Here is a 71,051-nt window from a genome sequence, read left to right as displayed (position 1 = left end):
TGCGGGGGCAGGTGGTGTCCCTCCCGGATTGCGTTAAAAGAGGATAGCATTGGTGCATATAGGGTCCCCGCAAAGCATTTGTAGTACCGTAAAGGGAGGCCGTCGGGTCCCGGGCATTTGCCCAGTTTAGAGGCCTTGACTGCCCTCGCTATTTCTTCTACAGCGATGGGTTCGTCTAGGGAGTCTGCGATGTCCTGGTCTAGTTTGGTGTGTGTGTTCGAGCGTAGGAATTCAGTTATCCGGGTCGTGAGGCTGGCTCGGGAGTGTATATCTTGTGGGTTCGGTAGGGAGTAGAGGTCTGTGTAGTAGGAGCGTATGATCCTGTGTAAGTCAGTGGGGAGGCGGTGTGTTATTCCCTTCTTGTCTTTAATTTTATCTATATATGTCAGCTGTCTGCGTTTGGCCAGCATTCTAGCCAGCAGTGTACCACTTTTGTTACTATGTGTCTCGAAGAATGCTTTTTGTCTGGCGGCTTCTCTGTGGTGGGTGGCAGTCAGGAGTGTGGACAGTTCCCTTCTGAGCTGAAGTAGAGTGGTTTGGTGTGGGGGGAGGTTGTCCCGTTTATTGCGTTCGTCAGCTGCTTGTATGTCGTGTATCAGTGTCGTCATCCGCGCCTCTCTCTGTTTTTTAAGTATTGACCCCTTGCGCATGAAGTGGTCCCTAATCACGCATTTGTGTGCCTCCCATATGTATGTGGGTGATGTGTGGTCCGGGGTGTTATTCGCAAAGTACTCCTGTAGGATCTCGTCGGTTTCTGTCCGTATGTCGGGTAGGGAAATTAGATAGTCATTTAGTCTCCATTTCGTCACCCTCGGCCTGTATAGTGGGGAGGAGAGAGTGAGGGACACCGGCGCATGGTCAGACCACGTCGCCGTGCCCACCTCCGTACCCCTCACCAGGGCCAGGTGATGGTGTGTCACGAAGAAGTAGTCCAGGCGCGAGTATGTATTGTGTGGCTGGGACAGGAATGTGTAATTCCTCTCGTCCGGGTGATGTGCCCTCCAGCAGTCAATCAGCTGTGAGCGCTTTAGTATGGCCTTTATGTGCGTCATGTGTTGTTTCGGGACCTTGGATAGTCCAGAGGACGAGTCCCACTCAGGGTCTAGTGTCAGGTTAAAGTCGCCTCCCAGAATCAGTATGCCTTCCGTGAAAGAGTGCAGTTTGCGTATTGTGCGGCGGAGGAATGCGTAGTGTCTTTGGTTAGGAGCGTAAATGTTTGCAAATGTGTATGTGGTCTCGGCGATGGTGCCCTTCAGGAACAGATACCTCCCGTCTGGGTCAGTCAGGACCCCTTTTTCACGGAACGGTATCCGTTTGTGGATCAGTATGGCCACCCCTCTCGATTTGCTGTCCTTGTAGTCGCTATAGTAGCCCATGGTGTATCTATGGTTGGTCAATTTGGGCCGCGACCCTTCCTTGAAATGTGTTTCCTGTATATAGGCCACATCTATATTGGATTTGTGAAGATCTCTGAGTGCGCCCGAGCGTTTCTCGGGTTTATTGAGGCCCCTGGCATTTATAGTGGTGATGTTGAGGTTTGCTTGGCGAACAGCCCCGTTGGGGCCTTTGGGGGACCCCAGGGTGACTGTCTGGGGGAGGGGGGTAGTCTAGGGGAAGAAAAAAGGGGGGGGGGAGGTAGGGGAAGGTAAACTGTCAGTAGTGAACCAGCGCCCGTCTGAGCGCTGTCTAGGATACGGGTTGCCCGGGTAGGGCTAGGCGCCCACCCACCAGGGGTGTGAGGCTGCCCCCTTCCCGGTGTCGGTTGCCCCCTCCTGTCGGGGTCGGGGGAGGTCACGAGTCTCGTGACAGCACCAGTGAGTGAGTAGACTGTTGTGGGTCTAGTCCCTGAAGTCCTGGGATATATTTCCCATGTCGTCCCCTGTCGGCTCGGTATGCATCATAGTGGCTTGTCGAAACCTCGCTGTCTAAAGTCTGGCCCTAGGCCATAAGTCTTCGTCGCGTGTCGAGTCTCCAGTGAGTGGGAGTGTAGTCTGTGCGGGAGCAATCACAGTAATCATTTAGCATTAACATTAACATCGATTTCAACATTAAACGTTAAACATTAAACATTAAACCCGCCTAACATAATAAGTGAAGCAGGTTAACCGAGAGAGTTAGGGGTACCCTCCCCTCCCCTATTTTTGGCTATCTTGACATGTCCCCCCACGGCTAGTGTTAGCCTTTCGTGGCCGTCGGCCGCACTCCCCCCGGAAGCCCGGGCCCCCCCCGGGCCCGGCGGCCCCCCCCCGGGGACGCGCTCACCCACGTGGGTCATCACGCGCCAGGGCGGGAGACCCCCGACCCGGCCGGCGGCACAGGCCCCCGGACATCTCTCCTCTCTCCATCCGGCCCACCCCACCCCCACCCCGGCAGGCCCCCCTGCATCAAAAAATCATTATCCGAGAAACAGTTTTACATAACCAACATATTTACTCTCCCCGGGGACCCGGGACCCCCACCGGGCCCAGCCGGGCAGCCCCCCCCCCAGGCGCGCTCTCCTGCACGGGTCGTCACGCGCCAAGGCGGGGGACCCCCCGGCCCGGCCCGGCCAGGGGCACAGACCCCCGAACATCATCGTGCATCAGAGTGGCCCCCCCCCCCAGCCCGCATCCCCCCCCAAGCGGTTTCGTGGTCCCCTGTCCCGATCGGCCGGAAGGGCCTGCGCTGTGGTGTTTGGTCTCTGCGACCCTCTGCGGGTCTGGTCAGGGCCGGCCCCCAAGAGGTGAAATGGGGCTGCGGTAGTCCGCTTTCAGCGGTAGTTAAAGGGGTCAAAGTAGGGCAAGGGCCGGCCGGGCCAGACCGGACTTTCCGTCCTAACACCCGGAGGGGTCATCTAGGTACCCCGGATGACATACAGTCCAATGGCCGGGTATCAGTGGGCACTGCGGGTCGGTGCAGGTAGTTCAGGGGGCCGGTTACCGTCGGGCGAGATAAGTCAGTGGTGGCCGCCCGGGGGGTTGGAGCATGGAAAGGACAGGCCAGGCCCATCGTCCCCTCCTCAGGGTTTTCCCAGTTATATTGTGATTAGCTCAGGGACTACTGGTCGGGTACTGGTGCGCGGCGTAGGCCAACAGTGACAGTTCAGTGGGGCAGAGTGGGGACACGGCAGGCCAGGCCGGGCCGGGTGCTACGTCTAAGCTTCGGGAGTGTCTCGGAGAGCGTCTCGGGCAGCCCGGTGCCCACCGGCCGGGCCTCAGTGGGTGTCAGCATCTGGGCAAGGTGGATTGCTATGCGGGGGTAGGGGAGGGACCCGGGCCCCCATGGGACCCGGGCGGCATACCTTTTGGGCTATGCAGAGGCCCCGGAAGGGCGCGTCGCCTGCTGTCTGCCCCTCCGCTGTCTCTGCTGTCTCTGTTGAGGTAGCTGGGCCGCAGGGGCTGGCAGGTAGAAGGCCAGCGGATCTGGCCATGTCATCTGTAGTGGTGGGAGTTGTAGCTCACGGATCAGCTCAGGCAAGTCCCCCGCCTCTCGCACCAGGAAAGGGCCTGTCGGCGAGAAAACTTTAACACGATAACGATTAAGGATCTGAGAATTGAAAATCGTGGGCAATTCTCATCTGTTTACTATTATTATCCCATAAATATCCCCACAGTGCGGTCCTGATCCAGATACCCATGGAAGTAAGACACATGTATCATCACTGGGAGGTGGCTGTCCCTCATGTTTTCTTCACTAAGTCCCCAGAAATCTCATGAAAGGAACCTGGCTCATTAGAAACATGAAACACTAAAAATCGATATCAGCTCTCTACAGAGGGGGGTCAGCAAGAGAACTGTAAATGGAAAGACAAATACCCTCAATCTCACACAGAAATAGGTGAGGATACCTCTCCTACTGCTCCTCATGGTTGCTTTGAACAGATGAAAGAGGAAACAAGACACCTCTCAACAGTGCATGCAGTAGCTTTGCCAGATCCTGACTCCACTCTGTTTGTGGATAGCTTTAGATTTGCGGATGAAGAGGGAAGGTACCATACTGGATTTGCTGTTGCTACAGAAGATCAGGTACGTCAAGCATCTTCACTTTCCTCACCCACACCTGCTCAAGACGCTGTATTGACAGCCTTCTCAGTGGCATGCAAAATCTCTGAAGGAAGACGTGCTAATACCTACACTGACTCAAGATATGCCCTGGGTGCTACACTGACTCAAGATATGCCCTGGGTGTGGCACATGATTTTGGATCAATCTGGAAGACAAGAAGATTTCACACAGCGACTGGCATGCCAGTTAAGCATAGCACGGCTATTAAGAAGTTGGTGGATGCCCTACTCCTTCTGAAGAAGTGGCCATACTGAAGGTGAAGGCCCACGGAAAACTGCTGCCGAACAAGCCGCAAGTGCACCAAGGGAAGTGGACAGAAGGGTGTCCGCTAAAGAAACTTCTATACTCACCATGTAGATCCTATCCACAGATCTCAAGCTCCTGAAGGAATAACAAGCAGCTGCTGACCCTGAAGAAATACAAAGCTGGAAAACAGAAAGGGGCAACCCTTAAAGACGGGCTGTACTCCAACACTCTCAAGTTCTGTTTACCCAAAAACATGTACTGGGCAGTGGTCCAGTAGGCCCATGGAGTTTTATACCTATCCAAGACCCTCATGAACTCTTTGATCTAAAAATACTCTGAAGCACCTAGAATTACTCCGCTGATCAACAGTTACTGCCGATCCTGTGTCATTTGTGCCAAGGACAGCTCAGGCAGAAGAGGAGGAGAATCCTAAGCATCTAGCTAACTCTCACTATCCCTTTCAAGAAGCCAAGTGACTATATCCAGGTGCCAGAGAGTTGCCGGTTCAGATATGCAATAGTTATAATAGACATTTTGTCAGGATGACCAGAGGCCTAGCCGGTCATCAATGTGACAACCAAGACCATATACCCAGTAATTCATTGTGAAAGTTGCAGAGATCACTCAGTGGATTCACCATTCCAGATTCAAGACTCTCTCTCTGCAACATGGGAAGTAACATTTGTTGATCTTGACAAACCTTTGATTCTAAAGGAAAAGTTACTTAAAAAGATGTCAACAAGTAGGTGTTTTGATGGCCATAATAATGCCTGACCACCTGCCATCGATGGAAAGCCGAGGACCCCAAAAAGGAGACCTCGTGAAGCTAAAGAGATTCAGACGCCAAGCTTTTTCAGTATTATCTGCCCATCTTGAGTTTGTGGTGATACCAATATTGACTAAATGATTTAAGTCCACCTACACTGACATAGCATGGGACAGGTTTCATACTATGATGAATAAGTAAATATGCCCTAGCCAAGGTTATTATGTCCATACACATAATACAGGACAAGGTACTCTTGACACACCACATTCATGCTTCAGAACAAAAAGGAGCACCCCTGTAAAAGACAGGTAGGTTGGCGCGCGCGCGCGCGCACACACACACACACACACACACACACGCGCCATAGGTGTGCCAAGGGGGGTACCATATGATTTCACAGTAAAAGACGAGGGTTGAGTCCACAACCATCACTGCTAATGATATTTTGTACTATATTTATTACATCCGACTGCACTTTGCAATAACACCAAGTTAGCGGTCATGGGGTTTAGGTGTCTTTGGGCTAACAAGTCTTCTGATATTAACAAATAAAGTTTATCTTTTAGTAACTAACATTTTAAGGGGGGACTGTTGTAGAATTATTAGCCCTCATATAAAAATTGTCTTTAGGCCTCATAAAATTGTCTTAAAGAATGCTTTGTGCTTTGTTAGAAGAAAGTGTGCGTCAGCGGAACCATAGATTCCTGTTGAATGAAACATTGTAGCAACTAGCTTGCATGTTGGTCTTAATAAAATGTGAAGTTACTAAAAGCCTTGAGAACTAACCTTGAGACTAACAGTGCCAACTACTCAAAATGGCTGCCAAAGCACCCCTCCCATCGAGTGAACACCTCGTGCTAACAAGATGGTGCTGGAATCCGGAGGAGAACTTCATGACGACAGTACTGACATAAGATGGCACACCCAGTAGGGAGGGCATTTGAATGAACCACTTAACCAATTACTGATTTATAATTCTATGTTATCTTGAATTCTCCAGTGATGTAATAAGGGTCTGCGCACCCATTTTCTGTGCTCTTGCCATTAAATTTCCTGAAGTTCTTTCATTAACCTGAACCCTGTGTCTCAGTGTGAATTTACTTCTGCGTGCACGCAACTTTATTATTTCTAATTTGGACAGGAACAGATAGTCATTCAAACTTATTGGTTTGCATAAAAGAATCCACTACGATGTGCATGAGGATCTCCAGCGTTGCCGGAATCCCCATAGGAAAGAATTAAATAATGCTTTCCTATGGGGAGGTCTAGTGCACGTGCGCGGCCATGCGTATTAGGACTCCCCTACCGACTGCCGTTGGCGGGGAAGGAACGTTGGCGGAGCCTGACCCAGTGCCAAGGGACATCGGCACTGGTTCAGGTAAGTCACTGAAGGTGTTTTAACCCTTTCAGCAACAGGGGATGGGAGGGAGGGGGGCACTGCAGGATCCTGCAGTGCCAAGAAAACGGGTTTGTTTCCTGGCACTAGAGAGTCCCTTTAAAGCTTCTTACAGAGATATCAATGATCAAAATTTTGCATTAAAGCCACCAGCTATGTTCTCTGTGGACCATTAGTTCTCCCCAGCCACCAGCTCTCCCCTCTGTGGACCATTAGTTCTCCCCAGTAACCAGCTCTTTTCTCTGTGAACCTCTGTGAAGACAAACATTTTCAAGCTCCTGTTATTTCCGTGAAAGGAAAGTGGCAAACAATAAAAAGCAGAGCTATGCCACTAGCTATGCTCTCTGTGGATCATTAGTTCTCCCCAGTCACCATCACATTGCTCTTCCTAGATTGAACACCAAACAGTCTTACGAAGGTCAATACAAACCAGCTAGGCCATCCCATGCCCGGCCCAGTCTTCCTCCTTCCCAAGCGTCGACTCTGTAGACACTCAGATTAGATACAATCAAACAAATAATAGCTGGGATGTACCCAATACACAAACTAAATCCAGAGAGAAATTGCAGTGTGAAACAAATAGTAAACTTCTTAGAGGTTAAATTAGAGGTAAATGTAGCTTCAAGGAGAGCCCAGCCTCAAATCTCTAAGAGTCCAGCCTCCCACCCATGAAACATTAAGGAAACTGATAACTCTGTGAAGTCTCAAGGCCTATCAGGCTTTCATGAAAGTAGAATAAATTGTGGCACACATTGTCCCTTGCTCTCTACATCTTCCCCCGACCCAGTTTTGCTCTCGGCCTCCCCTTTTCCTTGCGGCCCCCCACCCCTTTTTTGCCTTATGCCTGTCCCGCCCCCTGCATTCATATCACCGTAGGCACAGTATACCCAGGTAGTTTCCAAGGCTTCCAAACGGAGGCCCTGCTGTACTCAGGGTAGCCGATCAGACCACTCAATCCAATGCAGGCTGTGAACAAGAGGCATAACGGGACCTGTTGCCCAACCGGCCACTATCAGGCTGACAGACGCAACAGACCCGAAATGCATAGGGTCCAAGGCTGGCCCAAGACAGCAGACCCAGCTAGGTAGCTCAGGGCTGGGACTCCTATGTAACCGGTTGCCCTAGAAATAAGTGCAAAATCAGTGCACACCACCATGAAAGGTTGACACCCTCGACTGCATTAACAAAACCTGATTGACAGCCACTTGCTGTCCGACAAACCCAGAGAAGTTTGCACCTGAATTCGATATTTAACTACACAGGATCAGGAACTTACACTTTTAGACAGCACATTTATTGAAAGTTTGCTTAACCAGGCTGACGTACATTGCTATAGGGTGCCACCGGCAAAACGGCACACGGTAGCTCCAAGTGAGAGGTAGATGCCTACCCACCCAGAGGATTACCCTGCATTGACTGGGTTAGTCGTAAACTGGAGCGCTGCAATAAGGTGCCATTAGCTATACACACTGTAAGGTACAAAAATTTTTTCATATAACCCACATCAACACTGGAATAACTTGTCTTCCCCTTAACTGTACTCACTAGCATCCACAAATTTAAAGATGACCGAGGGGGATGTGTAGGCACCCCGGCATTCGATGGTCTTCCGAATTACTTTTGTGGGGGCTGTTGCCTGTAAGAAGAGGGGGGTAAGAAGAGGGGAGGGGGGTAAGAAGAGGGGGGAGGGGGGGCGGGAGTAAGAAGGGGTAAGAAGAGGGGGGAGGGGGGGCGGGAGTAAGAAGGGGTAAGAAGAGGGGGAGGGGGTAAGAAGAGGGGGGAGCAAGAAGAGGGAGGAGTGAAGAGGTGGGAGTAAGAAGAGGGGGAGGGGGAAGTAAGAGGAGGGCAATTGCCCCCTCCCCTGTCCGCAGGCACGGTGCGGGCAGCCGGCAGGGGAGGGAGGAAGAGAGGACCCGGGAGCTCAGCCTGCAGCTCCTCTGGGTCCTTCTTGCGCGAGCACAGATCGTTGCCGCGGTTACCACGGCAACGTTACGGCTCTGGCGAAAGTAAACTCTAGCCCTGGAGCTACGGGCTAGAGTTCACTCTCAACACTGACCACCAGGGATTCCTGGTGGTTGCAGTGGTGAGAGTGAACTCTAGCCCCATAAACACACTACCCCCACACACCATACACATTCACACACTGCCCCCCATACACACCATACACATTTACACACATTGCCTCACACACACACACTGCCCACCCATACACACACATACACTGCCCACCCATACACACATTGCCCCACACACCCTACACATTCACACACTACACCCCCTCACACACACACACTACACCCCTGCTCCTATACCCTACAACAGCCTCATATCCCAGCAGACCCCAGGTAAGTTGTCAAACTGTTCTTAAACGGTTTGACTACTTACTCTGGGAGGGGGGCCCGGCCCTCCTTGCACCATAACGACTACACAGAGCAGTAGTGGTTATTGTGCATGGATTATTTCTTTAAATAATCTCCAAGTGCACCAGTAGCCAGCAAGCCAGCCAGCCGCCAGCCAGCCAGCCCACAGGCCACCAGTTAGGCTTACAACCAGCAAGCCCACAGCCTGCCAACCGCAGCCAGCAAGCCACAGCCTGCCAGCCAGCAAGCCAACAGCCTGCCAGCCGCAGCAGCCAGCAAGCCCACAGCCTGCCAGCCGCAGCCAGTAAGCCCACAGCCTGCCAGCCGCAGCCAGTAAGCCCACAGCCTGCCAGCCGCAGCCAGTAAGCCCACAGCCTGCCAGCAAGCCCACAGACTGCCAGCCAACAACAGTAATTAAGGTAAGAGGAGCCAACTTGGCCTAGGTATCAGCGAGCTATGTTGTGTTGCTATATTGTGAATAGGAACCAGAGTGTTTGAGAGACCCCCCTCCAGGCCCCATTAAACTCCATTGTAGTCTCTACTGGGGCCTGGAGGCGACTGTTTCCAGCAGGGACACTGAGATGGCCTCTGTTAGAAAGACCCCCTTCCAAGCCTATTAGACTCCATTGTAGCCTGGAGGGGATTCTTTCTAACACACTCTCTAAAGGACACTGAGATAGCCTCTGCTAGAAAGACCCCCCTCCATGGCCCATTAGCCCTCAATTGTAGTCTCTACTGGGGCCTTGAAGGGATTATTGCACTTTTGTTCCTTGTGTCTAAAGATTGTGTAGGGTGTGGCTGGAGGCGGTGCATGGAGGCGGGACATGGGTGGCGCTTGCTGCGGAGTATGGGTGGGGCCTGTAAGGGGGCCCTTGATTTATTTTGCCCGGGGGCCCTGAGGGTTCTCAGTCCGCCCCTGTGGTCAGCCCAGCGCTGTATACTGTATTGCTGGCTCTGGGACAGCCTCAGTTCTGATCAGAGCTTTATGCAATGTACAGTCCAGTTAAAAGAGACAATAATCAAACTACCAGAAACCTGTGACATGCTTCCTGGCGACATACACAGGTGTAAGGGGTTAAAACGCACCAGACGCGTTCCCTCCAGGGGACTAATTCTTGGTATTGTGTCGTGTTCGGGTAAATCGCTCCACACAATTTGAAAGCTCTATGCAGAAAAAAAAACAAAACACTGCCTTTATTAAGGGTACGGTTTTCTCAAAGTGAAATAAATTCACCTTTTTACGGTTATCAAAATCTGAGATAAAACAGTAAAGACTATCACACACCAAGAGTTTAATTCACGAGTTTCTTCAAATTGCAATCTTTATTGGTTTATTTTAAGACATTCACATTAGCCCTTTGTATGAGAAGAAACCAGATTTGGTCTCTCATTAGGTTACATCTCACTTAAAAAATACTTTCACAGAGAATCAAGCAGCAGCCAAACATCTCAAGACATTCTACGTTTAATACAACTAAAACCATCAAGGAACAGGACGTGTCGGCCGGTCAGTCCGAGGAAGCCATCTTGGATTTTCATAGAATTATTTTAAAATTGCATCGGGTACATACAGGATATCTAGCAATTTATTTTCTACATGTAATATTTGGTGGGGCATAAAAGGATAACGTAGCTGAGCAAGTCTTTCGTTTATCTGACATTTTGCAGAGGGGTTTCTCTCATTGTAACGTATCCAAGATGGCTGCCACCAGGACAATGTTTGGGCATTTCAGTTTGATGGTTTTGCATAGCACCTTTCATTCTCCGTTAGTTATGTTTGGAGCAGCATGTAGAGCCATGACCCCAGAGGAGGCCCGAGAACTAGTGCCAAGACCTCTGGATCACCATGTGACTAGATTTAAAAAAAAACAAAAAAAAAACACCCTCTTCTAAAGTAGGGCAGCGTTAGAAGCACCCCATCTTGGCACAAGGAGATTAGGAAGCAAGAACGGTGATTGTGCAAATCTTGATTTGTGAAGAATGAATCCCTCCTTTCCTTAAGATTTAGGCACATTGTGACCAACAGCAGGACTCTTATAAAGCACTAGCCAGGAGGGTGGCAGCAACCAGTGCTCTGGCATACAAGCTACAAATGTCTTTTCTCCGCTTAGCGCCACCATTTACCTGAACAGACAGGCCTACCAGGATTTTAATTATATTTCTAAGCATCCATTATTAAACACGAGCAGACGCACACGGAGAAAATTAAATGATCTGCTCGCGACAAGGGACCCTAGGTGCCCATTCCTAAAATGAAGAGTACATTCCTCTGCAGGGAACGTGTCTATTGTCAACCTACAGCGGGCACACGATGGACACTCCCTACGAGTATGGCACATTAAAAAGCACTTCAGCACCCAATGCTGAAAGGAAAACCAATAGGACGCAGAGCGGGGATAATAGTTTTAGGAAGGGCAGCAGGATGCAGGAGAATAATCTAGGAATATTCCTTGGTGAATTTTTGGTGGAAATCCTTGAGACGCTCCAGGAGAATCTTCAGTTTATCGGTGGGTGGGAGGATGGTCATTCTGTATGGAGAGAGACAGAAAATCACATGATGGGTAAGAGGAGCAGATTACAAGAATAACATATCTGCTGAAATGTGAAGAGTTCTAGGAAGATAAAACTCTAGGGGTCAGAAAATAAGCCCACTGTGATTTAAAACCAGAGACATTTTAAAAACTCAATTAGGAAACCTGTATAAATGGAGAACCAGCTTAGGGCAGTATTCTCAAATAAAGAACCTGAATATAGTGCTTGTCCATTCATAACCTGGACAGCAGCAAATGCGGGGGATTTCTTACAGCCGTCATGCAGTGCCGCCTCTGTATGGGGTTATTCACCAACATGTGAGTCTTCTCTGCACTACATAACATTACTAACACCTACTGGTCAATATTACAGCACACGTCTACCTAACCGGTCTAATTCGCAATGTGTTTCGGAATCTCGCCATGGAGAAACCAGGACGCAGAGCGTTCCTCAATATTAGAAATCCCAGAGCTTCCATTAAAATGACCCAGATCTGTATTCCACCTTCAGACACATTAACTGCATCTGTTTACAGTCGATGATATTCATCAATGGGTTCTGAAAAGGGGACTCTTTTTGGTCTCGAATCTGCCCAGGTTTATTACATTTTCCTATAAAAAATTTCTAAAATTTGAACTAAAAAGGTGTTTAATATAGTCTGACATTTTAGAAAACCCAAAATTTAGACGGAAGAAATCCAGAATACTCTTCATATATAAAAAGTGGCAGAAAACGTTAGGAGGACCACCCAGAAGTGGAAGTGTGCAGGCAATTTACCTCCCAGACTGGGAACCTGCTGTAGGTAAATTACCGACCGCTGGGGGGCCACAGTTCGTGCAAATGAACACGTGGCAGCGGCCAGTTTTATTCAGGTGAACGCGGTCAGCCGTGTGTGCAGCCAAATTCATGGAACTGAAATCGGCTACACATTTAGCCGAACACCGCTGACTTACCTTCTCCTCCACTGAGTTTTCAGCCACAGAGACTAAGTCCCATTCGGCGATTCGAACGCACATTTTTTCAGTATGAAATTGACCGACTGCACAGCCCAAATCTATGGAACCGTTTTGGTCAGGAAAATGTGCTTACGGTCGGTCACAAAGGACTAACTTTCTCTCTACTGGAGGGATTTGTATGATTTTTGAGAGTGTTTATATTTAAAGTATGTGGATTCTGATTGAATGTATAGTTTTAAAGTTACAGTACATGTGTAAAAAGTATATTTTTCCTGCCTGTGATAATTACTTTAACCCATTGTGTTCGGTAATTATATCACAGACAGAGGGGAGGATTTTGTGGGAATAAATGGGAGTGTTTTACTATGTATTACGTGTTTGATTGGTTGTTCTTCAAAACCCTGTGGGCGGTACTATGTGTGTAAAATGTACATAAAAGCAGAGTGTTTCATTAAAACTTCAGTTCTACTTCACCCTCAATTTGAAATGCCGTCGCTTATTGGGGGAATCTGCTACAAGGGATTGCTATGCTCGTCATACTCCCTTGCTATATCACTACTAAGCTCTTGTAAGAGCTTGTGTCTGTCTTGCTTTTTGAAGGAGTCTACGGTGGTTATGGTGCCGGCTGGAGTGCTTGGAGCCCTCAGGAAGCGCTAGGAGCATCCATCAAAGGAGGTACCCAGTTGGGGTGCCAGGTGACCCGTTACACTTTTCACCCATTGTACAATGCTATGAAGTAACAATGCTATGAAGTATGAGAGACCAGCAGTGAAATGGCCCCGTCTGTTTAGGACCTTATGAAAATTCAGATTTTAAAACTAGGGTAAAAGCTTGTTTAAAGAATGAATATTTGACATTTTCAGCTTACATAGTTTTTCAATCTGTTTTTTCGTCCCCAAGGATAATGTCTATTTGCAGTTACTTTGTGATAAATTCATAGGACTTTCTTTGAATATAGTGGTACATAAACAGACGCATGTTTAAGGCTGTGCTATGCCCTGTGTCACTGCGTAAAGCGTGATGGAACTGGATGCTGCCATTCTAAATGTTCAATCTGGCCAGCCTCCACCTCGAGAACTCCGGACCTCACTCCACTGAGTAACACTCACTGTTCTGGGAAAGTGCCCCACTTACCTGAAGTGGTGGGTTCCCTCGCGCTGCCCAAATCCACTCCCTGGGACCACACAGATCCCAGTCTCCTCTAGCAGCTTCATACAGAAGAACATGTCTGGGGCCTGGCCTTCCTCCTGCCATGGAAGAGACACGTAGTGAGGGGAGAGAAGGTGAAAAAAACAAAAAAAACAAAAAAAAAACCCTCTACTTTGAACATGTAATGAACCCATGATCACAAACACTTAAGGGACTGGGGACAAGCATCTCGCTTTTTGTTAATACACAGACTATAATGCATGAAAAAAAAAACATATTTTTACCAAAATACCATTCAGAGAGCACTTCCTGGTACTGCGGGGGCGGCCATCTTTGGTCATGCTCCCAGACCAAGCACCGTCTGAGAGGTTTAGCACACTGATTAAACCCGGTCATTTACAGGATAAGCAATATTTCAAACTATTTAGGAATTCAAGATGGCTGCCCCCATGGAGTGCGGTAATGTGAGGACATGTGTTGACAAGATGCATTCACATAGATGTATGATAGCCTTTCTGTAAATTAATTCAATACTTGTACTTAGTTTTAAATTATAAAAGGAAGTCTAAAATTAAGTTATGCAATTTTCCCTGCACTCTGTCCCAAATCCCTGTGAATATTAAATAACAGGGGGTTCTGGTATCACTCTAACTGCCATTAAAGTGTAAGCTCCAGGCCAACTTCAGGGGCGAGTCGTACACCAACAATTCCCCATGCTGCTCTCAGCGACAAGGCCAAATCTCAAATAAAACCAGCCAGGGAATCCTGCATGAACTGGGCGATATCTGTGTCTAATTTAACAGAATTCTTAAAAACATTCAAGGAAATCCTTCTCATCTTAACCCTTTCAATGCCAAAAGCTGCAATCTAACTTAACCCATTCCGGACAATAGGATTCTGTATGTGACTGGGGCTGTGTTTCCTGTTCTTTTATCCTCTATAAGAGAAATGACCCTTATATTTAATACATTCAATAAATAACGCATTAAAACAAAAACCAACAATCCTCCCGAGACTCCACCAATCAGAACGTGCTCATTGTGGTTCATGGGTTCTGTATAAACACATCACCCCATTACTATTGAGCTATTTGTGTAAAATGCCGTGATGACGGACGGAGAGCTTTTCAGCGTGCGCGGACTGTCTATATATAAAACCATTTCACAATGGATCGCTCTGACAAATAGAGGTTATTAAGTCAGACAATCTATGAGGCTTGAATAACCTATATAACCAATAGGTGGTGCTGTATCCTAATCTATTGTGTGCAGAGAGAAGCCATTCTGTTGGGAAGACACATTGTCCTGGCACAGACTCTAAAATGTGTTTCGAGCCGCCCAAGGTTCACAAATCTGAATAATTTGGCCAATTCTGGAAGATCAAGGTATTGTTCAGGCCACCATGTCACCAGACAAGCTCTCCTGTGTTATTTAGGCAAGAGGCACCGTATTCAATGTTTTGGAACTTTGCCTACACGTTCGGTATCACTCTCCCACCAGAGGATTGACTGAAGGAAAGTATAGGGGTATCTATTATCTACAGACGTGAGAAGATGTCTGTACCCCATCAGTTAGCGACTGCGCATGTGCTCAGTCCCTCTTATTGAACCTGTAACGGAGCTCCGTGTACTCCGACCGAGTACCCTCCGTTGATGGATGCTCCTAGCGCTCTCAGAGGACTCCAAGCACTGCAGACGACACCACAACCACCGCAGACTCCACAACCGCCGTAGCTTAACTGGAGCCGCGCCGTCTTCCTTCCACCCTGGATCGGCTTCTGTCCTCCAGGACCGTGTGGGGAAGACCTCTCCTCCAGGAGAGCGTAACAGGAACAAGCTCTTAAAAGAGCTAAGTGATTGAGAGCTCAGGGGAATATGCAGAGCATAGCAATCCCCAGTGTGATATAGCAGTTCCCTCCAATAACGAGACAAGGCTACGTATTGAGGGTCAGAAGAGGTCTGAGGACTGGAACACCCAGCCTGCTTTTTATTAGGATCAGGTACATACAGGACACTCCCAGGGGGAGGATGAAATTGACCAATCACATGCATGGTAACACCCCCACGTCTCCTCCCCTCAGATAAACACATAACCCAATTAAAACATACATTATTTTACCCAGTTTCTGGATGTACCCCAAAAACAGGGGGTACAGCTTTAAATCTGGTATCCCCAAATAGCCCTTGTTCAGGGGAACAGTCTGTCCAAAAATCAGCCCATTCGGATGGATGGTTCGGGAGATACAGGGCTCCAAAGTTTTGACCGACCGCACAGACCAACTAGCCGAAAATAGTTCCATGAGTTTTGGCCTTGCGGTCGGTCTCCGTTCGCACGGTAAAATAGACGAAATTCTTGCCATCCATTCGCATCTTTGTGGTCGCTAGAATCCCCATACTAAGTTAAGTATAACTACCGAACGGCCGGTCGTTCGGTAGTTTCCGTGCGAAGTTCTGGATGTCTGGAGGTCTTAGCGGTATTCGCCTGTTTGCGCTGCCGATTTCAGTTCCATGCGTTCACAGGCAAACACCGCTGTTCGCACGCAAGATGGCCGCGAACACGTGGAAAAGTCCCGAAATGGCGGCCACCTATTCAGAGCACAAAGAATTCGCATGAAATCATGCGAACGGCTGTATTCTCCAGTAATGTGATTCTTATGCAATATATTCGCCTAAATCTCCTGGCTGTTAGGTTATATTAGTAGTCCAAACCTACAGCATAGATAAAGGGAAAAAGACAGTCGAATACAAGTCCATATGCCTGAATACAGGGTTTACAGTGCAATATAGTCCAGGACCATAGTCGCAGGGGAGGAGGCAGGCAAGCAGGCCTCTCCAGGACAAAGTGGCGAAGGGCACTTCGTCACACATCTCCCCTTTGGGGGGAAGACTAACCAGGCACCTGACCTTCTGTCGGTCAGTGCCTCCGTTAGTCGATCCACCAACCCACAATAAACCGATGTCCGAGTGGCCCCCCCACAACATCAAAGTACAGGAACAGCCCACCCACAACACACAGTCACTGCACCTGGGTATTTGGCTGTGGTAATGAGGCCACATGCCGAGGGTACTTGAAGGGCAGAGGCCAACTGCACTCTGCCCAGATGCCAGCTCTTCTGCTGGGGTAGCCTGCAGGACATCAGGCTCTGGACCAGGGACAAAGGTAGGGCAGAGGCCGACTGCACTCTGCCCAGCTGCCAGCTCTTCTACTGGGGTAGCCTGCAGGTCATCAGGCTCTGGACCAGGGACAAAGGTAGGGCAGAGGCCGACTGCGCTCTGTCCAGCTGCCAGCTCTTCCGCTGGGGTACTGAGACCATAATCCGGCTCAGTAGTTAAGGGGACCTGGACGTCAGGAGGGGTTAGCATCGCCTCCGTTAACCCTGGTGCCACGCTAGGAGTTAGCTGGGGAGGGGAATTTGTACTTACCCCCTCCTCTGGGTGTCCCGGTGAGGGTAGTTGGGGATCTGGAAAGGCTGTCCAGCATCCCTGTAGGTCAGGCACAGAGACCACGGTCCCATCTGCGCCGTCTGGAGGATTGGTGTCCCCCCTTGTTGGGGAAAGCTGCCGCTGGGGAGAGGGGGGGCTGTGCTCCTTTCCTGGAAACACAGGCTGCCGCTGGAGAGGGAGACCGCCTGTCTCCACTCCCTTACCATGGTCCTGTTGCTGTAGAGAGGGACCAACTGTCTCTGCTCTCTGTAGGACACACGGCTGCTGAGGGGGAAGGACAGCACCTTCGGCCCCCTGGGGTACACACTGCCGCTGGAGAGGGAGACCGCCTGTCTCCGCTCCCTTACCATGGTCCTGTTGCTGTAGAGAGGGACCAACTGTCTCTGCTCTCTGTAGGACACACGGCTGCTGGGGGGGAAGGACGGCACCTTCGGCCCCCTGGGGTACACACTGCCGCTGGAGAGGGAGACCGCCTGTCTCCACTCCCTTACCATGGTCCTGTTGCTGTAGAGAGGGACCAACTGTCTCTGCTCTCTGTAGGACACACTGCTGCTGGGGGGGAAGGACGGCACCTTCGGCCCCCTGTAACTCACGCTGTTGTTGGGGCGCAGGGACGGAATACTTTGCCCTCACTGCCCGATATTCTGCTTCCATCTGCAGATACTCCGCCAGTTCTCTCCTCACTATTGGTACAATTTCCTCTGTTAGGAGGGGCCCGTAGATAGCCAACCGCCGCTTCAGCATAGCGTCAAACTGTACGTGACTATACCAATAGTCCAGTTTTGCTTGGTGTTCCCAGGATGCTGTTCCTCGCACTAGGGAAGCCATCCTGTTGTAGCCAGGGGCGCTGCCCAATGGCTAGCGTTGCCCTCAATTGTAACTCCAAACGTTACCCGTGTCTCTGAGCTGCTTCTCCTCGCACTAGGACGCCATCCCACCGCTGCCACCAATGTAACGGAGCTCCGTGTACTCCGACCGAGTACCCTCCGTTGATGGATGCTCCTAGCGCTCTCAGAGGACTCCAAGCACTGCAGACGACACCACAACCACCGCAGACTCCACAACCGCCGTAGCTTAACTGGAGCCGCGCCGTCTTCCTTCCACCCTGGATCGGCTTCTGTCCTCCAGGACCGTGTGGGGAAGACCTCTCCTCCAGGAGAGCGTAACAGGAACAAGCTCTTAAAAGAGCTAAGTGATTGAGAGCTCAGGGGAATATGCAGAGCATAGCAATCCCCAGTGTGATATAGCAGTTCCCTCCAATAACGAGACAAGGCTACGTATTGAGGGTCAGAAGAGGTCTGAGGACTGGAACACCCAGCCTGCTTTTTATTAGGATCAGGTACATACAGGACACTCCCAGGGGGAGGATGAAATTGACCAATCACATGCATGGTAACACCCCCACGTCTCCTCCCCTCAGATAAACACATAACCCAATTAAAACATACATTATTTTACCCAGTTTCTGGATGTACCCCAAAAACAGGGGGTACAGCTTTAAATCTGGTATCCCCAAATAGCCCTTGTTCAGGGGAACAGTCTGTCCAAAAATCAGCCCATTCGGATGGATGGTTCGGGAGATACAGGGCTCCAAAGTTTTGACCGACCGCACAGACCAACTAGCCGAAAATAGTTCCATGAGTTTTGGCCTTGCGGTCGGTCTCCGTTCGCACGGTAAAATAGACGAAATTCTTGCCATCCATTCGCATCTTTGTGGTCGCTAGAATCCCCATACTAAGTTAAGTATAACTACCGAACGGCCGGTCGTTCGGTAGTTTCCGTGCGAAGTTCTGGATGTCTGGAGGTCTTAGCGGTATTCGCCTGTTTGCGCTGCCGATTTCAGTTCCATGCGTTCACAGGCAAACACCGCTGTTCGCACGCAAGATGGCCGCGAACACGTGGAAAAGTCCCGAAATGGCGGCCACCTATTCAGAGCACAAAGAATTCGCATGAAATCATGCGAACGGCTGTATTCTCCAGTAATGTGATTCTTATGCAATATATTCGCCTAAATCTCCTGGCTGTTAGGTTATATTAGTAGTCCAAACCTACAGCATAGATAAAGGGAAAAAGACAGTCGAATACAAGTCCATATGCCTGAATACAGGGTTTACAGTGCAATATAGTCCAGGACCATAGTCGCAGGGGAGGAGGCAGGCAAGCAGGCCTCTCCAGGACAAAGTGGCGAAGGGCACTTCGTCACAGAACCATAAAATGATTTAGATCCCGCTGGGCCAAATAGCTCCTGTCTAACCCCTGGGCCACAGGCGGCCACCAAAGGTCACTTTATGGTTAGTTCTGCCCTGCAATAAGCTGGCAAAGTGCACTCACTGTACACATTTGTACAAGGGTTTGTAAACTGACCAGCTTTCTCCGATAACGTGGAATAAAAAGGGCAGAACATGCCAAACCTGTCACCTGTCTAGACTATGGGAACATCTCGGCTCATCGAGCAGCAATGTAAAGGCAGCGGTGTGGGTCGATTATTGTGGAATTATTAAACGTCTGAATAAGTTCTGGAAAAGGGAGGGATCTAAACGCAATATGAAACGGGCAAAGGACATTACGGAGCTCGGAGTCCCTTCAATTCCTGAACCCGCGCTAGACATAAAAACCACCGACTATCTAATAAAGCAGAATCCGCACAATTCATCGAATCGGAATTACCGCCTTCCCTGCGGTTAGAATGACTGAGATTAAAGGAGAAGTCTGAGTACCATAACCACTACAGCCCACTGTAGCAGTTTGTGCCAGTAGTCCCTTGGTGCTGTCCCACACTAGAAGCCAAACCATATATGGATATCATTTATTATAGGGATAAAACTAGATAAATAAAAATAATGAGATTTCGAAAGCAGAATGGAAACTGTAGTTTAGCAATATCCGGAAGGACTCCAGGCTTACTCGTGATCTAGCTAAATCTCAAACTCTTTGTCCCGTAGTAATAAGTCAAGCCAGGTCAGTGCTAAGCGATTCCTGTGGACTGCAGTGGTTATGGTGTTGCCCCTGTAACTGTTGGCTTTCAGATCCCCAACCACCAGTCTCTGCTCACCTCGGCCAACCGGATGGCTCTCTCTGGGATATGGATCCTGGGGAAGGAATACATGGCACCCTGGACTGGATTACAGCGGATCCCAGGCGCCTGGTTCAGGGTCTCCTCTGTTAGGTGGGCTTTCTCAGCCAGCGCACGGAGCACGGCCTGTTTCTCCTGCAATAATTAAGGAAGAGGGGGAACACATGAGTAAATGGATCAGGACAAAACATGAGCAGCATTCACTGCAATAAAACGTTATGAGGGAATTATTGGGAACGGTGCGCAATATAAAAGTGAAATTCAATATTCAGTCCAGATATGCCAGACATTTCAAACTTTAAAATTCACACTTCAGTGAAAAACCTGAGCGAATTCAGATACCCAGTCTCTCCCCTCCCCCAATTTCAACAATCCCACAGCACACACAGTGCCCTCTCACACAAAACATATAATGCCACCACCCCACCCGCAGCCACTCCCACCTAGAACTAACACTGCACCCCCTCCTATAGCTACTCCCACCTAGTACTAACACTGCACCCCCTCCTATAGTAAGACCCACCTAGTACTAACACTGCTCCCCCTCCAACAACCACTCCCACCTAGTACTAACACTGCACCTCCTCCCATAGTAAGACCCACCTAGTACTAACACTGCTCCCCCTCCAACAACCACTCCCACCTAGTACTAACACTGCACCTCCTCCCATAGTAAGACCCACCTAGTACTAACACTGCACCTCCTCCCATAGTAAGACCCACCTAGTACTAACACTGCACCCCCTCCCATAGTAAGACCCACCTAGTACTAACACTGCACCCCCTCCCATAGTAAGACCCACCTAGTACTAACACTGCTCCCCCTCCAACAACCACTCCCACCTAGTACTAACACTGCACCTCCTCCCATAGTAAGACCCACCTAGTACTAACACTGCTCCCCCTCCAACAACCACTCCCACCTAGTACTAACACTGCACCTCCTCCCATAGTAAGACCCACCTAGTACTAACACTGCACCTCCTCCCATAGTAAGACCCACCTAGTACTAACACTGCTCCCCCTCCAACAACCACTCCCACCTAGTACTAACACTGCACCTCCTCCCATAGTAAGACCCACCTAGTACTAACACTGCACCCCCTCCCATAGTAAGACCCACCTAGTACTAACACTGCACCCCCTCCCATAGTAAGACCCACCTAGTACTAACACTGCACCCCCTCCTATAGCTACTCCCACCTAGTACTAACACTGCACCCCCTCCCATAGTAAGACCCACCTAGTACTAACACTGCACCCCCTCCTATAGCTACTCCCACCTAGTACTAACACTGCACCCCCTCCCATAGTAAGACCCACCTAGTACTAACACTGCACCCCCTCCTATAGCTACTCCCACCTAGTACTAACACTGCACCCCCTCCCATAGTAAGACCCACCTAGTACTAACACTGCTCCCCCTCCAACAACCACTCCCACCGAGTACTAACACTGCACCCCCTCCTATAGCTACTCCCACCTAGTACTAACACTGCACCTCCTCCCATAGCCACTCCCACCTAGTACTAACACTGCACCCCCTCCCATAGTAAGACCCACCTAGTACTAACACTGCACCCCCTCCAATAGCTACTCCCACCTAGTACTAACACTGCACCTCCTCCCATAGTAAGACCCACCTAGTACTAACACTGCACCCCCTCCCATAGTAAGACCCACCTAGTACTAACACTGCTCCCCCTCCAACAACCACTCCCACCGAGTACTAACACTGCACCCCCTCCTATAGCTACTCCCACCTAGTACTAACACTGCACCTCCTCCCATAGTAAGACCCACCTAGTACTAACACTGCACCCCCTCCCATAGTAAGACCCACCTAGTACTAACACTGCTCCCCCTCCAACAACCACTCCCACCGAGTACTAACACTGCACCCCCTCCTATAGCTACTCCCACCTAGTACTAACACTGCACCTCCTCCCATAGTAAGACCCACCTAGTACTAACACTGCTCCCCCTCCAACAACCACTCCCACCGAGTACTAACACTGCACCCCCTCCCATAGTAAGACCCACCTAGTACTAACACTGCACCCCCTCCAACCACTCCCACCTAGTACTAACACTGCACCCCCTCCCATAGTAAGACCCACCTAGTACTAACACTGCACCCCCTCCCATAGTAAGACCCACCTAGTACTAACACTGCACCTCTCCCCTGCCACTCCTACCTAGTACTAACACTGCACCCCCTCCAACCTAGTACTAACACTGCACCCCCTCCAACCACTCCCACCTAGTACTAACACTGCACCTCTCCCCTGCCACTCCCACCTAGTACTAACACTGCACCCCTCCCCTGCCACTCCCACCTAGTACTAACACTGCACCCCCTCCCACCTAGTACTAACACTGCACCCCCTCCCACCTAGTACTAACACTGCACCCCTCCTATAGCCACTCCCACCTAGTACTAACACTGCACCCCTCCTATACTTACCGCAATGAATTGTTTATAGGAAGGATCTCCTGGCTGTGGCGGATTCATGACCACGTCCAGTACAGTCTGTCCAGTAACAGGTGGGCACAGACGCACAGATACCAGCTTGGTCAGTTGGCTCTTAACAGCTGGATCCATATTAACAACCTCCATGTAGCCTCCTCGAAATCCGCACCTTTTACAGAACAAACAGGGAACTTTCCATTAAGTTGAATTGGTGCTGCCCATCCTCATACAGAGAACAATCCGAGATGGCACTGCCCAGCCTCCTACAGGGAACATTCTATGAGCCAGCACGGTCTGGCCTCCTACAGGGAACATTCCATGAGCCGGCACTGCCCGGCCTCCTACAGGGAACATTCCATGAGCTGGCACTGCCCGGCCTCCTACAGGGAACATTCCATGAGCTGGCAGTACCCGGCCTCCTACAGGGAACATTCCATGAGCTGGCAGTACCCGGCCTCCTACAGGGAACATTCCATGAGCTGGCAGTACCCGGCCTCCTACAGGGAACATTCATGAGATGGCTAGTTCCCTCAGTATGCCTGGTTCTCTGTAGGCTACTCAGGTTATTTACTGCCTATCAATGCTAGTAATGAAACGACTCAAGGCTGTTCACTCCACACACTTACTCGCCCATGAATCCTTTGGAGGTGGAATGGAAAGAGGCCATCTCCACTGTGTCAGAGTACTTCGGGCCCATCTCAAACAGCACCTTCTTAAATGAATGGAAGGCACATCCCTTGGCGTAGACGTTATCTTGGTACACCTAAAATGGAGACACATGTACGCAGTTTACGTCCAATTCACAATACCCTCCATCACTCACACTGGGAATCTCTCCAGGTTTCTGGTTTATCATCCAAATCTCTACCTAACCGCTTCTTATTGTGATCCACCAGAAGGATCTCACTCCTGACTAGTCTTTAAGTCAGGGGAATGTCTCTGTAAGTAGACCAATTAGTACCTCATCAGCCATCAGGAAAAGGTTTTCCTCTGCAGCAAATCGGATCACATCTTCTATACATTTCCTGCTCTGCACCTGACCTGGGAACGACAGCAAGAACAAAAACATTTACAAAGTCATCTTCCTTCTGGTGAGTGTCCAATGAACAGGGTTACAACGCTCGCCTTGGGCTCTATCATAGCAACTTCACCAGGACAAAAATCCAACCTGCACAGACTGAACATTCAAGGCATGAAAGCCTTGTACACATCTCGTGGTCCCCGAAGAATGAAGTGACGGGTTAGGAGCCACTTGTCGGGCCCCAGCATGGGATTATTGAGGTCCCATGAAATTCCTTTTTATTAATAGACAGTCTGCTTATTGTGTGCGAGCAGAAAGATCTCTTTCTATAGGATGTGTGGAGAGTTTGACCTTAATTGACTGAGGTTTCCATTTTGTGGAGAACGTGGTAACTGGTAAAATGTAATGTCTAGGAGCCAATGACTAGTGCGTACAGACTCATTGCTGCGGGAACCGTTACAGGCCGCCCGCCCGCCCACCAGGAATCATCAGTCAATGAGGTAGGATTCCTGTTTAGAGATTTAGACTCAGAGAAACATTTCATCATTTTACATTCATTATTTTAGGTTTTCAGAAATAAACTTTATAAATCGCTAATTGTTCGAAGGGTTTCCAGCCTCCCTGGGGAATTCCTTGCCTTCCCATCATACACCTGGCTGTGCCCTGGTTTGTTACATACCGCATCTCAGAGGATGTATAGATGTTTGCGTGTATTAATAAATGTTACTGGCAGGTCTCATCCCATGTTAAATTACATGAACAGTGGAACATTGTGGGAGCGGTTACTACATATAAACTGGTTAAAAGATAAGAGAATGTGTGGAAAGAAGGAGAGGTAAGTGGAAGGTTAGTGGTGTGTGGATCATTGCACTCCATGTGTCCAGTGACACTCATGGTACCTGTGGGATTGCCGGGGTTAATTATACAGAGCACTTTTGGGTTGCAGTGCTTCCTGGCGTCTTCCAGTGCCCTCCTTAACTCCTTGATGTCCAGAGCCCAGCAATTCTCCTCATCCAGGTAATAATTCACCTGCACGGCGCCCAGCTCAGAGAGCGCTGCCGAGTAAAGCGGGTACTGCGGGATCGGAATAAGGACTCCCGTGCGAGAGGCTCCCTCCCCAGACACCAGCAGCTTCAGCATAGTCTGTAATGGCAAAGTTAATAAAAGCGGTAAGATACAGGAACGTAAATGAGGGTGCATTGCTGTGCGCTAAGGAACCCCCTCCTTTACCGAATTACTTATATGATTAGAAATGACAGGATGGTCAAAGTTAAGAAGGACAAGAGACATGGTCACACTCGTCTCACATCCAAGATAACTGTTTTAAGTATAGCGCAGAGATACCATTGTCTGCGTCAGCGACCCAAAGCCCAAAAAGACCCTCCTCACCGACCGAGACCCCAGAAAAACCCCTACCTGTGTCATCAACCCAAAGCTTAGACAGAACGCCCTTACCGAGCCAAAAGCCTCAGAGACTGTCACCTCTCAAACCCAAACCGTTTCATTAAACTGGAATTTGTGTTAATGATAAAAGGAGACTCCCAGAGCGAGTTGTCCACGTAGCTATAACTGGTCCCCATTCTTTGACTCGCTGTAGCCTCCTGTCTCATTCCTTTCAGGCAGACTGTAAGCTTACACGCCATGTGGAGCCCTTTGTACAAGTCATCGATAATCGATTTGAAGGCAGCAGGAAGCAGGTTTTGCTAGTTTAATAACGTTATGTTTATGTGTTACAGGGTCTTCATCCCGTCAATAGTACAGCGGTAGGTTAGTGCTTTATAAATAATATATAGCTACAAAGTATATTTCAGTTTTGCCATTCTTGCAGGTCACTGGACAGTTAATTGGATCACGACAGCCATAGTACGATGTCATGTAATATGAAATAACAGCACTTTGCGTCCAGAGAAACGAAGAGGACAACAAAAAAAAATCTCAGAGATGGAGAAAAACAGAATGCAGTGTCAGCAATGGCAGGGGTTCCAAGCAGTGCCAGGCGTGCCAGGCAGAGCAAGGAAGCAGTTGTGAGAACCTCGAGATAGACGTGCAGTCAGTGTGGCAGCGTTTAACCCTGTCTGGGGTCTAGAGAAGAGGGATGAGCGACACTGGGCTCATCCCATGAGGTTATTTAATGTCTAGATATTATCCAGAGGGAGTTTAAGATTTGGCTTTTATTTCTGTGCAGTGAAAGCAGGAGGGAGACCCACTTACCACGATGGAGTCACTGGCCCCAGTGGACAGATAGATATTATCCGAGCTGGAAGGAATGCCGCCATCTCTCCTCTCAATATACTTTGCCACATCCTGACGAATGATTTCAATCCCTTGACTGGCGCTGTACGCCCCTGTGGAGGAAAGATCGGGACTAGTTATTGTGTAATTATGTACTGGCTACGATGCTTGGAGTAACCCGTAATAAATCGGGCAGAAACAGCCACGTAGGACCGATCTCATTCATACTTCTTGATGGTGCCCCACACAGCCATGTCCTGATAATATGAGAGCGTGGAACCTGAATTGCTTTAAAATTCACACAAACCTTCCTGGAAAATTGTCCGTTAAGTGATATTTACACAAGATTAGTTGGAACCAAATGTTATCTCCTTTTAGTTTCTCATCTCTAATTAATTACCTCAATAGCCCCATGTCTCCCCACCCATAATAGTGTGTTTTATTTCTTTTTTTTCTAACCTCAGACCTTATATTTCAGACTGGGCCCCTTAAAACAGCATTAACACCCAGCACTCCCAAGCAACCAAGTCCTGCTGAATCTTCAGAGCAGAGGTATCATCTGGGGTCACTGCTATCTCCACGCGTGGGCCTGAAATGGAAACAAGGTAGTCACACAAGTGACTGATTAACAGTCACTGGGCCCGAATGTCTGACCTATGCTCTGTCCTCCACATGCCTGCAGGATACGCACAGCTTTCTGCTTCGCATCTTCGGGGAATTTGTTGTCGTTTAGGAGCTCGGGATACATACAGAGAGCGCTGACCTAGAAACAGAAAGTTCCGTCAGAGGAAGCAGCGAACGATACTGGCAGGAACACACAGAGGGAGACAGGACAATGGGCCGCAACTGGACACACAAAGCAGCTCACCTGACGCAGGAAGGTTATCGGTTTCTGACCCATTGCATGTGCGTCTCCAATATTTGCTTTAATGACCTCGGTAAAGGGCTTCTTGACCCCCTGTAAGAGACAGAAGAGAGGTTATACAAAGGGCATTCTAGGGCAGTTTAACACAAGGAATTGCTGACTTTAATGTAATTCACAGTCTGCGAAATCCTGGTCTCCTTAAAACAAACTATCCAGCACCACCTTCTCCAAAACTGCCAACACTGCTTGACTTTATACTTTCACAGTGTAATAAACCCGCTGAACATCAGCCTCCCCCAGGAGGCCCGGCTCCCGCCACAGCCTCCTCCCCCAGGAGGCCCGACTCCCGCCACAGCCTCCTCCCCCAGCAGGCCCGGCTCCCGCCACAGCCTCCTCCCCCAGCAGGCCCGGCTCCCGCCACAGCCTCCAACCCCCAGCAGGCCCGGCTCCCGCCACAGCCTCCAACCCCCAGCAGGCCCGGCTCCCGCCACAGCCTCCAACCCCCAGCAGGCCCGGCTCCCGCCACAGCCTCCAACCCCCAGCAGGCCCGGCTCGCCCCACAGCCTCCAACCCCCAGCAGGCCCGGCTCCCGCCACAGCCTCCAACCCCCAGCAGGCCCGGCTCCCGCCACAGCCTCCAACCCCCAGCAGGCCCGGCCCCCGCCACAGCCTCCAACCCCCAGCAGGCCCGGCTCCCGCCACAGCCTCCAACCCCCAGCAGGCCCGGCTCCCGCCACAGCCTCCAACCCCCAGCAGGCCCGGCTCCCGCCACAGCCTCCAACCCCCAGCAGGCCCGGCTCCCGCCACAGCCTCCTCCCCCAGCAGGCCCGGCTCCCGCCACAGCCTCCAACCCCCAGCAGGCCCGGCTCCCGCCACAGCCTCCAACCCCCAGCAGGCCCGGCTCCCGCCACAGCCTCCAACCCCCAGCAGGCCCGGCTCCCGCCACAGCCTCCAACCCCCAGCAGGCCCGGCTCCCGCCACAGCCTCTTCCCCCATTCCCCACTGAAGGGAATTTAAAAATAGTGAAAATGAAAACAAAGCTGTAATGAAGAATTTTCCCAATATTCACTTTAAAACGGACCATTTACATATTGTGAATTATTGAGGGAATTTGTTTCCATGTTAACTAGTAAAGAAGCTGCAAGATTTACTGTAACTCCCATTTACAAAGGTTTGGATTAGCAGAAATGGAGGTGGGGTAGTGAAGGCGAATGAGAGAGAGGGGCGGTGATGGGGTGATGGGTGCAGAGTGCAAGTTACGGCCAGCAAAACAGAAAGTCACCTGCTCAGAGTTATCTTATCTCAGCCACCAGTGAAAGTCAAAACTTCACCTATTAATACAAAACAAACACTGCACCCCCTCCCCAACACCGCGCAGGAGCGAGACTTCACACCTCACCCACCCAGCGGAGAACTAACAAGTCACCTATTATGGCAGTAACAACTCAGCCAGCAGCGGGGTCCGCACAGAGCTCAGCGGCAAAGAAAGGGTTAACACACTCAGCCAGCACAGAGCTCAGCGGCAAAGAAAGGGTTAACACACTAAGCCAGCACCGGGGTCCGCACAGAGCTCAGCGGCAAAGAAAGGGTTAACATACTCAGCCAGCACAGAGCTCAGCGGCAAAGAAAGGGTTAACACACTCAGCCAGCAGCGGGGTCCGCACAGAGCTCAGCAGCACAGAAAGGGTTAACACACTCAGCCAGCACCGGGGTCCGCACAGAGCTCAGCGGCAAAGAAAGGGTTAACACACTCAGCCAGCGCAGAGCTCAGCGGCAAAGAAAGGGTTAACACTCAGCCAGCACAGAGCTCAGCGGCACAGAAAGGGTTAACACACAGCCAGCACAGAGCTCAGCGGCAAAGAAAGGGTTAACACACTCAGCCAGCACCGGGGTCCGCACAGAGCTCAGCAACAGAGAAAGGGTTAACACACTCAGCCAGCACCGGGGTCCGCACAGAGCTCCGCGGCAAAGAAAGGGTTAACACACTCAGCCAGCACAGAGCTCAGCGGCAAAGAAAGGGTTAACACACTCAGCCAGCACCGGGGTCCGCACAGAGCTCAGCAACAGAGAAAGGGTTAACACACTCAGCCAGCACCGGGGTCCGCACAGAGCTCAGCGGCAAAGAAAGGGTTAACACACTCAGCCAGCACAGAGCTCAGCGGCAAAGAAAGGGTTAACATACTCAGCCAGCACCAGGGTCCGCACAGAGCTCAGCGGCAAAGAAAGGGTTAACCTACTCAGCCAGCACAGAAAGGGTTAACACACTCAGCCAGCACCGAGGTCCGCACAGAGCTCAGCGTCAGAGAAAGGGTTAACACACTCAGCCAGCACCGGGGTCCGCACAGAGCTCAGCGGCACAGAAAGGGTTAACACACTCAGCCACACTGGGGTCCGCACAGAGCTCAGAAAGGGTTAACACACTCAGCCAGCAGCGGGGTCCGCACAGAGCTCAGCGGCAGAGAAAGGGCTAACACACTCAGCCAGCACCGGGGTCCGCACAGAGCTCAGCGGCACAGAAAGGGTTAACACACAGCCAGCACAGAGCTCAGCGGCAAAGAAAGGGTTAACACACTCAGCCAGCACAGAGCTCAGCGGCACAGAAAGGGTTAACACACTCAGCCAGCACAGAGCTCAGCGGCACAGAAAGGGTTAACACACTCAGCCAGCACAGAGCTCAGCGGCAAAGAAAGGGTTAACACACTCAGCCAGCACCGGGGTCCGCACAGAGCTCAGCAACAGAGAAAGGGTTAACACACTCAGCCAGCACCGGGGACCGCACAGAGCTCAGCGGCAAAGAAAGGGTTAACACACTCAGCCAGCAGCGGGGTCCGCACAGAGCTCAGCAACAGAGAAAGGGTTAACACACTCAGCCAGCACCGGGGTCCGCACAGAGCTCAGCGGCAAAGAAAGGGTTAACACACTCAGCCAGCACAGAGCTCAGCGGCAAAGAAAGGGTTAACACACTCAGCCAGCACCGGGGTCCGCACAGAGCTCAGCAACAGAGAAAGGGTTAACACACTCAGCCAGCACCGGGGTCCGCACAGAGCTCAGCGGCAAAGAAAGGGTTAACACACTCAGCCAGCACAGAGCTCAGCGGCAAAGAAAGGGTTAACACACTCAGCCAGCACAGAGCTCAGCGGCAAAGAAAGGGTTAACATACTCAGCCAGCACCGGGGTCCGCACAGAGCTCAGCGGCAAAGAAAGGGTTAACACACTCAGCCAGCACCGGGGTCCGCACAGAGCTCAGCGGCACAGAAAGGGTTAACACACTCAGCCACACTGGGGTCCGCACAGAGCTCAGAAAGGGTTAACACACTCAGCCAGCAGCGGGGTCCGCACAGAGCTCAGCGGCAGAGAAAGGGTTAACACACTCAGCCAGCACCGGGGTCCGCAATAAATCTCATTATGTAAGAATTATGCCAACGTAAGCTGAACGTGGCGCTCTGTGTAACCACGGCATGATCAAGTCTTTGTACTAATGGAACTTAACGAGTTCAAAATCCTGAACCGATAAGAAAATAAAACGAGTTCCGACAGATAAGAAAATGTTTTGGCTTCTTACAAGACGATTCTGATTGTCGGGCACCAAGAGAGCGAACTGACCTTGCATTCACTAAACAAAGTGCAAATGTTTCTATACAGAATTAGATCGTGTTCAGAAAATTACAGAAAGCACACAAATCTAGCTCAGATTAACCATTTTATATTCAGATAATGGAACAGTACATTACAGAGAGTTTTATGGCTGTGGAGCTCTCTGATAAACACACAGTACGTTACAGAGAGTTTTATGGCTGTGGAGCTCTGTGATAAACACGGGTACGTTACAGAGAGTTTTATGGCTGTGGAGCTCTGTGATAAACACGGGTACGTTACAGAGAGTTTTATGGCTGTGGAGCTCTGTGATAAACACACAGTACGTTACAGAGAGTTTTATGGCTGTGGAGCTCTGTGATAAACACACAGTACGTTACAGAGTTTTATGGCTGTGGAGCTCTGTGATAAACAGTACGGTACAGAGAGTTTTATGGCTGTGGAGCTCTGTGATAAACACAGTACGGTACAGAGAGTTTTATGGCTGTGGAGCTCTGTGATCAACACGGGTACGTTACAGAGAGTTTTATGGCTGTGGAGCTCTGTGATAAACACGGGTACGTTACAGAGAGTTTTATGGCTGTGGAGCTCTGTGATAAACACACAGTACGTTACAGAGAGTTTTATGGCTGTGGAGCTCTGTGATAAACACGGGTACGTTACAGAGAGTTTTATGGCTGTGGAGCTCTGTGATAAACAGTACGTTACAGAGAGTTTTATGGCTGTGGAGCTCTGTGATAAACAGTACGGTACAGAGAGTTTTATGGCTGTGGAGCTCTGTGATAAACACACAGTACGTTACAGAGAGTTTTATGGCTGTGGAGCTCTGTGATAAACAGTACGGTACAGAGAGTTTTATGGCTGTGGAGCTCTGTGATAAACAGTACGGTACAGAGAGTTTTATGGCTGTGGAGCTCTGTGATCAACACGGGTACGTTACAGAGAGTTTTATGGCTGTGGAGCTCTGTGATCAACACGGGTACGTTACAGAGAGTTTTATGGCTGTGGAGCTCTGTGATCAACACAGTACGTTACAGAGAGTTTTATGGCTGTGGAGCTCTGTGACATGCTTCACAAGGAGGACAAGAACACTTGGGAGGAATGTGATGGAGTCGGTCGCCATGGTGATGAATGGTAGATGAAGCCACATTCCTGCAGTTGAGGATGAGGCCCTCGCAGACAGAATACAAAGACGCAGTATCTGGCTGGCATAAAGCAGATTCGCTTCGCACTGCCAATGTTTGGATAATTCAGAACACGTCAAGTCCAGGAAAATAAGGGGCCCTCTGAGAGTTATTGGGGTCACATGGTACATACATTAACGACATCACCCGGGCCCAGCCAAAACCACAGGTTCTAAATATCCAACTTCACACGTGGCTCCAGGAGAGGTAGCCCCACTCACTCCGTATCGGCCTCCAAGGGCAACGCTATCTGCAAGATGGAACAAATCGGGGAGATTTCATTCTACAAAGAAAATGACATTGTTTTATGGGTTTGGACACAGTGTCCTAGATTGCCACTATCATATCTAAAGCACAATCACAGAGTCACAGGGCAGGGACACGTTTTATCAGAACGCTGTAGATGCAGGGAACTGCCTTCCAGCAGAGGTGGTAGACCATTAAAGTGGAAGAATTCCATGGACACGACTAAAAGCAGGGAATGGATGGTCTGTCTCAAAGTAAGGTGGTAGTGCTGAGGGGTTCCAAGATGGACATGTTAAAATCTTCACCCAGCCCTATATTACACGACACTCTAGAGAATCTGGGCGAGGGGAGTGCGGTGACTGAGGGCAGCGTGCGAGGGGAGTGCGGTGACTGAGGGCAGCGTGCGAGGGGAGTGCGGTGACTGAGGGCAGCGTGCGAGGGGAGTGCGGTGACTGAGGGCAGCGTGCGAGGGGAGTGCGGTGACTGAGGGCAGCGTGCGAGGGGAGTGCGGTGACTGAGGGCAGCGTGCGAGGGGAGTGCGGTGACTGAGGGCAGCGTGCGAGGGGAGTGCGGTGACTGAGGGTGTGGTTGTGGTGTCAGTGGTGTTACCTTGCACAGCTGCCATCTCCCGGTGAGCACAGAGAGGTGAATGACATGCACAGCTCTTTACACACATTTGGCGTCCGTAGCTGGTTTGCAGGTCATTGTGTCAGCGATATGTAAACACGTTTGTGCCAAATGCACAACACGGATATAACTGGGCAAACTGCTGCATACAGCAATAACATTCCAAGCACTGCGGGTATAAGGGATACCGGGTAAATGACTGAGGTGGAGAGAAATGGCCGGGTGGGGTGACGGTAACAAGGGCACGGCTGGGCAGGGCGACGGCAATATGGGGATACGGCGGGGCAGTTTGCTGGGGTGATGGGAGAGCACACATTTAGGATCAGTAAGAAGCCTAAATAATTACACTATGATAACCCCTTGCCTGCAGAGCTTGCAATCCAACGTGTCACAGTCATTAGCGGAATGTTCGTCAATGGGAAGAGATTACACTGAAACCTGTTCCACCTGTTCTCGGAACCCGCTCCCAGATCCCATTATCCAGGATACGGTGGCCAAACACACCTCACCTGATCTAAACACACAGTCTGCCGCTAACCTGACTGTCATAGAACGGGATTAGACAGCAGAAAATAGAAACTGAAATGCACATAAATAAAACCCACACAGCTCTTTTCCTGGGCAGCAAGATCGATTTTAGAAGATTTCTTACCAGGGTCTGCTGGACACTGGAAGCTCCCGCTATCTCTCCTGAGCTAAACCGTGCAACTCATGGAGCCAACCGACTACCTTCCTGGAGGGTGCCACGGTACTCCTCGCACCAAAGCCACTGCAGCAAGTAGATCCCTGCTATTCTAGGTCTCTCTGGGAAGACACTCCTAGTTGCTAAGCTGTTACAAACACACCCAGGCTGCCTGAGAGTTATGGGTGTCATGGATGCGGCCAGTGATTCCATCAATCTCCTTTATTAATATGCCAGGAGAAGACAGACCGTCTCTCACTAGTCCTTGGGAAGGATCAGTGACAGGAGCCACAAATATTGCAACATCTGCTTAGGAGTGCAAGTCCCGTCACCCCCAGACAGCCAAGACCTTTAATGTCTCAATAATGGATGTGGGAAGAGACACACAGCCCACGTTTACCAGAAGTCTGAATTACATTACACACTCAGTCACACTCTACAGTAAGCCACGTAAAGCAGAACCCGTCGCTCTGTCCACGCAGCACCATCAGCACGGCATGTGACTCAGCCATGTCAAACCACAGGGACATCTGTTCTCCTCTCCAGACCACAAAGAAGAAACACAGATCCTCACACTTAGAGCCTTAGTACAAATTACCAACCAAACTGTGCCCCTCACTACAGCCCCCCCCACAAACTGTGCCCCTCACTACAGCCCCCCCCACAAACTGTGCCCCTCACTACAGCCCCCCCCACAAACTGTGCCCCTCACTACAGCCCCCCCCACAAACTGTGCCCCTCACTACAGCCCCCCCCCCCACAAACTGTGCCCCTCACTACAGACCCCCCCACAAACTGTGCCCCTCACTACAGACCCCCCCACAAACTGTGCCCCTCACTACAGCCCCCCCCCACAAACTGTGCCCCTCACTACAGCCCCCCCCCACAAACTGTGCCCCTCACTACAGCCCCCCCCCACACTATGCCCCTCACTACAGCCCCCCCCCAAACTGTGCCCCTCACTACAGCCCCCCCCCAAACTGTGCCCCTCACTACAGCCCCCCCCCAAACTGTGCCCCTCACTACAGCCCCCCCCAAACTGTGCCCCTCACTACAGCCCCCCCCCAAACTGTGCCCCTCACTACAGCCCCCCCCCAAACTGTGCCCCTCACTACAGCCCCCCCCCAAACTGTGCCCCTCACTACAGCCCCCCCCAAACTGTGCCCCTCACTACAGCCCCCCCCAAACTGTGCCCCTCACTACAGCCCCCCCCCCAAACTGTGCCCCTCACTACAGCCCCCCCCCAAACTGTGCCCCTCACTACAGCCCCCCCCAAACTGTGCCCCTCACTACAGCCCCCCCCCAAACTGTGCCCCTCACTACAGCCCCCCCCCAAACTGTGCCCCTCACTACAGCCCCCCCCAAACTGAGCCCCTCACTACTGCCCCCCCAAACTGAGCCCCTCACTACTGCCCCCCCAAACTGTGCCCCTCACTACTGCCCCCCCCCCAAACTGTGCCCCTCACTACAGCCCCCCCAAAAACTGTGCCCCTCACTACAGCCCCCCCCAAACTGTGCCCCTCACTACAGCCGCCCCCAAACTGTGACCCTTCACTACAGACCCCCCCCCCAAACTGTGACCCTTCAATACAGCTCCCCCCCAAAACTGTGACCCTCACTACAGCCCCCCCCCCAAAACTGTGACCCTCACTACAGCCCCCCCCCCCAAAACTGTGACCCTCACTACAGATTCCCTTGCCCATCACAATTTGATTCCTCCACAATAGATTTCCTGGCTCCTCATTACTGATCCCCCCCCCCCCCCCCCAAACAGAGCCAGTCCCCCGCAAAACGAGCAGTGAAGTAACTGAAACGGCCTCCTGGATCCTGACTGGAAAACACGGGATGTCCCCTCGGCCCCCGCGTGGCAGTGTATTGATACAGATGTGGCACTGTTGGATATGAACAATCAGAGGAGGTATGACACATGGCTGCCGGCCCTTATGGACTGTCCAAACCTCAACTGTGAGGGGCTCTGGGGGCTACATAAATACTCATGCAGAATGATTTAACTAATGTGGCATGCACTGCACCCCATCTCGCAGCCTGGGATATATGGGGGTCCCCCTGAACCCCATCTTGCAGCCTGTACCCCATCTCACAGCCTAGGGATTAAGGGGGGGGGGGGTCACCCTGTACCCCATTTCACATCCTGGGGATATAGGGGGTTCACGCTGTACCCCATTTCACAGCCTTGGGATATATGGGGGTCACCCTGTACCCCATCTCGCAGCCTGGGGATATATGATGGTCACCCTGAACCCCATCTCCAAGCCTGTACCCCATCTCCCAGCCTGGGGATATAAGAGCATCACCCTGAACCCCATCTCCAAGCCTGTACCCCATCTGATAGCCTGGGGATATAGGGGATCACCCTGTACCCCATCTCTCCCGGGGGAAGGGAGAAATCATGATGTAAGAAAGCTGGAGTGTGGATTTAAAGTGCCCGTTCTGAGAGTCAGTCTTCTCACACTGAGCACAGATTATTACAGGAGATCTTCCACCACAATGAAGCTTTAAACCCAATGGATTAACCTTAAACACAAAGGGGTCACAACGTGAGAGGGAATGGAGACCGTTCTATATAGAATATTTAACCTTTTCCAGAACAGATCACACAATGTTGTGCCACAGACTTTTATGAACAGGGCAGTACAGTCCAAACCGCCATTAGCCAGCGCTGATCGATGCCCTATAGCTTTATACAGACCGCCATTAGCCAGCGCTGATCGATGATCTATAGCTTTATACAGACCGCCATTAGCCAGCGCTGATCGATGCCCTATAGCTTTATACAGACCGCCAATAGCCAGCGCTGATCGATGTCCTATAGCTTCATACAGACCGCCATTAGCCAGCGCTGATCGATGATCTATAGCTTTATACATACCGCCATTAGCCAGCGCTGATCGATGCCCTATAGCTTTATACAGACTGCCATTAGCCAGCGCTGATCGATGATCTATAGCTTTATACAGACCGCCATTAGCCAGCGCTGATCGATGTCCTATAGCTTTATACAGACCGCCATTAGCCAGCGCTGATCGATGATCTATAGCTTTATACAGACCGCCATTAGCCAGCGCTGATCGATGTCCTATAGCTTTATACAGACCGCCATTAGCCAGCACTGATCGATGATCTATAGCTTTATACAGACCGCCATTAGCCAGCGCTGATCGATGATCTATAGCTTTATACAGACCGCCATTAGCCAGCGCTGATCGATGATATATAGCTTTATACAGACCGCCATTAGCCAGCGCTGATCGATGCCCTATAGCTTTATACAGACCGCCATTAGCCAGCGCTGATCGATGCCCTATAGCTTTATACTGACCGCCATTAGCCAGCGCTGATCGAAGTCCTATAGCTTTATACTGACCGCCATTAGCCAGCGCTGATCGATGCCCTATAGCTTTATACAGACCGCCATTAGCCAGCGCTGATCGATGCCCTATAGCTTTATACAGACCGCCATTAGCCAGCGCTGATCGATGCCCTATAGCTTTATACAGACCGCCAATAGCCAGCGCTGATCGATGCCCTATAGCTTTATACAGACCGCCATTAGCAGCACTGATCGATGCCCTATAGCTTTATACAGACCGCCATTAGCCAGCGCTGATCGATGTCCTATAGCTTTATACAGACCGCCATTAGCCAGCACTGATCGATGTCCTATAGCTTTATACAGACCGCCATTAGCCAGCGCTGATCGATGCCCTATAGCTTTATACAGACCGCCATTAGCCAGCACTGATCGATGATCTATAGCTTTATAAAGACCGCCATTAGCCAGCGCTGATCGATGCCCTATAGCTTTATACAGACCGCCATTAGCCAGCGCTGATCGATGCCCTATAGCTTTATACAGACCGCCATTAGCCAGCGCTGATCGATGTCCTATAGCTTTATACAGACCGCCATTAGCCAGCGCTGATCGATGTCCTATAGCTTTATACAGACCGCCATTAGCCAGCGCTGATCGATGCCCTATAGCTTTATACAGACCGCCATTAGCCAGCACTGATCGATGATCTATAGCTTTATAAAGACCGCCATTAGCCAGCGCTGATCGATGCCCTATAGCTTTATACAGACCGCCATTAGCCAGCGCTGATCGATGTCCTATAGCTTTATACAGACCGCCATTAGCCAGCGCTGATCGATGCCCTATAGCTTTATACTGACCGCCATTAGCCAGCGCTGATCGAAGTCCTATAGCTTTATACTGACCGCCATTAGCCAGCGCTGATCGATGCCCTATAGCTTTATACAGACCGCCATTAGCCAGCGCTGATCGATGCCCTATAGCTTTATACAGACCGCCATTAGCCAGCGCTGATCGATGCCCTATAGCTTTATACAGACCGCCAATAGCCAGCGCTGATCGATGCCCTATAGCTTTATACAGACCGCCATTAGCCAGCACTGATCGATGCCCTATAGCTTTATACAGACCGCCATTAGCCAGCGCTGATCGATGTCCTATAGCTTTATACAGACCGCCATTAGCCAGCACTGATCGATGTCCTATAGCTTTATACAGACCGCCATTAGCCAGCGCTGATCGATGCCCTATAGCTTTATACAGACCGCCATTAGCCAGCACTGATCGATGATCTATAGCTTTATAAAGACCGCCATTAGCCAGCGCTGATCGATGCCCTATAGCTTTATACAGACCGCCATTAGCCAGCGCTGATCGATGTCCTATAGCTTTATACAGACCGCCATTAGCCAGCGCTGATCGATGTCCTATAGCTTTATACAGACCGCCATTAGCCAGCGCTGATCGATGCCCTATAGCTTTATACAGACCGCCATTAGCCAGCACTGATCGATGATCTATAGCTTTATAAAGACCGCCATTAGCCAGCGCTGATCGATGCCCTATAGCTTTATACAGACCGCCATTAGCCAGCGCTGATCGATGTCCTATAGCTTTATACAGACCGCCATTAGCCAGCGCTGATCGATGTCCTATAGCTTTATACAGACCGCCATTAGCCAGCGCTGATCGATGCCCTATAGCTTTATACAGACCGCCATTAGCCAGCACTGATCGATGCCCTATAGCTTTATACAGACCGCCATTAGCCAGCGCTGATCGATGTCCTATAGCTTTATACAGACCGCCATTAGCCAGCGCTGATCGATGTCCTATAGCTTTATACAGACCGCCATTAGCCAGCACTGATCGATGTCCTATAGCTTTATACAGACCGCCATTAGCCAGCGCTGATCGATGCCCTATAGCTTTATACATACCGCCATTAGCCAGCGCTGATCGATGATCTATAGCTTTATACAGACCGCCATTAGCCAGCACTGATCGATGCCCTATAGCTTTATACAGACCGCCATTAGCCAGCGCTGATCGATGTCCTATAGCTTTATACAGACCGCCATTAGCCAGCACTGATCGATGTCCTATAGCTTTATACAGACCGCCATTAGCCAGCGCTGATCGATGCCCTATAGCTTCATACAGACCGCCATTAGCCAGCACTGATCGATGATCTATAGCTTTATAAAGACCGCCATTAGCCAGCGCTGATCGATGCCCTATAGCTTTATACAGACCGCCATTAGCCAGCGCTGATCGATGCCCTATAGCTTTATACAGACCGCCATTAGCCAGCGCTGATCGATGCCCTATAGCTTTATACAGACCGCCATTAGCCAGCGCTGATCGATGTCCTATAGCTTTATACAGACCGCCATTAGCCAGCGCTGATCGATGTCCTATAGCTTTATACAGACCGCCATTAGCCAGCGCTGATCGATGTCCTATAGCTTTATACAGACCGCCATTAGCCAGCGCTGATCGATGTCCTATAGCTTTATACAGACCGCCATTAGCCAGCGCTGATCGATGTCCTATAGCTTTATACAGACCGCCATTAGCCAGCGCTGATCGATGCCCTATAGCTTTATACAGACCGCCATTAGCCAGCGCTGATCGATGTCCTATAGCTTTATACAGACCGCCAATAGCCAGCGCTGATCGATGTCCTATAGCTTTATACAGACCGCCATTAGCCAGCGCTGATCGATGTCCTATAGCTTTATACAGACCGCCATTAGCCAGCGCTGATCGATGTCCTATAGCTTTATACAGACCGCCATTAGCCAGCGCTGATCGATGCCCTATAGCTTTATACAGACCGCCATTAGCCAGCGCTGATCGATGCCCTATAGCTTTATACAGACCGCCATTAGCCAGCGCTGATCGATGTCCTATAGCTTTATACAGACCGCCAATAGCCAGCGCTGATCGATGCCCTATAGCTTTATACAGACCGCCATTAGCCAGCGCTGATCGATGTCCTATAGCTTTATACAGACCGCCATTAGCCAGCGCTGATCGATGCCCTATAGCTTTATACAGACCGCCATTAGCCAGCGCTGATCGATGCCCTATAGCTTTATACAGACCGCCATTAGCCAGCGCTGATCGATGTCCTATAGCTTTATACAGACCGCCATTAGCCAGCGCTGATCGATGCCCTATAGCTTTATACAGACCGCCATTAGCCAGCGCTGATCGATGTCCTATAGCTTTATACAGACCGCCATTAGCCAGCGCTGATCGATGTCCTATAGCTTTATACAGACCGCCATTAGCCAGCGCTGATCGATGTCCTATAGCTTTATACAGACCATTAGCCAGCGCTGATCGATGCCCTATAGCTTTATACAGACCGCCATTAGCCAGCGCTGATCGATGTCCTATAGCTTTATACAGACCGCCATTAGCCAGCGCTGATCGATGTCCTATAGCTTTATACAGACCGCCATTAGCCAGCGCTGATCGATGATCTATAGCTTTATAAAGACCGCCATTAGCCAGCGCTGATCGATGCCCTATAGCTTTATACAGACCGCCATTAGCCAGCGCTGATCGATGTGTCTGGTATAAAAACTACCAATGATAGCTGACTGGCTGGAATTTAGTCAATGAAAAGTATTTTGTCGCCGGTTCCTAAAAATAAATAAATAAATAAAGTAAATCTAATTTATGACGACACGGCAGATTTGTCAGCATTCTCTTACACAGATATCCAGGTTATTTCACCATTCAGATTCATTTGTGGAATTCGGATCAGGAAGATTTCTGGAATTCTTATATAGTCAGTGCTATTTTTATTTCAGTTCGGTCATTCCTATTAAAGTCCCAAAAATGTGACTTTTAATGAGTACGTCGGGTTTTCAGTTTTACCAGTTTCTAGAATAAGCTGTCAGGGTTAGAACGATATCAATAAACAGGGGACCGGCTCAACACGGCTGACGCACATCCAACCGTTTGATTCATAGAATTCAATTCAGATTTCTGGCCAGGCCTAGTGAGTAGTGAAATTAAAAATCCATTGGAATTGTTAATAAGCGAAGGTGGTGATTATTGGCACAGCTAATAACAGCTAGCATAGAATGGTTCTGTCATGAAGTGTCAGGCAGCTTAGCAGACATGGCCCACAGACAACATCCAAAACTGCTGTCATTATTACGGTATTAGACTCCAGATCTGGAGCTCTGTACGGACACATCTGGAACAGCCAGAGGAATGAAAGCAGTCTGTGCTGCGGGGAACCAAGTCCCTCTGCAGCTCCCCCAGGACAGCCCCTCTAATTGGAAACAGGGACCCCAGGAATCCTGCAACATCCTAACCCTTGCAGTGCCTGGTGTTACATAGCTCTGTATGGGAATACGTTCACTCAAACCTCACCGGTCCACAGAGAAACCCTGCTACGGCCCACACTGAGCTTCCCCCACATTGCACAAATACAACTCCCACAACACTCCAGCCACAAAGCTAAAAGCCACCCTTGGCACTGCCATTCGTTTAGTGAGACATTGAGGATAGGATTTGCCATCTCGCTGCAGTTAAAGCTCTGCGCCCAGCAAGGTGCAAACAAAAATAGTGATAAAAGGGACAGAAACGTCAATCAGAAAGCAAGGCATTTCGTGGCAGGTCTTACCTGTGCCAGCTCTTTCTCCAGTTCCACGGCACGGATGACAATGGGGCCACGCACAGCATATTCCACCTTTTTAATACAGGGATTCATGGAATCCAGCGTCAGGACGCGGTTAGGTGTGCCATTCTGAGACATCTTGCGAGCAAGGTTTCCGTCCCGTTCAGCCAGCGGCGTCCCAGACAGAGACCTGGCAAAGGATAGAGGAGCAGCACTTAGAGGAAGCTTGCAGGATCGGAGAGCCCAGACTCGGGGCCACGTCAGAGACTGCCACAGGTTATACATGCTGGGAAACTACAAGGATCGGGTGAACCCTGGACTAATTGAAGGCACCCAGATAGACAAACTATATTCAGTGAGTAAAACTTTCCAGATCGTCCAGCGTAAATCCTAAAATGCACACATGCGTCTGATCTCAGGTTTGCATCCACACAGGGAAAGCGAGACACTCAGCAATTATTGAACAAGTGAAATGCAGGAAATCAGAGAGTAAGAGGCAGGACGAGAACAAGCTAAGACAGATCACACACAGTAAAAGCTGAAAGGAAAAAAAAAAAAAAAAAAAAAACACACAAAAAAAACCAGAGAAGTGAATTTAAACTTTAGACTCGTGTTCTCAGTGCTGCATTCCCCACCCCGCAGTACAGAGCAGGATCTAGAAACTGGTTCCTCTCGAGGCAGATTTCAGGGAGACGAGACTTGCAAGAGCTGCTCACCCTGGTATGCCCAGTCTTACAATGACAGCTCAGCTGCTGCCTCCAGCGTGCCCCAGATGGGGACAAACCTCATATAGGGAGGTGGTTTATACCTCCACGGGAGGAGATCAGAGCTGCAGGTACTTTTCTACTTCCTATAGAGAAAAGTCCAGCCCAGATATCGCCCAACTAGATTTTTCATATCAATCTAGTATGGACCAAGGCACCCATTACACAACACAGTATGGACCAACCAGCCAGCCCTTCCACAACACAGAGCCAACCAGCCACAACACAGAGCCAACCAGCCACAACACAGAGCCAACCAGCCACAACACAGAGCCAACCAGCCACAACACAGAGCCAACCAGCCACAACACAGAGCCAACCAGCCACAACACAGAGCCAACCAGCCACAACACAGAGCCAACCAGCCACAACACAGAGCCAACCAGCCACAACACAGAGCCAACCAGCCACCCCTTCCACAACAGAGCCAACCAGCCACCCCTTCCACAACAGAGCCAACCAGCCACCCCTTCCACAACAGAGCCAACCAGCCACCCCTTCCACAACAGAGCCAACCAGCCACCCCTTCCACAACAGAGCCAACCAGCCACCCCTTCCACAACAGAGCCAACCAGCCACCCCTTCCACAACACAGAACCAACCAGCCACAACACAGAACCAACCAGCCACAACACAGAACCAACCAGCCACAACACAGAACCAACCAGCCACAACACAGAACCAACCAGCCACAACACAGAGCCAACCAGCCACAACACAGAGCCAACCAGCCACAACACAGAGCCAACCAGCCACAACACAGAGCCAACCAGCCACAACACAGAGCCAACCAGCCACAACACAGAGCCAACCAGCCACAACACAGAGCCAACCAGCCACAACACAGAGCCAACCAGCCACAACACAGAGCCAACCAGCCACAACACAGAGCCAACCAGCCACAACACAGAGCCAACCAGCCACAACACAGAGCCAACCAGCCACAACACAGAGCCAACCAGCCACAACACAGAGCCAACCAGCCACAACACAGAGCCAACCAGCCACAACACAGAGCCAACCAGCCACAACACAGAGCCAACCAGCCACAACACAGAGCCAACCAGCCACAACACAGAGCCAACCAGCCACAACACAGAGCCAACCAGCCACAACACAGAGCCAACCAGCCACAACACAGAGCCAACCAGCCACAACACAGAGCCAACCAGCCACAACACAGAGCCAACCAGCCACAACACAGAGCCAACCAGCCACAACACAGAGCCAACCAGCCACAACACAGAGCCAACCAGCCACAACACAGAGCCAACCAGCCACAACACAGAGCCAACCAGCCACAACACAGAGCCAACCAGCCACAACACAGAGCCAACCAGCCACAACACAGAGCCAACCAGCCACCCCTTCCACAACAGAGCCAACCAGCCACCCCTTCCACAACAGAGCCAACCAGCCACCCCTTCCACAACAGAGCCAACCAGCCACCCCTTCCACAACAGAGCCAACCAGCCACCCCTTCCACAACAGAGCCAACCAGCCACCCCTTCCACAACAGAGCCAACCAGCCACCCCTTCCACAACAGAGCCAACCAGCCACCCCTTCCACAACAGAGCCAACCAGCCACCCCTTCCACAACAGAGCCAACCAGCCACCCCTTCCACAACAGAGCCAACCAGCCACCCCTTCCACAACAGAGCCAACCAGCCACCCCTTCCACAACAGAGCCAACCAGCCACCCCTTCCACAACAGAGCCAACCAGCCACCCCTTCCACAACAGAGCCAACCAGCCACCCCTTCCACAACAGAGCCAACCAGCCACCCCTTCCACAACAGAGCCAACCAGCCACCCCTTCCACAACAGAGCCAACCAGCCACCCCTTCCACAACAGAGCCAACCAGCCACCCCTTCCACAACAGAGCCAACCAGCCACCCCTTCCACAACAGAGCCAACCAGCCACCCCTTCCACAACAGAGCCAACCAGCCACCCCTTCCACAACAGAGCCAACCAGCCACCCCTTCCACAACAGAGCCAACCAGCCACCCCTTCCACAACAGAGCCAACCAGCCACCCCTTCCACAACAGAGCCAACCAGCCACCCCTTCCACAACAGAGCCAACCAGCCACCCCTTCCACAACAGAGCCAACCAGCCACCCCTTCCACAACAGAGCCAACCAGCCACCCCTTCCACAACAGAGCCAACCAGCCACCCCTTCCACAACAGAGCCAACCAGCCACCCCTTCCACAACAGAGCCAACCAGCCACCCCTTCCACAACAGAGCCAACCAGCCACCCCTTCCACAACAGAGCCAACCAGCCACCCCTTCCACAACAGAGCCAACCAGCCACCCCTTCCACAACAGAGCCAACCAGCCACCCCTTCCACAACAGAGCCAACCAGCCACCCCTTCCACAACAGAGCCAACCAGCCACCCCTTCCACAACAGAGCCAACCAGCCACCCCTTCCACAACAGAGCCAACCAGCCACCCCTTCCACAACAGAGCCAACCAGCCACCCCTTCCACAACAGAGCCAACCAGCCACCCCTTCCACAACAGAGCCAACCAGCCACCCCTTCCACAACAGAGCCAACCAGCCACCCCTTCCACAACAGAGCCAACCAGCCACCCCTTCCACAACAGAGCCAACCAGCCACCCCTTCCACAACAGAGCCAACCAGCCACCCCTTCCACAACACAGAACCAACCAGCCACCCCTTCCACAACACAGAACCAACCAGCCACAACACAGAACCAACCAGCCAGCCACCCCTTCCACAACACAGAACCAACCAGCCACCCCTTCCACAACACAGAACCAACCAGCCACCCCTTCCACAACACAGAACCAACCAGCCAGCCCTTCCACAACACAGAACCAACCCGCCACAACACAGAGCCAACCAGCCACAACACAGAGCCAACCAGCCACAACACAGAGCCAACCAGCCACAACACAGAGCCAACCAGCCACAACACAGAGCCAACCAGCCACAACACAGAGCCAACCAGCCACAACACAGAGCCAACCAGCCACAACACAGAGCCAACCAGCCACAACACAGAGCCAACCAGCCACAACACAGAGCCAACCAGCCACAACACAGAGCCAACCAGCCACCCCTTCCACAACAGAGCCAACCAGCCACCCCTTCCACAACAGAGCCAACCAGCCACCCCTTCCACAACAGAGCCAACCAGCCACCCCTTCCACAACAGAGCCAACCAGCCACCCCTTCCACAACAGAGCCAACCAGCCACCCCTTCCACAACAGAGCCAACCAGCCACCCCTTGCACAACAGAGCCAACCAGCCACCCCTTGCACAACAGAGCCAACCAGCCACCCCTTGCACAACAGAGCCAACCAGCCACCCCTTGCACAACAGAGCCAACCAGCCACCCCTTGCACAACAGAGCCAACCAGCCACCCCTTCCACAACAGAGCCAACCAGCCACCCCTTCCACAACAGAGCCAACCAGCCACCCCTTCCACAACAGAGCCAACCAGCCACCCCTTACACAACAGAGCCAACCAGCCACCCCTTCCACAACACAGAGCCAACCAGCCACCCCTTCCACAACAGAGCCAACCAGCCACCCCTTCCACAACAGAGCCAACCAGCCACCCCTTCCACAACAGAGCCAACCAGCCACCCCTTCCACAACACAGAGCCAACCAACCACAACACAGAGCCAACCAGCCACCCCTTCCACAACACAGGAGCAGCCCTTCCGCAACATAGCGCCAACCAGCCACCCCATACGCAACACAGAGCCAACCAGCCACCCCATACGCAACACAGAGCCAACCAGCCACCCCATACGCAACACAGAGCCAACCATCACACAATACAGAGCCAACCAGCCACTCAGGACATAGCAACATATAATGAGATGGCAGATAAGAACCATTTGGCCCATCTAGTCTGCCCAATTTTCAAAATATGTTTAATTAGTCCCTGGCCTCATCTGATTACACAATACAGAGCCAACCAGCCCCCCATCACACAATACAGAGAATATTGCATTCAAAAGTCAGTCAACGAGAGACCCCATACCGACACAAGCTTCTACGGATTTAGAAATGTTACCCTTTGGAATGATCTAACAGCATATTGGCATTTATCATTACATTAGATATAAACCCAGCGCTGTCTGAGCCTGTCCTGATAATGTGCTGTCATTACATTAGATATTAACCCAGTGCTGTCTGAGCCTGTCCTGATAACGTGCAATCATTACATTAGATATTAACCCAGTGCTGTCTGAGCCTGTCCTGATAACGTGCAATCATTACATTAGATATAAACCCAGTGCTGTCTGAGCCTGTCCTGATAACGTGTAGTCATTACATTAGATATAAACCCAGTGCTGTCTGAGCCTGTCCTGATAACGTGTAGTCATTACATTAGATATAAACCCAACGCGGTCTATTCAAATAATTATCATTGTGAAGATGTCTTGTCTTGTTAGCCTAGAATACCCTCGTTATATAATATCCCAGAATGCACACAATTGAATGTTGGCACATTACAGTCTGTACCGCTCCCTCCTGACGTGTCCGTCTAATTCCGGTTTCTGTTCTTCACATATGAATGGCGTTTATTGTGCCTACAGGATCAGGGTGTCTCTAATACGGGGATCCCTCTGAAATATGGGGTTCCTACTCTAGCAGGATAGTCACGGCCTAACCTCAACATCTGAGTAAAGGGATTTAGGGGTGATTATTTCTGATGACTTAAAGGTAGGCAGACAATGTAATGGAGCAGCAGGAAATGCTATCAGAATGCTTGGTTGTATAGGGAGAGGTATTAGCAGTAGAAAGAGGGAAGTGCTCATGCCATTGTACAGAACACTGGTGAGACCTCACTTGGAGTATTGTACACAGTACTGGAGACCATATCTTCTGAAGGATATTGATACCTTAGAGAGAGTTCAAAGAAGGGCTACTAAACTGGTTCATGGATTGCAGGATAAAACTTACCAGGAAAGGTTAAAGGATCTTAACATGTATAGCTTGGTGGAAAGACGAGACAGGGGGGATATGATAGAAACATTTAAATACATAAAGGGAATCAACACAGTAAAGGAGGAGACTATATTTAAAAGAAGAAAAACTACCACAACAAGAGGACAGTCTTAAATTAGAGGGACAAAGGTTTAGAGGGACAAAGGTTTAAAAATAATATCAGGAAGTATTACTTTACAGAGAGGGTAGGGGATGCATGGACTAGCCTTCCAGCTGAAGTGGTAGAGCATGCGTGGGATAGGCATAAGGCTATCCTAACTATAAGATAAGGCCAGGGACTAATGAAAGTATTTAGAAAATTGGGCAGACTAGATGGGCCGAATGGTTCTTATCTGCCGTCACATTCTATGTTTCTATGTTCCCATGAATCTCGTTTGTTTCCAGACCTCAAAGCTCAGTGAAGCCATTACACGCTTGCTCTCATTGTTCCGGTGTGTGGCAAGGGCGGAAGCAGGAAACTGGTAACTGGCATTTATCGGGAACAGCCCAATATTTAACGTGTTAACCGCTTCTGGAACATTTTGTCAAACCAAGAGTGATCAAAAAACTTGCAGTGTCCCTCAATGCCGACCAAGCCTGGTGTCCAGTGTTCAGGGCAGGAGAAGAGCGTGCCAAGGGGCATTAATCTCTCCACAGCATCACACACACCGTGCAGGACACGATCTCTCTCACACACACACACACCGTGCAGGACACAATCTCACTCTCTCACACACACACACACCGTGCAGGACACAATCTCACTCTCTCACACACACACACACCGTGCAGGACACAATCTCACTCACACACACACACACACACCGTGCAGGACACAATCTCACACCGTGCAGGACACAATCTCACACACACACACACACACACCGTGCAGGACACAATCACACACACACCGTGCAGGACACAATCACACACACACCGTGCAGGACACAATCTCACACACACACACCGTGCAGGACACAATCTCACACACACACACACCGTGCAGGACACAATCTCACACACACACACACCGTGCAGGACACAATCACACACACACCGTGCAGGACACGATCACACACACACCGTGCAGGACACGATCACACACACACACACACACACACACCGTGCAGGACACGATCTCACACACACACACACCGTGCAGGACACGATCTCTCACTCACACACACACACACACACCGTGCAGGACACGATCTCTCACACACACACACACACACCGTGCAGGACACGATCTCTCACACACACACACACACACACCGTGCAGGACACGATCTCTCACACACACACACACACACACCGTGCAGGACACGATCTCACACACACACCGTGCAGGACACGATCTCACACACACACCGTGCAGGACACGATCTACCAGCTAATGTCACACACACCATGCAGGACACGATCTCTCACACACACACACACACACACACACCGTGCAGGACATGATCTCTCACACACACACACACACACACACACACCGTGCAGGACACGATCTCTCACACACACACACACACCGTGCAGGACACGATCTCTCACACACACACACACACCGTGCAGGACACGATCTCTCACACACACACACACACCGTGCAGGACACGATCTCTCACACACACACACACACCGTGCAGGACACGATCTCTCACACACACACACACACACACCGTGCAGGACACGATCTCTCACACACACACACACACCGTGCAGGACACGATCTCTCTCTCACACACACACACCGTGCAGGACACGATCTCTCTCTCACACACACACACCGTGCAGGACACGATCTCTCTCTCACACACACACACCGTGCAGGACACGATCTCTCACACACACACACACACACACACACCGTGCAGGACACGATCTCTCACACACACACACACACACACACACCGTGCAGGACACGATCTCTCACACACACACACACACACACACCGTGCAGGACACGATCTCTCACACACACACACACACACACACACACACACCGTGCAGGACACGATCTCTCACACACACACACACACACACCGTGCAGGACACGATCTCTCACACACACACACACACACACCGTGCAGGACACGATCTCACACACACACCGTGCAGGACACGATCTACCAGCTAATGTCACACACACTGTGCAGGACACGATCTCTTGCACACACACACACACACACACACACACACACACACACACACACCCCCCGTGCAGGACAGGATCTACCAGCTAATGTCACACACACGCACCGTGCAGGACACGATCTCACACACCCCGTGCAGGACAGGATCTACCAGCTAATGTCACACACACGCACCGTGCAGGACACGATCTCACACCTGACGTCTCACACACACCGTGCAGGACAGGATCTACCAGCTAATGTCACACACACCGTGCAGGACACGATCTCACCGCTGACATCACACACACACACACAGTAACGGAGCTCCCTGTACCCTGGCTGGGTACCTCCGCCAAGGTGGAACTGGGGACAAACTGCAGCACTTCTGCCCACAGTCGCAGTGGCTCAACTGGAGCCCTGGAACCGAATGGGGAATTAGCTCTAGACACCCCCAGGATCTGAGCGATACTCAGTCCAGGGAGCTCTAGTCCTTACAAGGGCTTTCCCCGTTGAATCCCCTGCAAGCTGGAACAGCAGACACAGGAGTAAATCTTATTTCCCTCCAATAACAGGACGATACACAGTTTGGAGTGTAAGCTGGAATAGGATTTTAATGGAGGCACACTTGGACTTTTATGACATTAATAATAGGTCAGACCCATTCCCCGCGGGGTGATCGGATGTACAGAGCCAGAGATATCAGCCTTCAAAATTCTGGGGCTCGAGGCTCTGTACATCCCCGAAAGTAGTTCCATGAAGTTGCATGGTTTAGTCTGGCAAATTCAAACTTGGCACGTAAACCAAGCAACAGCCAAATCGTCTGAAAGGACGCGAACCAAATCGCGCCAATCAGCGCTTAGTCGTGCCAACCAACCAGGAGAATGGTGTGAACCCAGTTTGAATGGGCGCGCATTCTTCCATTGGTCAGCATGGACTTCCACGCAGCCAGCGGGACCCTGCAGCTGTGAGACCGACTCACAGCTCGAGATTCCATGCTGGCGCGCGACCCTCTTCCCATGGATACCCCCACGCAGGTATCCACTGGAGAGAGTGTTCTCCTGGACAGCCACGAGCCTGGCCTCGTAGCTGTCTGGTACGGGAGGTAAAAGTGATTATAGCTCTGTTTGGGAGCGGGTAGGGTGATCTCCGACATGGGGATCGAAAACAGTGTGCGCAGGCCGGTTCAGGAGACGAATGCTCCCCCAGTGGGCGTTTGGTGATACGAACCGGTGACCACCCAGGGGAAGCACGTGCCGCTTGTTCCCTTGCGGTCTGCGGTTTTCACACTTCGTTAGCGCCGTTAGTGTACATTCTTGTAACGGATCACCTAGCACCCCGACTGGGTACCTCCGTTGAAGGATGCTCCTATCGTTTCCTGAGGACTCCAAGCACTGCAGCAGACACCATAACCACCGTAGACTCCTCCAGAGAGCAAAACAGGAACCAAATCTTACAAGAGCTTAGCAGTGATTTAGCAAGGGAATATGACAAACATAGCAATCCCTTGTAGCAGATTCCAACAATAAGAGACAGCACTCCAAATTGAGGGTAAAGTAGAACTCTTGTTTAATGGCAGGTACTCTGCTTTTATGCAGTGCTCCCCTGCAAGGGAGACGCCCACAGGCAATTAGGCATTAACCAATAAGATAAAGGTTACATCCCACATATTCCCTCCCCTCTGCTTGGGAGATAATTGAGTTTCTTACTGTATCTACTCAATTATCTCCAAGCTAAAACTTATACATTTTTAGAACTATGATTTTGTATCACACAGGCATAACACATATTTTTATGAACCACACAACTTGGGGACAAATATAAAAAATTCGTACAAATCGTTTCAGGGGTTCCAGAAATATGGAAAAAGTCTCTTTGGACCGACCGCACGCCTGTTTGCATGCCCAAAACAGTTCCACAGATTCAGGCTGTGCAGTCGGTCTATTTCTGCTCTGAAAATAACAAAGTCCAATCCGAAGGCGGTGTTCGAATAGTCGAACGCACTTCGACTTCTGTCGAAGTAAAACCGGGGTTGTGTTTCCATGGTGTTATATTGTCTACCAGAGGTCTATTTTACACCCAAAATGACAACGTCCCGTTCGAACGTGTGTTCGAATCTTCGAACGGGACTTAGTCTCCAGTCGCAGTGTCGAAGGGTAGGGGAAGGTACAGGTCACCGCGTTCGACTGGAATAAAATGGCCGCCGCCACGTGTTCAACTGTCTAATGGCGGCCACTTCGGCTGTATCCGAAGTGCCAATTTAAAGTTGCAACACTGCTCCCCAGTAATTAAAGGGCCAGGAACAGCATTATACAAAATCCATTATGCCCAAATACAGTTCTTAAAGGGTCAGTAACAGTATAATCCATAGTCCATAAGCCCAAACTCAGTTCCTTAAAGGGCAATACATCCCAGGGCCATAGTCGCAGGGCAGGAGGCTAGCAACCAGGCTTCTCCAGTGCACAGTGGCGAGGTTGGTTCCGCCACAATTCTAACTAAACTTTCTAAATGGAGTATCGGGGTGGTCCAGCACACAGGGCTCTGTGCAACGGAGTGCCCCGGCATGGTTGAAGCTTGCGATCTGTGATTTTCACACCTCGTTAGCGAGGTGTGAGCATTCTAAGTAAACGTTCTAAAAAGAGTATCGGGGTGGTCTGGCACACGGGGCTCCGTGTGGTTAAAAAGGTACTTTGCATGATTTAAGGTCAAAATTAAGGAAAGGGAGAGAATTACAAAAGGGGGAACACACATTCCAGGAGGGCAATTCACAGCTGGGCAGCGGTCCTGCCACAAGCTCTCTCTGATGGATAAACATAGTAATGCTAATACAGGGTCAGGAATGGAGATGGCTTGTAAAGTGCTCCCCCTAGTGGAGGAACATGGTAATGCTAACACAAGGTCAGGAATGGAGATGGACTGCCAAGAGCACCCCCTGGTGGATAAACATTGTAATGCTAATACAGGGTCATGAATGGAAGTGGCCACTAAAAAATAAAAATAAAAAAATAAATAAAATAAAAAAATTAAAAAAAATTAAAAAGGTAGATGTTGTAGAACTACAGTTCCCAGGATGCTTAGTCTGCAGACGTTACGGCATGTCACTCCGCCCTGTGGGGAGCTCTCCGTAGCTTACACCCCAGTATACTAACAGAAATTAACTCTAAACCCCCTCAGCCATTAGACCTACATAGCCCACACAATGCCAAGATCAGTCCTCTAAATCCCACTGTCACCGCAGTCTCCCATCAGTTCCTCCCCCAGTTTGTTTGTTTTTTGAATTTTTTATTTTTGTTGTGCATGGTTTGACAAGATGATATACGTTGCCACAGCAGCAAACATAATCCGAGCAATATCACAGGTTTCTACATATGTGGCATTGGAGTGTAAGCACATTTAACATTCTTAAACGTGGTAGGACAAAGGAAGAATAATATATTAGTGAGTTTACATACATATGCAATAACCATTAACATTGATACACATTCTCATTGTATTTTTAGGATGTCGCTGTGTCTGGTTAGTTAGGCACATGTGATTGTGCTAATGTAGTACTAGGCCTAGGGAGTAACAAGAGGATAATTTCAACATAACAGATTATTTGAGCTGGCACAGTGTGTCATACCACGCAGGACTAGGGCTTTAGACGATAGCTGCTTATTACTGCGCTATACGACCCGCTGAGTTACTACAGCTTGGAAAACTGCTGCCACTGAAGCTTAGTTTAAAGATTTGGCCACCACGCTTTCAGCATTACGGCTGGGGTGGGAGCACTATAGCAGCTGTGATAACAGGCTTGAGTAGTTCGTGTGGCTGGGTAACATAGAAGAGGTTGCCGGCTAGTTAGCTAGGGTCGCTTGAGAGATGAGCCGCTGTGGCCCCATACATTTATGGTAGTGGGCAAGCTGAGGAGGCCTGTTAAGGGTGCCCATGGTTGTCAATTAAGGGTTACCCCGTCGTCGCTTGGCAGCAGGTAATGGATAGCTCTGTCTGTAAGCCGTCGCTGGCGGCGGGGGAGCAGCCGCCTCCTCCACGCCGGCCATGCTTGTAGGCCTCGGGTTGCATTGCTGGGTGTTCTGCAGTCGGTGCCTGGTGTTTGGCACCAAAGCGTAGCCCTTGTCAGCAGCTCTTTGTTGGTGGCCCATTTGACGAGTTTTGGAGTCGTTTTGTGGCTTTTTATCCGTCAGATTTGGCGTTTGGAGCGGGAGCAGCTCTGTCCTGCGCCCGCTCTGCTCTGCGTCCAGGCCCCGCCCCTCCTCCCCCAGTTTTAATGTTCGACGCACTGTTATTTTATCTTTAACTGTATAAATAGCCTGCCTCTTGTCGCTTAATGACGCCTTATGTAGTGTTTAGGCACGAGGTTGGGAGAGCAATTTGTGTTTATTAAAAAAAGGACCACTCCAGGCACCATTACAACTTAAATAGCAATGTAGTTATTATAGTGCAAGGAGGTTCAGAGAGCCAGTTTAACATTAACAAACACCAGAACATTGTGCCCGACCGCTATATGCTTCTACTTCCTATCTTCATCCAAGTCTTCAATCAGGAAGCCTTGGACAGTTTGTAACACTTTCCACCGCAGTGTTCTAAATGTTTGTCTGGATGGCCGCTGTGCGCATGAACAAGTACAAGTTGGCGGCCATCTTGTTCCCACGAACGCATGCAGTGGTGTTTGGTCGTCGAGTTCACGGAACGGTTTTCGGACACTGAAACTCTCGAACACCGCTGAATTTCCAGGATCACAGCTGACACTCTCAGACTATCAGTCACTCCCCATTCATAAAACGGAGTAGGTGGAGATGTACCTTTTTCACTATGTTTACTGAATTGGCAGCATGTGCTGTTCGGGCAGTGCCAGCTGACGTTCTCAGTCTATCAGCAACATACAATTCCAGGCTTTCAAAGCCTCCGAAAAAAACAAGAAGATCAGTGTGATTGGGAGCCATCTCCAAGTGTTTTGGGTTAATCTGCTCACCAACGGTTTAAACCTTTAATGAGACATTATAGGCACCCAGACCAATTCATATTACTTCACACCCCCTCCCCCCCATAGGAAAGTGTCGTATTGGCTGAGATTATCGATCCCCATGATCTCAGCCAAGGAGGTGGGACTGCACTAGGGAGACCAGCACCACTTGGGAGAAGAAGTAAGTAAGTAAGTAAAATACCTCTTTTAAACATTTTATTCCCAACGCTATAATGTTCCATTAAGGTAAGATGGCACCTGGGGGCGCGGTCTCAACGCTAACGAGAGCAGACGCATGTCGGCTAAGCTCCCGCGGCCGGCATACTAAACGGCGGATTTCGGGGCTCCTACCTACCCTTACCCCGCCCGAGATCGAACTAAACAGCTCACCTCACAATGGGGAAGAAAGCAAAGAAGCTCAAAACCCTTACCGGGAACGGCACCCGCGATATCGCCGACCTCCTACAACCGAGGCCTAGGCCCAAAATGGCGCCGCAACTTGACTCATACTACACATCCTCTGAGGATGAAACTCTGGATGCACCGGATGAAATCCCCTGCTCGGTGAGCATGATTAGCCCACGAGTAGAGGAAGACCTGACAGCCCCAGCGACTAAAGGGGATATTAAGACTCTGCTGTCAAATATAAGAGCCTTTTTCAATGCAGACCTGGACGTAATACGGGAGGATGTAACAAAGGTGACTGCCAGAGTACAGGCCAACGAGGACACCATCACCTCCCTAGCCCAAAAGCAAGCAAGTAACACAGAGCTACTGCTGCAGCTCCAAGCATCACACAAGACCATGCAGGTCAGACTGGATGCCCAGGACGATGCGAGGAGACGCAATAACCTTAAAATAAGGGGCATAGCCGAATCAATTACGGAACAAGAGCTGCCCCATTTTTTACGCCGGCTATGGACTACCCTGTTGCCGCAGCGCTCTGCAAAGAGCATACAGATAGACGGCTATTACAGGCTTGCCAAATCAAACAGGGCCCCGGCCGGAGTGCCCCGAGACGTCCTGATACGTTTCCCACTGCTTCGCGACAAGCTGGCCCTACAGGACAGTATAAAATCCAGAACACCCCTCAAGTTTGAGGAGATGCAACTTCAATTCTTACAAGATCTATGCCGCTCTACCCTGGAATGGAGACGATCCTTTCAACAGGTGACAAAGACCCTGCGCTCTGCAAACATCAGCTACAAATGGGGGCCCTCTCGCGCACTAATTGTTCAGAAAGACGGGAACACACATCAGCTTCCAACCGCAGACGACTCCACGGCATTCCTTCAGGGACTGGGCCTCACCATGGCATCTGCCCGCACGACTCGCCCGGGACACAGCTGGGACGTGCATAGGATCGTTCCTTTTACCCCACGCTCCACAGCTGACACCGGCTGATGCTGAAGAGGAGCCAGCAGCCAATAGAAAAGGGACTGACCCCTACACCAGTCCCCGATGCTTATGCACCATTGCTGTTTAAATGTTTAAAAGTTATTGTTTTAATACCTGTTAACACCCAGAGCTCTGCTCAACACTGTTAACACAGCTGATCCCAGGTGCTAGTACACCTTATAAGACATGTCCCAATAGGAGGGCACAGTAACCGGAGATTTCCCTCCCCCCCCCCCCCCCCCCCCCCAACACTCTGGGGTAATTGAGTGTAAATTGTTAAACGACTCACACGACTGTCCACCATAGTACCTATGTGTCCGGCAGGGCTACAGCTTCCTTATATAAGACCCTTGGGGCTGGGTCCCTCTAACAGATCCACGGCCCTAATCAACTTAAAACGCCCTACATTACTTCGCACGACGTACAACTATTAGTAACTCAACACCTATATCTTACTAGTGTATCACGACACTCTGCCGGTGTCCTAGAACCTGACGCCCAAATCAAGGACATAACCTTGTATACCTGCAGAGTGCTTAATGACCTCCACTCAAAAATAAAAATGTGCATTATTGAAACACACTGTACCAATATTGTTGAAATGTGGCATACGAAAGCTGTTGTGGCACAGTATGCATGCTTGTTAACTCCTTGCACAAAGAAAATAAAGAATTAAAAAAAAAAAAAAAAAGGTAAGATGGCACCTGAAACTCCTCATATCAGAACGTCATAGTTATGAAGTTGTAGCCTGTAGTGTCTAAGTGGCTGGTTGGTTGTTGTGAAATGTAGAAGAGCAAGTTGCAAAGGTGCTGAGGTTGCTCATAGAGGTCCTTCGTGGCATGGATAAAGAACAAAAAGTAGGATACAAACCGGTGTCCAGGCACCAGATCCTGTTACAGCCATTAAAGCCGGCAACCTTTTCAAGTAACCAGGGGCGTATTAGCCGCAAGGCAAACAAGGCATTTGCCTTGGGCTGCATTTTCCAGGGGGCGGCAAAAAAGCCGCCCCCCAAATGCCCAAGGCAAGTGTCTTGTTAGCCTTGCGGCTAACAGACATGCTGGGCGGCGCTGGTGGGCGGCTGGCGAGGGAGCTCTTCCTCTGAGCTGTCTGCTCAGCTCCCTCGCGCGCCGCAGAGTGAGGCTGGGAGCCGGAATATGACGTCATATTCCGGCTCCGCCTCCCAGCCTCAATCTGCGACGCGCGAGGGAGCTGAGCAGACAGCTCAGAGGAAGAGCTCCCTCGCCAGCCGCCCACCAGCGCCGCCCTGCAGCCACTGGACCACCAGGGAAAAAAGATGACCCCCCCAGCATTCCCAAAGGTAAGGAGGCTGGGGGGGGGGGTTAAAGTTAAAAAAAAAACAAAAAGTGTTAATGTGAGCGAGTGTGAGTGTCTGTTAGTGAGTGTGAGTGTGTGTGTGTGTCTGCTAGATGGTGTCTGCTAGTGACTGAGTGTGTGTCTGTTAGAGTGTGTGTGTGTGTCTGTTAGAGTGTGTGTGTGTGTCTGTTAGAGTGTGTGTGTGTGTCTGTTAGAGTGTGTGTGTGTGTGTCTGTTAGAGTGTGTGTGTGTGTGTGTGTCTGTTAGTGTGTGTGTGTGTGTGTGTCTGTTAGTGTGTGTGTGTCTGTGTGTGTGTCTGTTAGTGTGTGTGTGTGTGTGTGTCTGTTAGTGTGTGTGTGTGTGTGTCTGTTAGTGTGTGTGTGTGTGTGTGTCTGTTAGTGTGTGTGTGTGTCTGTTAGTGTGTGTGTGTGTGTGTGTCTGTTAGTGTGTGTGTGTGTGTGTCTGTTAGTGTGTGTGTGTGTGTGTCTGTTAGTGTGTGTGTGTGTGTGTCTGTTAGTGTGTGTGTGTGTGTCTGTTAGTGTGTGTGTGTGTGTCTGTTAGTGTGTGTGTGTGTGTCTGCGAGTGTGTGTGTGTGTGTGTGTCTGCGAGTGTGTGTTTCTGTTAGCGAGTGTGTGTTTCTGTTAGCGAGTGTGTGTTTCTGTTAGCGAGTGTGTGTTTCTGTTAGCGAGTGTGTGTTTCTGTTAGCGAGTGTGTGTTTCTGTTAGCGAGTGTGTGTTTCTGTTAGCGAGTGTGTGTTTCTGTTAGCGAGTGTGTGTTTCTGTTAGCGAGTGTGTGTTTCTGTTAGCGAGTGTGTGTTTCTGTTAGCGAGTGTGTGTTTCTGTTAGCGAGTGTGTGTTTCTGTTAGCGTATGCGTATCTGTCAGTGAATGTGTGTGTGTGTATTTAGAATGCGGGGCGGGGTAAAGGTTGGGTGGGGGTGGCGCCTGAGTTTTGTCCTGCCTAGGTCAGCACAAAACCAGGATACACCACTGCAAGTAACTACATTGGCAACTGTAGGTTTCTGGTAGTGATTGAGGATTAATAGCTAGCACATCTTGATGTCTAAAGGGTTGCAGCATGACCTTCACAAAGAGAGACCAGACATACAGGAGGATATTACGTGGAACAAATAAGTCTTCAGCAGAGGGTGTGATCGGACAATCAATGGACACACGGACAAATTGAGTTAATCTTAAAATTTCTGTCTGGTATTTTCCAGCAAATTCTGCTAGAAGCCTGGGCAACATGTCTTGTAATAGGATATGAACAACAGTATTGTTCAAAACATTTTGCTAGCCCTCCCCTAACTCTTCATAAACAGAGCGAGTCCTGCTTCTATCTATCTATGGATTTATATAGTGTATAAACAGAGCGAGCCCTGCTTCTATCTATCTATGGATTTATATAGTGTATAAACAGAGCGAGCCCTGCTTCTATCTATCTAATGGATTTATATAGTGTATAAACAGAGCGAGCCCTGCTTCTATCTATGGATTTATATAGTGTATAAACAGAGCGAGTCCTGCTTCTATCTATCTATGGATTTATATAGTGTATAAACAGAGCGAGTCCTGCTTCTATCTATCTATGGATTTATATAGTGTATAAACAGAGCGAGTCCTGCTTCTATCTATCTATGGATTTATATAGTGTATAAACAGAGCGAGCCCTGCTTCTATCTATCTATGGATTTATATAGTGTATAAACAGAGCGAGCCCTGCTTCTATCCATCTATGGATTTATATAGTGTATAAACAGAGCGAGCCCTGCTTCTATCTATCTATGGATTTATATAGTGTATAAACAGAGCGAGCCCTGCTTCTATCTATCTATGGATTTATATAGTGTATAAACAGAGCGAGCCCTGCTTCTATCTATCTATGGATTTATATAGTGTATAAACAGAGCGAGCCCTGCTTCTATCTATCTATGGATTTATATAGTGTATAAACAGAGCGAGCCCTGCTTCTATCTATCTATGGATTTATATAGTGTATAAACAGAGCAAGCCCTGCTTCTATCTATCTATGGATTTATATAGTGTATAAACAGAGCGAGCCCTGCTTCTATCTATCTATCTATGGATTTATATAGTGTATAAACAGAGCGAGCCCTGCTTCTATCCATCTATCTATGGATTTATATAGTGTATAAACAGAGCGAGCCCTGCTTCTATCCATCTATGGATTTATATAGTGTATAAACAGAGCGAGCCCTGCTTCTATCTATCTATGGATTTATATAGTGTATAAACAGAGCGAGCCCTGCTTCTATCTATCTATGGATTTATATAGTGTATAAACAGAGCGAGCCCTGCTTCTATCTATGGATTTATATAGTGTATAAACAGAGCGAGCCCTGCTTCTATCTATCTCTGGATTTATAAAGTGTATAAACAGAGCGAGCCCTGCTTCTATCTATCTCTGGATTTATATAGTGTATAAACAGAGCGAGCCCTGCTTCTATCTATCTATCTATGGATTTATATAGTGTATAAACAGAGCGAGCCCTGCTTCTATCTATCTATCTATGGATTTATATAGTGTATAAACAGAGCGAGCCCTGCTTCTATCTATGGATTTATATAGTGTATAAACAGAGCGAGCCCTGCTTCTATCTATCTATGGATTTATATAGTGTATAAACAGAGCGAGCCCTGCTTCTATCTATGGATTTATATAGTGTATAAACAGAGCGAGCCCTGCTTCTATCTATCTATGGATTTATATAGTGTATAAACAGAGCGAGCCCTGCTTCTATCTATCTATGGATTTATATAGTGTATAAACAGAGCGAGCCCTGCTTCTATCGATCTATGGATTTATATAGTGTATAAACAGAGCGAGCCCTGCTTCTATCTATCTATGGATTTATATAGTGTATAAACAGAGCGAGCCCTGCTTCTATCTATCTATGGATTTATATAGTGTATAAACAGAGCGAGCCCTGCTTCTATCTATCTATGGATTTATATAGTGTATAAACAGAGCGAGCCCTGCTTCTATCTATCTATGGATTTATATAGTGTATAAACAGAGCGAGCCCTGCTTCTATCTATGGATTTATATAGTGTATAAACAGAGCGAGCCCTGCTTCTATCTATCTATGGATTTATATAGTGAATAAACAGAGCAAGCCCTGCTACTATCTATCTATGGATTTATATAGTGTATAAACAGAGGGAGCCCTGCTTCTATCTATGGATTTATATAGTGTATAAACAGAGCGAGCCCTGCTTCTATCTATCTATGGATTTATATAGTGAATAAACAGAGCAAGCCCTGCTACTATCCATCTATGGATTTATATAGTGTATACACAGAGCGAGCCCTGCTTCTATCTATGGATTTATATAGTGTATACACAGAGCGAGCCCTGCTTCTATCTATGGATTTATATAGTGTATAAACAGAGCGAGCCCTGCTTCTATCCATCTATCTATGGATTTATATAGTGTATAAACAGAGCGAGTCCTGCTTCTATCTATCTATGGATTTATATAGTGTATAAACAGAGCGAGCCCTGCTTCTATCTATCTATGGGTTTATATAGTGTATAAACAGAGCGAGCCCTGCTTCTATCTATCTATGGGTTTATATAGTGTATAAACAGAGCGAGCCCTGCTTCTATCTATCTATGGGTTTATATAGTGTATAAACAGAGCGAGCCCTGCTTCTATCCATCTATGGATTTATATAGTGTATAAACAGAGCGAGTCCTGCTTCTATCTATCTATGGATTTATATAGTGTATAAACAGAGCAGCGAGCCCTGCTTCTATCTATCTATGGATTTATATAGTGTATAAACAGAGCAGCGAGCCCTGCTTCTATCTATCTATGGATTTATATAGTGTATACACAGAGCGAGTCCTGCTTCTATCTATGGATTTATATAGTGCATAAACAGAGCGAGCCCTGCTTCTATCTATCTATCTCTGGATTTATATAGTGTATAAACAGAGCGAGCCCTGCTTCTATCTCTCTCTATCTATGGATTTATATAGTGTATAAACAGAGCGAGCCCTGCTTCTATCTCTATCTATCTATGGATTTATATAGTGTATAAACAGAGCGAGCCCTGCTTCTATCTATCTAAGGATTTATATAGTGTATAAACAGAGCGAGCCCTGCTTCTATCTATCTAAGGATTTATATAGTGTATAAACAGAGCGAGCCCTGCTTCTATCTATCTATGGATTTATATAGTGTATAAACAGAGCGAGCCCTGCTTCTATCTATCTATGGATTTATATAGTGTATAAACAGAGCGAGCCCTGCTTCTATCTATCTATGGATTTATATAGTGTATAAACAGAGCGAGCCCTGCTTCTATCTATCTATGGATTTATATAGTGTATAAACAGAGCGAGCCCTGCTTCTATCTATCTATGGATTTATATAGTGTATACACAGAGCGAGTCCTGCTTCTATCTATCTATGGATTTATATAGTGCATAAACAGAGCGAGCCCTGCTTCTATCTATCTATCTATGGATTTATATAGTGTATAAACAGAGCGAGCCCTGCTTCTATCTCTCTCTATCTATGGATTTATATAGTGTATAAACAGAGCGAGCCCTGCTTCTATCTCTATCTATCTATGGATTTATATAGTGTATAACCAGAGCGAGCCCTGCTTCTATCTATCTAAGGATTTATATAGTGTATAAACAGAGCGAGCCCTGCTTCTATCTATCTAAGGATTTATATAGTGTATAAACAGAGCGAGCCCTGCTTCTATCTATCTATGGATTTATATAGTGTATAAACAGAGCGAGCCCTGCTTCTATCCATCTATGGATTTATATAGTGTATAAACAGAGCGAGCCCTGCTTCTATCTATCTATGGATTTATATAGTGTATAAACAGAGCGAGCCCTGCTTCTATCTATCTATGGATTTATATAGTGTATAAACAGAGCGAGCCCTGCTTCTATCTATCTATGGATTTATATAGTGTATAAACAGAGCGAGCCCTGCTTCTATCTATCTATGGATTTATATAGTGTATAAACAGAGCGAGCCCTGCTTCTATCTATCTATGGATTTATATAGTGTATAAACAGAGCGAGCCCTGCTTCTATCTATGGATTTATATAGTGTATAAACAGAGCGAGCCCTGCTTCTATCTATCTATGGATTTATATAGTGAATAAACAGAGCAAGCCCTGCTACTATCTATCTATGGATTTATATAGTGTATAAACAGAGGGAGCCCTGCTTCTATCTATGGATTTATATAGTGTATAAACAGAGCGAGCCCTGCTTCTATCTATCTATGGATTTATATAGTGAATAAACAGAGCAAGCCCTGCTACTATCCATCTATGGATTTATATAGTGTATACACAGAGCGAGCCCTGCTTCTATCTATGGATTTATATAGTGTATAAACAGAGCGAGCCCTGCTTCTATCTATCTATGGATTTATATAGTGTATAAACAGAGCGAGCCCAGCTTCTATCTATATATGGGTTTATATAGTGTATAAACAGAGCGAGCCCTGCTTCTATCTATCTATCTATCTATCTATGGATTTATATAGTGTATAAACAGAGCGAGCCCTGCTTCTATCTATGGATTTATATAGTGTATAAACAGAGCGAGCCCTGCTTCTATCCATCTATCTATGGATTTATATAGTGTATAAACAGAGCGAGTCCTGCTTCTATCTATCTATGGATTTATATAGTGTATAAACAGAGCGAGCCCTGCTTCTATCTATCTATGGGTTTATATAGTGTATAAACAGAGCGAGCCCTGCTTCTATCTATCTATGGATTTATATAGTGTATAAACAGAGCGAGCCCTGCTTCTATCTATCTATGGATTTATATAGTGTATAAACAGAGCGAGCTCTGCTTCTATCTATCTATGGATTTATATAGTGTATAAACAGAGCGAGCCCTGCTTCTATCTATGGATTTATATAGTGTATAAACAGAGCGAGCCCTGCTTCTATCTATCTATGGATTTATATAGTGTATAAACAGAGCGAGCCCTGCTTCTATCTATGGATTTATATAGTGTATAAACAGAGCGAGCCCTGCTTCTATCTATCTATGGATTTATATAGTGTATAAACAGAGCGAGCCCTGCTTCTATCTATCTATGGATTTATATAGTGTATAAACAGAGCGAGCCCTGCTTCTATCTATCTATGGATTTATATAGTGTATAAACAGAGCGAGCCCTGCTTCTATCTATGGATTTATATAGTGTATAAACAGAGCGAGCCCTGCTTCTATCTATCTATGGATTTATATAGTGTATAAACAGAGCGAGCCCTGCTTCTATCTATCTATGGATTTATATAGTGTATAAACAGAGCGAGCCCTGCTTCTATCTATCTATGGATTTATATAGTGTATAAACAGAGCGAGCCCTGCTTCTATCTATCTATGGATTTATATAGTGTATAAACAGAGCGAGCCCTGCTTCTATCTATCTATGGATTTATATAGTGTATAAACAGAGCGAGCCCTGCTTCTATCTATCTATGGATTTATATAGTGTATAAACAGAGCGAGCCCTGCTTCTATCTATCTATGGATTTATATAGTGTATAAACAGAGCGAGCCCTGCTTCTATCTATCTATGGATTTATATAGTGTATAAACAGAGCGAGCCCTGCTTCTATCTATCTATGGATTTATATAGTGTATAAACAGAGCGAGCCCTGCTTCTATCTATCTATGGATTTATATAGTGTATAAACAGAGCGAGCCCTGCTTCTATCTATCTATGGATTTATATAGTGTATAAACAGAGCGAGCCCTGCTTCTATCTATCTATGGATTTATATAGTGTATAAACAGAGCGAGCCCTGCTTCTATCTATGGATTTATATAGTGTATAAACAGAGCGAGCCCTGCTTCTATCTATCTATGGATTTATATAGTGTATAAACAGAGCGAGCCCTGCTTCTATCTATCTATGGATTTATATAGTGTATAAACAGAGCGAGCCCTGCTTCTATCTATCTATGGATTTATATAGTGTATAAACAGAGCGAGCCCTGCTTCTATCTATCTATGGATTTATATAGTGTATAAACAGAGCGAGCCCTGCTTCTATCTATCTATGGATTTATATAGTGTATAAACAGAGCGAGCCCTGCTTCTATCTATCTATGGATTTATATAGTGTATAAACAGAGCGAGCCCTGCTTCTATCTATCTATGGATTTATATAGTGTATAAACAGAGCGAGCCCTGCTTCTATCTATCTATGGATTTATATAGTGTATAAACAGAGCGAGCCCTGCTTCTATCTATCTATGGATTTATATAGTGTATAAACAGAGCGAGTCCTGCTTCTATCTATCTATGGATTTATATAGTGTATAAACAGAGCGAGCCCTGCTTCTATCTATGGATTTATATAGTGTATAAACAGAGCGAGCCCTGCTTCTATCTATCTATGGATTTATATAGTGTATAAACAGAGCGAGCCCTGCTTCTATCTATCTATGGATTTATATAGTGTATAAACAGAGCGAGCCCTGCTTCTATCTATCTATGGATTTATATAGTGTATAAACAGAGTGAGCCCTGCTTCTATCTATCTATGGATTTATATAGTGTATAAACAGAGCGAGCCCTGCTTCTATCTATCTATGGATTTATATAGTGTATAAACAGAGCGAGCCCTGCTTCTATCTATCTATGGATTTATATAGTGTATAAACAGAGCGAGCCCTGCTTCTATCTATCTATGGATTTATATAGTGTATAAACAGAGCGAGCCCTGCTTCTATCTATCTATGGATTTATATAGTGTATAAACAGAGCGAGTCCTGCTTCTATCTATCTATGGATTTATATAGTGTATAAACAGAGCGAGCCCTGCTTCTATCTATCTATGGATTTATATAGTGTATAAACAGAGCGAGCCCTGCTTCTATCTATCTATGGATTTATATAGTGTATAAACAGAGCGAGCCCTGCTTCTATCTATCTATGGATTTATATAGTGTATAAACAGAGCGAGCCCTGCTTCTATCTCTGGATTTACATTTTTTTTTTTTTAAACATTTGCTGTTACATTGAATTTTTCTGCCATTCATTAAGGGGACGGTAATCTCCGTACAAGCTCCCCCCTTACAATTTTGCCCAAGTCCTAATTAAGAAGCCACGTTCTTACCATCCTTCATAACTGATCCCCGTCACACAAAGTCACGGAACACAGAGGTTTTTTTTTTTTATTTAATCTCTGTGTGAAACCCCACATGCGGTATCACCCCTCAGCGGGATTTATCTACACCCCAGAAATGAGATCGCAGCAGGTCCTGCATCGCAACCAGACGCCAGTAAACCTACGGCGATGGTGTGACAGTAAATGGCGTCTGGTCATTTCCTGACTGTGGAAAGGCTGATAACAGATCTTCCACATGGAGTACACGATAGAGAATTAACATCCTCAACAAACTTACAGAATGGGGTATTCATGTCTCAACAATTAAACCGGTTCGTAATATTTTATGATCTAACGGCAACAGGCTAAATAATCTTTTAGGAAGCAAAGTGCAGCGAAATGGGGGTTATTCACATGGTTCCTCTAGATCCCTCGCAGCTTGTTCTATTCAATAAAGATTTCATTAAAGGGGCCTTGACTTCATGTTACGGGGAACAATTACCTTTAATGAAAGCGCTCACGTTCCTACAGCACGCATCCGTTATTAGGTCTGCCGCCATGAAACGCAGTGCGCAGTCACCGCTAGGGATGCCATGATTTCACTTTTTAATTCTTGTAATGTTAACGTGTGCGTAGGAATTCGAGACATTCCCCTCAAAACAGACTTTTCCAGTTTGTGCGACTCTGCTCTGACAATCACTGCTATGGCGCTCACACAACGTCACACGCTCTAACATTCTGGCTAAAAGAGGAGATTGGTAAAGATTCTCTGCTACAGTTTGGGTATTTTAGAGTAAATGTCACCAAATCAGATTTCACCTCACTGCATCTGCTCAGATTTTATAGAATAAATGTAGATAATTAGTAACACACAGTGCTGTCTGCTCTCCCACCCCCGGTCACTCAGCGTGTGCAGGGTTAGTGAATGACATGGTATCACACATGCAGAGCATGCACACACTCACTGCCAGCACTGGGAGGAAATGGCCCCAACACAGCACAAACAGGTTTTATGCAATGGGCCCCATCCCAGGCAGGGAGCCTCACCCCTAGAACAGCCCAATGGACGCAGAGTATACACCCCCAACACACCCACTGTGTCCAACAGCTCAGAACACACAAAGTGTCGGCACACTGATACACCCACTTTGCCAAAAACACTGCAATCCAGACCTTCCCCCCCAAAACATTACACCATGCCATGTATACACAGCGCAGACAGTGCCAGGCGCCCCCAATGCCATGTATACACAGCGCAGACAGTGCCAGGCGCCCCCAATGCCATGTATACACAGCGCAGACAGTGCCAGGCGCCCCCAATGCCATGTATACACAGCGCAGACAGTGCCAGGCGCCCCCAATGCCATGTATACACAGCGCAGACAGTGCCAGGCGCCCCCAATGCCATCTACACACAGCGCAGACAGTGCCAGGCGCCCCCAATGCCATGTATACACAGCGCAGACAGTGCCAGGCGCCCCCAATGCCATGTATACACAGCGCAGACAGTGCCAGGCGCCCCCAATGCCATGTATACACAGCGCAGACAGTGCCAGGCGCCCCCAATGCCATCTACACACAGCGCAGACAGTGCCAGGCGCCCCCAATGCCATGTATACACAGCGCAGACAGTGCCAGGCGCCCCCAATGCCATGTATACACAGCGCAGACAGTGCCAGGCGCCCCCAATGCCATGTATACACAGCGCAGACAGTGCCAGGCGCCCCCAATGCCATGTATACACAGCGCAGACAGTGCCAGGCGCCCCCAATGCCATGTATACACAGCGCAGACAGTGCCAGGCGCCCCCAATGCCATGTATACACAGCGCAGACAGTGCCCGGCGCCCCCAATGCCATGTATACACAGCGCAGACAGTGCCAGGCGCCCCCAATGCCATGTATACACAGCGCAGACAGTGCCAGGCGCCCCCAATGCCATGTATACACAGCGCAGACAGTGCCAGGCGCCCCCAATGCCATGTATACACAGCGCAGACAGTGCCCGGCGCCCCCAATGCCATGTATACACAGCGCAGACAGTGCCAGGCGCCCCCAATGCCATGTATACACCGCGCAGACAGTGCCAGGCGCCCCCATGCCATCTATACACAGCACAGACAGTGGCAGTACCAGGTTCCCCCATGTCATGTATACACAGCGCAGACAGTGCCAGGCGCCCTCCATGCCAGGTATACACAGCACAGACAGTGGCAGTGCCAGGCACCCTCCATGCCAGGTATACACACAGGAGTGAGTAGCAGGGCCAGACACATATTGGAACATCCCCGAATACACCGCACTGGCACAGGGAAGCACTGTCAGCCTCCCCCCTCATACCAACCTGAGGTAGAGGGGGCATGTAGCGTGTCATACTGATGGGCAGTGTATGAAGAGTTCTGCCCTGTACAGATTATATGCTAGAGATGAATTCCACAACTCAGCTACCTGCAGCACAATATGAATGCTATATACCGTAGGGTAGCACTTTACATTCAGAGCACAACATCATAGACACAATGAGTGTGAAGCAAGGCATGGGACAGGAAAGGGTTAAATATTATAATAGAAATATTTGTGAATATTTTGGGGGGTGGCCGGGTGGGGGTGCTTCAGAGAATATGGGGGTGAATGGGGTGGATATAATGCTTTGGGGGAATATAGGAGCTCTCTTTACATAGATTGGGGGGAGGGAGGGGGGGGAGCTCTCTTTACACAGATTGTGGGGGCTCTCCTTGCACAGATTATGGTGTTATTGGTTGTGATTCTATTAATACTGTGTAATGCTTTGGGTGTGACGTGGGGAGGGGCTCTCCTTACAGATTATGGGGGGGGCTTTTCTGACACATTAACGGGGGGAGGTGGCTCCTAACAGAGATTAATGGGAGTGGGGGGTTTCTTTCTTACAGAGATTAATGAGAGGGGGGGGCTCCTTACAGAGATTAATGAGAGTGGGGGGGGCTCCTTACAGAGATTAATGGGGGGGCTCCTGTATTGATTGTGATTCTCCTATTAATACTGTACAATGATTTGGGGGTGAGCTATTACAGATATTAAGGGGGGGGGGGGGGCTCCTTACAGAGATTAAGGGGGGGGGAAGGGGGCACCTCTATTGATTGTGATTCTCCTATTAATACTGTACAATGATTTGGGGGTGAGCTATTACAGATATTAAGGGGGGGGGGGGCTCCTTACAGAGATTAAGGGGGGGGGAAGGGGGCACCTCTATTGATTGTGATTCTCCTATTAATACTGTACAATGATTTGGGGGTGAGCTATTACAGATATTAAGGGGGGGGCTCCTTACAGAGATTAATGGGGGGGGGGGGGCTCCTCTATTGATTGTGATTCTCCTATTAATACTGTGCAATGATTTGGGGGTGAGCTATTACAGATATTAAGGGGGGGGGCTCCTTACAGAGATTAATGGGGGGGGGGGTCCTCTATTGATTGTGATTCTCCTATTAATACTGTACAATGATTTGGGGGTGAGCTATTACAGAGGGGTTATATCAGCTTTATTAACCCCTTCCGTACCGGTTATCTGTATATTGGAGACACACCCTGACCTGCTGGAGCAGCATGCTGACATAGGGATCCTCCATCTTGCACAATCCTGTTATTTACACCCCCCCTCCTTTATATAGGAAGGGTGCAGAGCCAGGGCTGTGCCAGCAGGGGGAGCCCACAGACCAAAATAGAGGAACAACAGGTGACCCCAAGTGTCTCAGAAGGTTAAAGGGACACTCAACTGGCCCAAATTATTATTTTTTAAAATCTCGTTTTAGTAGATATACCCCAAATTAATACATGCAGGCATTTAATGCATTATTTGTCATTGGTGGGTATACCTAAAACAGCTTGCAATAGCTGCAGATCTCTTATCTGCAGTACTTGCAAGGCCTCCCCTTGTAACCCCGCCCAGACTTTCTCTGGCTGTCCAATCACAGACTTCCCAATGCAGCTCAATGAGAAGACAGGTGCTCCGGGCAATTGCTGCCTCTTGAGTTTATCTCCACTGAGCTAAACAGACCAGGAAGTAACAGGACTGGCTGTATGATTGACAGCCAGGGGGTGTAACAAGGTTATTTTATAAAACTGCCAATTTATATTGAAATCTGTACTTTATGTAAAATAAAACGAGGACACACTCTTTACACATAAAATGTTTTAGCAAAAAAGTGCTTTAGGGGCCTGGAGTGTCCCTTTAAAACACCAACTGATGGTACACCACACCATTATCACACCACTATCTCACTACACCACACCATTATCACATCACTATCTCACTACACCACAACATTATCACACCACTATCCTACTACACCACAACATTATCACACCACTATCTCACTACACCACAACATTATCACACCACTATCTCACTACACCACAACATTATCACACCACTATCTCACTACACCACACCATTATCACATCACTATCTCACTACACCACAACATTATCACATCACTATCTCACTACACCACAACATTATCACACCACTATCTCACTACACCACACCATTATCACACCACTATCCTACTACACCACAACATTATCACACCACTATCTCACTACACCACACCATTATCACACCACTATCCTACTACACCACAACATTATCACACCACTATCTCACTACACCACACCATTATCCTACTACACCACAACATTATCACACCACTATCTCACTACACCACATCATTATCACACCACTATCTCACTACACCACACCATTATCACACCACTATCCTACTACACCACAACATTATCACACCACTATCTCGCTACACCACATCATTATCACACCACTATCTCACTACACCACAACATTATCACACCACTATCTCACTACACCACACCATTATCACACCACTATCTCACTACACCACAACATTATCACACCACTATCTCATTACACCACATCATTATCACACCACTACCTAACTACACCACACCATTATCACACCACTATCTCACTACACCACATCATTATCACACCACTATCTCACTACACCACAACATTATCACACCACTATCTCACTACACCACACCATTATCACACCACTATCTCACTACACCACAACATTATCACACCACTATCTCACTACACCACATAATTATCACAAAACTACCTCACTACACCACACCATTATCACACCACTATCTCACTACACCACACCATTATCACACGACTATCTCACTACACCACACCATTATCACACCACTATCCCACTACACCACACCATTATCACACCACTATCTCACTACACCACAACATTATCACACCACTATCTCACTACACCACAACATTATAACACCACTATATCACTACACCACAACATTATCACACCACTATCTCACTACACCACACCATTATCACACCACTATCTCACTACACCACAGCATTATCACACCACTAGCTCACTACACCACACCATTATAACACCACTAGCTCACTACACAACAACATTATCACACCACTTTTTCACTACACCACACCATTATCACACCACTATCTCACTACACCACAACATTATCACACCACTATCTCACTACACCACAACATTATCACACCACTATCTCACTACACCACACCATTATCACACCACTATCTCACTACACCACAACATTATCACACCACTATCTCACTACACCACACCATTATCACACCACTATCCTACTACACCACAACATTATCACACCACTATCTCACTACACCACACCATTATCACACCACTATCCTACTACACCACAACATTATCACACCACTATCTCACTACACCACACCATTATCCTACTACACCACAACATTATCACACCACTATCTCACTACACCACATCATTATCACACCACTATCTCACTACACCACACCATTATCACACCACTATCCTACTACACCACAACATTATCACACCACTATCTCACTACACCACATCATTATCACACCACTATCTCACTACACCACAACATTATCACACCACTATCTCACTACACCACACCATTATCACACCACTATCTCACTACACCACAACATTATCACACCACTATCTCATTACACCACATCATTATCACACCACTACCTAACTACACCACACCATTATCACATCACTATCTCACTACACCACATCAGTATCACACCACTATCTCACTACACCACATCATTATTACAAAACTACCTCACTACACCACACAATTATCACACCACTATCTCACTACACCACACCATTATCACACCACTATCTCACTACACCACACCATTATCACACCACTATCCCACTACACCACACCATTATCACACCACTATCTCACTACACCACAACATTATCACACCACTATCTCACTACACCACAACATTATAACACCACTATATCACTACACCACAACATTATCACACCACTATATCACTACACCACACCATTATCACACCACTATCTCACTACACCACACCATTATCACACCACTATCTCACTACACCACACCATTATCAC

At 48.8% G+C, this 71,051-nt stretch overlaps 1 protein-coding gene across 5 annotated transcripts; it reads right to left on the bottom strand.

The window, feature by feature from the left end:
* Window positions 1-10,691: 10,691 nt before the first annotated feature.
* On the bottom strand, window positions 10,692-68,170 carry GPT (glutamic--pyruvic transaminase). Of its 5 annotated transcripts, none has more exons than XM_063450934.1 (12): window positions 68,094-68,170; window positions 40,875-41,058; window positions 26,561-26,650; window positions 26,347-26,455; window positions 25,672-25,805; window positions 24,360-24,603; window positions 23,401-23,480; window positions 23,066-23,202; window positions 22,434-22,608; window positions 19,946-20,101; window positions 13,437-13,549; window positions 10,692-11,342 (listed from the first exon to the last, which is right to left on the bottom strand). In XM_063450934.1, the coding sequence occupies exons 1-12, from the start codon at window positions 68,159-68,161 to the stop codon at window positions 11,252-11,254; spliced, it is 1,581 nt and encodes a 526-aa protein (XP_063307004.1). In that variant the 5' UTR covers window positions 68,162-68,170; the 3' UTR covers window positions 10,692-11,251. The 5 variants fall into 5 exon arrangements, with proteins under 5 accessions (XP_063307004.1, XP_063307005.1, XP_063307007.1 ...); XM_063450935.1 differs by lacking the exon at window positions 68,094-68,170 and adding an exon at window positions 41,653-41,695; XM_063450937.1 differs by lacking the exon at window positions 68,094-68,170 and adding an exon at window positions 41,585-41,604.
* Window positions 68,171-71,051: the final 2,881 nt, after the last annotated feature.

The sequence above is a fragment of the Pelobates fuscus genome, chromosome 4, assembly GCF_036172605.1.
Source record: "Pelobates fuscus isolate aPelFus1 chromosome 4, aPelFus1.pri, whole genome shotgun sequence".
In the NCBI taxonomy this organism is placed as follows: Eukaryota; Metazoa; Chordata; class Amphibia; order Anura; family Pelobatidae; genus Pelobates; species Pelobates fuscus.
The sequence above is the reverse complement of the archived record's forward strand: the minus strand, read 5'-3'. Positions and strand labels throughout refer to the sequence as shown.

Coding starts and splice junctions, on each gene's coding strand:
- GPT (XM_063450933.1), bottom strand. CDS start 41,153: ATGTATAACCTGTGGCAGTCTCTGACGTGGCCCCGAGTCTGGGCTCTC. Junction 22,609..23,065: donor TCCAAAGGATTCATGGGCGA/GTAAGTGTGTGG, acceptor GTTCTGTAAAAG/GTGCGGATTTCGAGGAGGCT. Junction 13,550..19,945: donor GAGCCATCCGGTTGGCCGAG/GTGAGCAGAGAC, acceptor CTTCCATGGCAG/GAGGAAGGCCAGGCCCCAGA.